General features: G+C 40.1%; 4 protein-coding genes across 4 annotated transcripts; 1 reads left to right on the top strand and 3 right to left on the bottom strand.

Annotated features, from left to right (window-relative positions):
* Nucleotides 1-1,936: 1,936 nt before the first annotated feature.
* Nucleotides 1,937-4,262, bottom strand: LOC310945912 (transmembrane protein 17A; the record flags this gene model as incomplete). The annotated part of the gene is made up of 4 exons (XM_083912173.1): nucleotides 1,937-2,257; nucleotides 2,595-2,708; nucleotides 3,150-3,256; nucleotides 4,136-4,262. 4 exons carry the CDS (start codon nucleotides 4,260-4,262, stop codon nucleotides 1,937-1,939), a joined length of 669 nt encoding a protein of 222 aa, XP_083768299.1.
* Nucleotides 4,263-4,981: 719 nt separating this feature from the next.
* selenoe (selenoprotein e) lies at nucleotides 4,982-6,445 on the bottom strand (the record flags this gene model as incomplete). The annotated part of the gene is made up of 4 exons (XM_083912724.1): nucleotides 4,982-5,125; nucleotides 5,624-5,702; nucleotides 5,972-6,048; nucleotides 6,338-6,445. The coding sequence occupies 4 exons, from the start codon at nucleotides 6,443-6,445 to the stop codon at nucleotides 4,982-4,984; spliced, it is 408 nt and encodes a 135-aa protein (XP_083768850.1).
* Nucleotides 6,446-15,881: 9,436 nt separating this feature from the next.
* On the bottom strand, nucleotides 15,882-37,324 carry scarf2 (scavenger receptor class F, member 2). The gene is made up of 11 exons (XM_083912696.1): nucleotides 36,715-37,324; nucleotides 34,523-34,581; nucleotides 34,315-34,416; nucleotides 33,211-33,730; nucleotides 32,462-32,680; nucleotides 31,456-31,584; nucleotides 31,061-31,164; nucleotides 29,507-29,621; nucleotides 29,086-29,183; nucleotides 21,007-21,162; nucleotides 15,882-19,634 (listed from the first exon to the last, which is right to left on the bottom strand). Exons 1-11 carry the CDS (start codon nucleotides 36,822-36,824, stop codon nucleotides 18,397-18,399), a joined length of 2,850 nt encoding a protein of 949 aa, XP_083768822.1. The 5' UTR covers nucleotides 36,825-37,324; the 3' UTR covers nucleotides 15,882-18,396.
* Nucleotides 37,325-39,680: 2,356 nt separating this feature from the next.
* Nucleotides 39,681-53,279, top strand: prodhb (proline dehydrogenase (oxidase) 1b). Its single transcript, XM_083911670.1, has 14 exons — nucleotides 39,681-40,175; nucleotides 41,280-41,488; nucleotides 44,931-44,965; nucleotides 45,051-45,200; nucleotides 45,473-45,537; nucleotides 45,625-45,741; nucleotides 45,869-45,942; nucleotides 46,952-47,033; nucleotides 48,548-48,640; nucleotides 48,979-49,125; nucleotides 49,534-49,709; nucleotides 50,617-50,715; nucleotides 50,864-50,952; nucleotides 52,038-53,279. Exons 1-14 carry the CDS (start codon nucleotides 39,816-39,818, stop codon nucleotides 52,226-52,228), a joined length of 1,887 nt encoding a protein of 628 aa, XP_083767796.1. The 5' UTR covers nucleotides 39,681-39,815; the 3' UTR covers nucleotides 52,229-53,279.
* The last annotated feature ends 18,810 nt before the right edge of the window (nucleotides 53,280-72,089 follow it).

Here is a 72,089-nt window from a genome sequence, read left to right on the forward strand (position 1 = left end):
ATGAGTACAATTGGGCTCATTAAATCCACAAGAGTCTCAGCTCAATTTATGCAATTTCAAGATTATATGGGCAGAATGCAGAAAGGTAGAAATATTCAAATACTTCAAATATACACATTTGTACTGCATGGTACAGGAAAAACTGCATGGGGTTAAGTGGACATGTCTGTAAAGGGGAGACTCTTGGGTACCCATAGAACCAATTTTCATTCAGATATCTTGAGGTGTGAGGTTAAAGGATCCCTTTGAAAATGCCAGTTTTTACCTCTGCAATATTTCAGCTAACTTTGGATCGGTATTTTACCCACTACCTGATTAGATAGCATGTCACGGTTGGTACCAATGGATTCCTTGGATTGTCAAGTTTCTAAGCCTCTGTCCTACCCTTAAGATGTTATGGGTAACATGATCATTTAAGAACTTATTAACAAATATATATACCGTATATATATGTAGCTACTAGATGGTTCGATTAGTCTTTCGCCCCTATACCCAGGTCGGACGACCGATTTGCAATTCAGATGGCACAGTAATATGTGACCTCACGTTTAGGTTATCTTTTGAGCACCCACTTCTAAATAAAGTGGTAAGCACACATACTATCTTCCACTCTTGACTGTTTTTTCCCTTTTTCTGATCCCTGTGAGCAGCGCAGCAGCCACTGCAGCTTGTTGTTTCTTGAATGTAAAGTAGAACAGAATAAGCATGTTGTATCACAGAAACTGTAACTCTCACATAACCAGCTTATTGACTTCTTAGTGCACCACACTTGAAATAATGTCTCTCCTGAAAAGACATAATAGAACACCAGATTATAGCTGCAAGCTTGTTGCAAAAAACAAGTGTGACATATGTACATTTTTTGAGAAAAATGGTTTTTTTTTATATGTTGACATGACCGAGAGTAATAGATTATCAAATAATACATCATCATATTCAAGTGTGGACAAGCATAACCTTTATTCTACAGCCAGTGGGTCTCCTGATCAGGACATGTGTAGCATGATAATCTGTTCTCATTGGACTTTGCAGCACTGTCAAATGCTTCCCATCTTTCTTTGGTCGCTGACTGCCACTGTGTGGTCATAAATATTTAATACATTTCTGTTGCAGTCAATTTTAAAGTCCTTCACTTTACAAGTCTGAAGAAATGTGATTCCTGCATCCCACTCATCAAACAGTACTGGTAATATTCTAAATATTCTATTTTAAAAATAAGATTCAAAGTCTGGCATTGTTCCTTCCAGAAACAAAAGAACAGGTTGCTCAAAATCTGGCGAAAATGTATCTTGTCTCATGAGCAAAAAATAATTGAAGCTACCTTGGTAAAAACAATTCTGTTCTACCAACAGTGCAGCCTCCATCATCCATCATCATAAGGAAGAGGGGGGGAAAAAGAAACATTTTTGATAAATGCAGCTACTGGCAATGTGGTGCCTTATATTTCCGAGACAATTTTGTTGTTTGATGAGGTATTTTGCTGTTTCCATGACACTTCGGCAGACATGGTGTCAGGTTTTGACATTTAGAGAGGGAACTAAAATGCTGTTAAAAATGAATCAGGGTTGTTTTGAAATCCAATAGTACAGGTTTCTTTCTGTCATTTCAAACCAGTCATCATGAGTCATGAAGACAGATATGGCACACGTACATATTTGCACTAACAGTGTCCTCAAAAGACCAGAATGTATTGCAGTCAAGATTGACACAACCCAGTTTTTACAAAATAACTGCATTTTGAAGCTCAAAATACAAAGTAACAAACACATTCATTCTCCGGCAGTTGCAGAGGCATTCTGGGAAACAAAAAAGTACATAAATCAGTTTTAGGAACAGTAAGAAAACAAACAATACTGTAACTTAAGTTAGAAAGCTTTAGACATCCCAAAACGTAAATATATATAAGTGTACGGTTGATTGAAAATCAATTTTTACTTTAATTGTACATAAAATTGGTGGGTGACATGGGCAGCACACTGCGGTGGTAGGTCAGCCCGTGGACAGGGCTCATCCCTGCGTGGTGGAAGCTCTCCACCTTGCCAAACTGGCGAAGATGGAAGAGCAGGGTGAGCTTTCGAGTCATGGTCCGGAGCGCAAGGAAGGCGGCCAGGATCTGGGTGAGCAGGAAGAGGAGGTAGAGGGAGTGGACGGCTCTCTCTAGGGGCAAGATGATAATTCCTTCATCGGTCAGGAAGAACAGCAGGACTGGCAGCTGGAACATGAAAGACAGGAGCCAGAAGGCTGCCAGCTCTGGCACCTGATGACAGAGATGGAGAGAGGGAGGGAGATATTTGGGGTTTGTGGATGGAGGCGATAAAAAGATAGAGCAGTCAGGCATCAAGTGCTTTGTATCCACATGACAACACACACACACACACACAAACACATGCACACGCACACGCACACGCACACGCACACGCACACGCACACACACACACACACACAAACTCGATGGACAGCTGTAGTAGGGAACTGATTGTTTACACACACAGGTAGAATACTTAAGTAGCCACTTCCTCCACTGTGTTATTCAGGAGACGAGTCCATAAAAGAGCTCTTCTTTGTTGTTCCAACAGGATGTCGGTTTGAATTACCTTTTCTTTAAGGTTGCCAATGTAGCCCAGATAAAGTCGGACCGCTTCGATGACTGTGAGGAGGATCATCCCGGTTATGAGCAGAGCCTGGTAGTACCCGGGCAGATAATAAAACTGGAAATAAAGCAGAGTTGGAATGTCAGAAAGGTATGAAAACATCCTTTTTACTTGCAGTTCACGGGACGTCAAACTGTGCATTTAGACATACAACACTTCATTCTCCTGTTTGATCTGAGAGTCTTTTTTGCTGCTACGACTGGACCGTGCCAAAGTGGATTTAATTCATTGATTATATTTAACACAGCAACGACTCTAATGCTGCAACATGACAGGTCATCAAAATTGTAAAATGAACGATCTATCAATCAATTGTTGCAACAAGAACTAAAAGGAAACATGATAACCATGCTGTGGACCAAGACAGCCAAATTAAGAACAACTAAAAACATGATAATCTGTGAAAATGTATGCATTTTGCCAGTGAGCTGATTGAATGGCTCTCCATTTATTTGTGTAAGGTTTGTCTTATGCACGGTTCCCTACCACCCAACTAACCTTTACTTCCAACATCAAAACAGCAGAAAACCACCAACAGGGAAAATAAAACATGTTGAAGTACAGCAGCATCTGCAGAGGAAGGTGAGAAACCAGCTCGTTGACCACTGCAAGACAATAACAACAGGAAATAAACACTCTTATTCATTACATCCGCAATTGGCTATAATGAGCACACTCTCATTCGAAATGTTTTTTTTTCTTTTTCACAATAATCATCATAGCAGACAGTTCCATGGAATACAATGTTCAACAATTTAGATTTCAGGGGTATTGCAGATCTAGATGAGGTCAGGAAATCTGAACTTTGTCATGTGACTTTTTAAAGTGGCATAAGTCTTGCAAGGTTATGGTTAGGCATTAACCTTAAATGATTAGGGTTAGATGGTTACATGTAGGGTTCGGCATTGGCCTTGAATGGTTAAGATTAGATGGGTAGGGTTAGGAATTGAAATCAAACGGTTAATTTAGGATAGTATACTGTAAGTGGTCAGGTAGCAAGTCTCGGAAGAGTTTTTGCGACTTTTCATAGATCTCAGGTTACCGGGTAGACAAGGGAATTGGCTACCTGTCCAATGGCAATTAAGCCTCTGGGGGGCAACGGCTAATATTTCAGGCTTTCCGATGTAGCCAGTGGATATCCAGGCCAGGACTGTTTTCCTGCATGCAGCCAAAGCATGCTCAAACATGCTTGGTAAATACAACTCAGACTACAAACAGAAACCAGACCGCTTCTGTCACGTTGCCTTCAGATTGTACACTCCTTAAAGAGAATCTGTTTATAGAGATTAACATTAGCCTACTAGGAATACCAACTGTTTACAATAGTGATCTTTTTCAGAGTTAGTGTGTTCACATAAAATGCTCTACCTCTCACAGTTAGTTATATGATATCTGAATGTGTTTCCGTTACACATACTTGCATATTTTTCATGTATATTATCAGTATACAATTCAACTTTACTACACTATAGTTGTTAACCAACCAGACGCATCCTCCTGCTCCCTGGTGAAATCGCTGTCTGCTGTCCTGTTGTTGGTGAACACAGAGCCTCCCATGTAGGTCAGACCCATCTGCAGGTTCTCGGGAACAGGTGAGTAAAACACAGGCATTGTGGGTAAAGCTGGTGACCATGACCGAGCTAAGGACGCGCGTAACGTTCCAAAACTGTTCTGTGTCCCAGTCTCAGCTGCCAGTTCCTGTTGTCTTAAGTCACACAAGTACACAAATGCATGAAGCCACGGATGCAAATGGACACACGGACGCGTGTTGGCAGACTCCACTGCTAATCAGATTATAGCGAGAGAGGCGGGCTGAGGATTAGTCTGAGACAGCAGCATGGCAGTTTGTTAAGTAAGTGGCCATTTATGATGCCTAGTAAATTTGTTTATCTAATTAGAGAATTTAACAGTTATTTAAGCTTAACAGAATCACAATAGGAACCAGAACAATGCTTGTTCATTATATGGAACCCTTTCCTAATTTTACACAGAAAAAGAATATTTCTCCCATGCAGATAAAAGTCATGCAAATCTCAGTTTTCAGTGTGTGCACATTCTGTGTGCTGTGTTTAAATATATATTAGGTGACTAGTACATTAAATAGAGACATGCAGACACATTAAATAAATCGACCCATTTACTGTGGTGTTTTACAGCCTATTTTATTTGAAGCACATAAACAGAGTGACACAGCAATGACTAACATTCTGCACTCTGCACCCGGCCAGCGAGTCCTCAGAATGGTGCCTGGCTTATCGTTTTGGCCTTGGGGCCCCACTCATCATTAATGTGACCAGGGTGCAGCAGCAGAGTTCGGCCACGAGGTGTCGTCACAGCTCGTCCCTTGGGGTGCGCAGGGGGAAATGCTGGAACTCCTCTGGCACCTCTTCCCCTTTCTCGGACCTCTTATAGAAACCTAGTGAGTCCAACAGGCTGCCGATCTCGTCTGCCTTCATTTTTTTCACGGGAACAGTCTGGGAAAGTAGTAAAGCATGTGAAAAGTTTACTTTTAAATCAAAGCTGTGACCCTATGTGCATGTAGAAGAGGCTAACACTAAACAAATTCATTCAAAATTTGGTTTTAGTGGAGAGTTTTATTGTGTCATGCTTGCCAAAATGCAGATTAATGTTCTTTTTTTTCACACTGAGGAAAAGTAATTTCAGGGCAAATTGATATTAGCATTCATGCCAACTATTCTGTTTCAGTCCAAAAATATATTGCTCAGCTGTCAGGAACTCTAATTTATATAGTTTCTTACTCTCCCTCTTTCTTGCCATCTGTTTTTTTGTAACTCTGTCTCGCGCTTTCAAACACACTCAGTCTATGTGACTTGATATCTGACAGAGGATCTGATATCAGATGCATCTGTCTTTAAATTTCCCTACATGAATTTGTCTTGACTTCCTGGAGCTCACTAGATAAGCTCCATCACAAGGCGGATGTGTAAAAGATCCCCAAACTAACATCTCACCTGTACAACCTCATCCTTTTTATTATAGAATATCAGACGGGGATTCTTTTCCTCCGACGAATCGTACTCCAAGTTGTGGCTGCACAGGAAAGAACGGATCAAGGGAAACAACAGGTAGGCAGTGTTGTGATGAAGAAAGCTTATCCAATTGTTTTTTCTATTTTTAGGCTCAGTCAATATGATTTCAACTTGGAAGAGCGGAGTTTTGGAAAGCTCACAGAGCTGGCACTGGACCTGGCAACTTGCTAGAAACATTATTTTGTTCTTGAAAGAGGTCATGAGAAAACCTGTGGTGTTTGTTTGGATAGGTCAGTTCTTAATAAACCAGCCAGAAGAAAACAAGGATACTATAAAGCCCAGCGCTCCAGAAGAAAATGATGGAGCTCTGGCATTTTCTTTATGCCTCATCCGACAACGCTGGGAGCCTGAGGATGAAAACAGACTGCTGTTAAAAGTTGTTATTTGTGATCTAACATGCCACAAACAGGTTTTCATATCTCAGCATACTGACATGGCTGCACATGGCTTATGCCTTATCTTACCCATGTTCTAATTAGCTCATTTTCTGTGTTCCCTGTCGTCTTGCTATGTGTATATTTAATGTCTTGTCTTCTTGTCTCTGCACTGACGTCACACATTCCTTAACATTTTAAAGACATGACAAGATATTCAAATGAAAGATAATGTGCATAAAGGATTTTTATATGTACTCACCAGCAGTTTACCTCTGGCTATATCAAGCTTTTCTTCAACTGCTGTGTCGTTTTCAGTGTCTGATGCCCTAACAACAAGGGCAAGAGTGAGCACCAAGAAGGCCCACATTTTTATGAGAAATGAGTCCCCTTGAGTGCTTTTGCCTAAATTATTACCAACAATATCTAACCCTTTAAATCCACTTGGCCAGTTTCTCAGGATGGACAAGACCATGACACATTCCTGTGGGGGAGCAGTGCCCTCCTGTGTTAGATATTTCTTACTGTTTCTTGTTGTTTTTCTATAGCAAATTATTTATAATCTGAGAAGTAGGTCAGTAGTTAGCTATGTTGTTATTTTGCCGTAGTCTTGGTTTTTATGCTGTTTTGGATTCGTCAAAGGCCATTCAGAGGCCCCTGTCTTTTTTATAGATTGTAGTTTCTTCCAAATCAGATGTCATTGGGGGTCCACAGAAACCACAGAACATCTGCACTCTTATCACCTTTTCCCATACAGTTAACTTGCAGGTGGTTAAGAGCCAGCCACTAAGAGCCAGCCACACTTTCATAACTAATTTGAGCTTCACTGGCAGGTGTCTCTAAAGGTGGAGTCTGCGATCCTGGAGAAAGATTGTTGATGTATGAACTCAACATTTAAACAAATGCACCCCTGCCATCAGTGCTCCTTCTCAGATGTTAGGGTTTATGGTCCCTCTTGCTTCCACTGCCTATATCTTTATACACCCTTAGCCTATCCCATGTCCTAAAAACAAACACAAATGGAATAGAGTTTGTTTGTTTCCCATTTATCGAGCCAGGGCTGCATTTTAAAGCGCAAACAGAGAATGGACAGCGAGGGGACCGTGAGGGGGTATATACTGTAAACAAAACGTTCTCTAAAAAGTAGCAAAGTACCAAAACCTACCACATTTAAATATATTTTAATATGTTGAAAAAACACCAATTTGTTAAGAAGATCAATGCTACTCTATATAAAATATATATTCTTGACTGCATTACATTTCAAAAATATGCTGACCAACACTCACAAATTAACATGTGCTATCTTGTTTGTTTCAAATTCATACACAGACAGCAATGAAAAAAAACAACATTTTTTTTAATATGTTGTAACTATTTCTTTCCATACAGCCAGGCACAGTGACTGAGATGCTGCACAGAAATGCCGCAGGAAAGCAAATAAAATTCTCAGAATATCAAACTCCTTACCCTTTACTCTAAATTATATGCAGAACTTAATTTAATGACTTCCTGCTGTTCTGCATTGTTTAAGTTTTTGTCCAAAAAGTTTATCTTAAGACACATTTTTTAGGTTTTTAACATCAGAAACAGATCCAAATCAAACAACATGGCAAACATCCATTGTTCTTTCTCACTGTGCAGTTGCATGAGAAGTCATGTTTGATTCCATTGTGTACTTGTGTATGAAATCAGACCTCATGACAGCACAGCACATTTGCACTGTGTTAACACCCTGGTAGAGGAAAACATCTCTCCCCTCCAAGTTTACTCAATTCATCTGTGTTGTGAAAAAGACATCAGGTCACCACAGGAGGGCGGCAACCCCCACATGAACATTTTATGGCAGTTTGGCGGGTAAAATGTACTTCCAAATCCTAGCCACAGACAATTATGTTTCCAACAAAAAACAAACCATTCCTGCCTGGAATGCTGAAACAAAACCATTTCTCTTGTCTGTGTCTTTTCCAGACACACAGCACTGCAGCTCAGGGTCCTGCGTTCTGAATGTACTGTTTGAGATTATGTGTCAAATGGCAGTAAAACTTTTTTTTTTCTTTTAACAGGGTTTCCTCCCCTTGGCAGCCATCATAAATCCACAGGCCGGTACCCTTCTCTTGCTGTAGTTTTACATTTGCATCTTAGTGTTTTGAAGTTTCACTTGTTTCTCAATATATGTACATGTTCAGTATGAAAGAACGCATATAGTGGATTTAGAGAAAAAGAGAGTTGATGAGAGAGGGTCGAAAATGCAATGAGCAGTGGGGGTGGGGTGATCTCGCTGTGGCTGACTCCTCAGTCTATATGTGTGGATGCATACCATATGTGATCACATTCAGCATGTTTCAGCTTACATCATGTGGTGCATGCGAAAAAGGGGAATGTTGTTATTATTAATTTGCTGACAGAGGGGAAAACTCAGTCCTTTATGACTAGTTACGGAACGGAGAAGTAGACGATGAAGACATTTGCAAAATCTGTACTGAGCAACTTCTTCCAGTAGGAATTTTGCAAATTGCAACACTTGCAGCTGGTAAAAGATCAAACGCTAAAACACCTAACCGTAATCCTGCCTCCCTCGGAGAGCCTGTTATAAAGACACACACACTTCCTGTTTCACCAAAGCACCGGATGCTGCCTACCAGCCAGCGGGATAGTAGTCTGCTCTCTTATGATGTGCACGGTCATTTGTGAGACATATTTTGCTCTGGTGTCTATTTCTTTGTGCTTTGTGGAAACATTCATGTATATTTTTAAGGATGACCAAGGGAGATGAATACAAATCTAACTTTGAGCATAAACAGTTATCTGTGTGTGCTTATCTGTCTGAAGCCTTAGGGCAACTCGAGGGGGGGGTATTAACTCTGCTGCTGCACTCCAGTCTGCTTATAAAGAAGAGAGGCAGTGTTGAGAGAAGTGAGGGCCGTGTGGAGGGCTTCATTCAATAACAATACAATGCACTGGACATAACCCCGTGGACGTTCAAGATTACAGCACAAAACATTATTTCCTCTACTAGGAAACTTCACAATACATAAAATAACATTGCATCTGGTTAAGAAAACTAAAAAGCTCCTGTGTATTATTTGCACTTTTCTCTTATGGAGAGCAAAAACATGGCAATATTCACTTTCTTCATTAAATAAATTGTAAATCTGCAGCATCTGTCTTGATGATGCTTTCTTGGCTGTGACTGTGATAAGTTATACAATAAATTTAAATGAATCACTTAGCAATAAAAAAAAACGGACAATAGAGTGAAATGTCTATGCATGACACTAACTGTGAGCAAATTAACAGCTCATGGAGTAAACGAGAACGTCATTGAGTTTGATTTAGCTTGCGGTTGGCTTGAACCTACGACCTAAAATAAGTGGCTCCAATTTTCCCCACACAGGGAGGCCACAGAAGGCTGCAAGACGCTGCTGGCCTTGGCAGAAGATCTGCACAGATGACAAGGATAGTTTGCTGCCAGTGACCTTCTTTGCAGGGTCTTTATTTTGTTGAGGCTGATGGTGAAGGTGAAAAGGGTGATGTTTTTTTTTTTTTATTGGGATAATGGCTTATAACTAGATTATAGTTAGCATTAGCTCCACCTCAGCAGCTACAACAATATTGAATACTTACGTAAGATACTTTCAATATATATGTGCCCATAATAATTAACTTCTAAAGTAGAAATCTTTACACTGTGATATTACATTTTGAAAAATACACTATTAGCTTTCTGGCCCACGGTTAGATGAGAAGATTTATGTATGCTAAGCTAACTGGTTGCTAGCTCCAGCGCAATACCTAACAGTTATGAGTGTGGAATCAGTCTGCTTATCTAACCATCAGCAAGAAAGCTAATAAGCATATTTCCCAAAATGTTGAACTATTCCCATTTTTAAACGGAAGAATAAACTGAATACTTGTTGTACTCCGTAATGGATTTCAAACCCCTGTCCACCAGTTGGCACCAATTCAGTATCCCAATAATCATACCTAAAAAAAAGATGATTGTGATAAACTTTCAGGATACTTTTAATGATGATATTATTTTGAGCAATTGGAATCCATGGTGATTTAGAAGCAAAGCTTTTAAATTGTTGTTTTAAACACCATCTTGCTTGTTAAAAGGTTAATGAAGAACTGGCTGCATTGACAAGGATAATGACTACTTCTGAAAAAAATCTCTTCAGAGGTCAAACTTTATTGACAGACCTCAAATTACTAGTACACAGTGTCTGATTGACAAATAATCTGTCAAATTAAGGATTCCATGTATAAACTCTTCTGATGTTCGGCATGTGATGTTCAAAGAAGTATATTTTCAGGTAAGGATTAGGAAGATTTCGATTTTCGCTGAAAAATGTGAAGAAATTGCTTGTGCTGTCTTAGGTAGCCTGTTGACTCCCTTAAATCTAACACTCTGGCTTCAGGCTCTTTGCTAACATGTAGTCACCCTGCTGAAATGTCCTGCCCATCATTGAATCATCACACTACCCGTGATGCTGTTAGCTAACCCTGACCCCCATACAGGGGGGCAAATCAAGAGTATTTTCCTGGTGAAGGTCAAATAAATATCACATTGACGAAGCAACAACAAACACAATCCTTCTTGTAGTATACGTCTTCTGTGGTCACATGCCAGAGCCATAACAGTGTTTACAATTTAGCAACGAATACATACAAGAATACAGCAGTGACAGCTTGGTGCTTTTGGCACAATATGTAGGTCAGGTATGAATCGCAATAGGCAATAGTTAGCCTGATAATGACATCATGGCGGATGTGAAGGTCTGGCGTAGAGGTGGGAAAGGGGCGAGGGGTGAGGGCCGCGTGTGATTTGCACTGATGGATGTCCAGTTGCTGGCCACATCAGAGGAGCCGGGGGGCAAGCAGACAGCAACCGCTGCTCCCCTCCCTCTAATCTGTGTCTGGCTAATCAGAAACACATGGCTCCCCATAATGGCTCCAGTGTTGTCCTGTGAAGTAGAACAGGGCTGTAAGGGTCAGGTACACACCAGCCCACAGCCACGGTGTCGGTAAATATACAGCTAAGACTTCCAGTCACATGCTAGTGCACTGCAACCACATACAGCAAAAATATCCAGACATCCTTATACAAGTACAGGCAACTGCTCTGCCTTTTTTTGGCTTATCGAAGTGTAACCAAATAGGCTGTGGATAAGAAGATTGTGAATAATCCTGACCTGCTCTGGCCTCTGAGTCACACAGACGTGATAAAGCAAATCTGATGCTGTCTAAAAAACGGGAAAATGTTCCTGCAGCCAAAGGCGAGTAACTCTGCATTGACATGTGTTTCTGTGACTGGTTTTGGCAAAAAAATGGGAGTGAAAGTTTGTGTCTCAAACAACAAAGCTGTTGTAAGCTGCAGTTCGTCGGTCGTAGACAGGACCGATTTTCGGGACAGTTGGGGTTCAGTGCATAAAAACATAAGCCATCTGCTTATTTTCCTTCAGTTTGGGCAGACACATTTGGTCTTGTGATCATTTTCCATCCCAATATCTGGAATAAGGCAGCAGCTTTCTCTCTCTCTCTCCCTCTGTTGTTCCAGGTTGGAGTGAGTGAGAAGCAGAGAGGGGGGAAAAAAAACTTTGGATCAGTCCATGGAATTATGTGAAAACTGAAACTTCAAGCAACATTATGAAGTCTGAAGTCCCACTTTACTGCACAGATAGCGGATGGATGGGTGTGTGAGGGAATAAAGGACGGGGGAGGGGGAGGGGAGTGAATGAGGGAGAAGGAAAATGGGCTACAGAGGAAAAAATGAGAGAAAGAGAGGGGGTTTAAAGGAAAGAAAGAAAAAAGAGAAAGAAGGGTAAAGAAAGAAAGAGCATCTGACTGATCTGCTTTCTATTAGCCATCCAAATCTTCTCCACTAATACACTCATTCCATAGAATTATGCTGACAAAGGGGGAAAAATCCAGGGCAATTTGAAGGCCCGGACAACGTTTTGCACACTCCTCCATGTGCAAGAAAAGGGAGAATAAAGAAAAAGATAAATATGGCTTTATAAAATGTCTGGCTATTCATCTTCATTTGTATTTCCACATTTATAGAACTTGTTAAGATAAAAACTGTTCCAGAAGCACTAACACTGCTAGAATAATTATGAATGGGTCCAGCTCAAAGTAGTCTGAAGTGTCACAGATGATGACATTTGGGTTTTACTAAAGTAAAAAGCATTTTTTAGTGTCATACATTGTTAAAGCACAACACCGACAAGTTCATCCATTCCTAACTGAGACTAAGTTCTCTCACTTCAGCTTTTCTGACCTAGTTTCAGAACTTCACCAGCTTGTCTGATCATCTATTTGGGAGGTCCGCTTGTTATGCGGTTGTTCTTAATTTGTGCATTAAGAGCTGCCTTTTTTTATTCAGTGGCACTGCAAGGGGAGTTTTGGGTCTATTATAATGACGGTCTTAAATCGCAGAGTGATTAGATGTCACTGGAAATCTATAAACACACATTTGATGCTGGTGCTGTTTCCTCCCCATGCTGGTTGTGCGCTGACCTCAGTTCTCAGTGGTTTTGGCTTAAGAAAAGCACCAGCTCCGTTTCCAGTAAATGTCGATTCATAGTTACTGCATTTCCACAGGGCTGAGAAACAACATTTAACGTGTGAGGAGGACTGCAATTAGACAGTGTTTCTCGCAGACGGCGTGTCGACAGGGATAAGAGACAAAAACAGCTTTTTCAAATCTCCTCTGGCCGAGTCTGATGCAATGAATCAGCCAGGGATATGACTGCATTTTAGGAAATCTGCTTCAACAGCCACACATCTATGTCAGACAGTGGTGGTTTGAACACTAGAACAAAAAGCTACTTTTTAATAAATTCCAAAACCTCAGACTCTCTGTTACATTGAAGTTTTTCAAAAAATAACCTGAAAGTTCATTAATAATGCAATCATTTCAGCAATAGGTTTTCAAAGCAAATAAGGGGATCGGAACAGTAAAATGGCTTTCTATGACCACATGACATCTTGCCTGTGTTTCTTTAGCCTGTCTATCCATGCATGCTAATAGAAGTTTCTTTCATTGAATGCCTCTTACAAGATTTCAACTGAAATGGAGAAAAACGTAATCCATTATCTTGAATTTACATGGGCACTGAAAAACTGAGCTTGACTGAATCCACGTTAGAATTAATATTTTCAACCCCTTTCAAGTGTAACTCGACTACACTTTCTTTCTGCTTTGCATTGCAGAAAATATTTGTCTTTTTCCCCCTGACTCATAAATTTCTTTCTTCCTCTCCTTGCAGGGACTGAAATGGCTACCAGATGTGGTTCGAATCTGTTCCCATTGCCATGGAAACACAGGGACTGGAATAGGTTTTCTGAGTCGAGGGCTTTTGGCTGACTCATAGGACCTGAGTTTTAAAGCCTCACTGTTTCTATAGACTTGGCAAACTGAGGACGCCCCTGCTCCAAGTCATGTTTAGACTGGAAGCCGTCATGTCATTGAACCCCCTTCCCACACTCCTAGCCCTGACTTTTTGACCAAGCCTTGCGTTGTTTTGTATAGTTGCTCCTTTGTGTTGCAGCGCCAAAGTGAATTTATGTTTCACACGTCAACCTTCAATACCAAGTCAATAAAACGAGCAAAACATTACTCTTAGCTTACTGCAGAGGGGATATGAAAAGGCCAAGTTCTATAATCATACACAGACCTCTCCCATTTAAATCCATTCAAAACAAGCAGGCACAGAAATCCATCACTAGTCGTACTCATGCTCAATCAACACAGTTTATCCTTCAATGTTGTGACTTCTCCACAAAATGTTGAGGATGGAAAGCCAGAGACCATGCGTTGGTATGCTCAGCTGAGAATCTTCTCCATCTGTGAGTTGAGGATGGGCAGATGGAGGCAGTCAACATTCCTCTCCATCCTGGCAATGAATCAGAATTCAAGCCATTGTCACATGAAAAATGGGATGACTCTGGGGGGAAGTGCGTATAGATTCAAATATGGTGTTCGGCTGACAGTCCATACAGGAAGTTAAAAGGAAGATTGATTTGGGGACGTTGAGGTTGTGGTCCAAAACAGGGCCAAAAAAGGCAATACCTAAACTGTTTTATGAGGCTGTACACAGTGGTTGTTTGAGCTAACTGCTAACATCCGCATGCTACCATGCTTGCAATGACAATGTTACTGTCCAAAGTACTGGACAAATTAAAGTCCTGACCTGATGAATGTCTAAACCAACTTTCAATCCATTCAATAGAAGTTGAGACATTTCACTCATAACCAAGAGGAAAACTCAGGGACCCATACAAGTTGTAAAGATTCATTGTCTGAGGACCATGAATGTCTCTACAAAATGTTGTACCATCACACAGCGCACATAACCCACAACAGACATACAAGCATTCTGACTCAAACTTATACCTACCGGCAATTTAGAGTCATCAATTAACCTATCATGTGCATGTCTTTGGACAGTGGGAGGAAGCCGGAGACCTCGAAGAGAACCCACGCAGACATGGGGAGAACATGCAAACTCCACACAGAAGGGCCCCAGCCCAGATTCGAACCAGCAACCCTTTTGCTGCGAGGCGACAGTGCTTACCACAACACCACCAGGCCGCAAAATGTTGTACCAATTAATGTAATATTTGTTCAGACATTATGATAAAAAAAGTCTAACTAATGGTGATGCTGGAGGAAAAGTCAAGGGATCACTACATTTATCAGGGCTCATCATCTAGGTACCACAAATGTCTCTACAACATTTCTTGACTATCCATCTCATAGTTCTTGAAATATTTCAGTCTAGACTAAAGTGGTGGACCAACCGTCATTACCATCCCAAGAGATATGACATTAGCGTGGCTCAACAGGCAACACATAGTACTAAATCGGGATGATTCTGTGGTTGATGTGCTCTAGAGCAAACAACTAAAGACAGTCCATGTTGAGCAAGCTTTTCAATAGTTTTTATGTTTTTAGAATGCTCTATAAAGGTCAGATCCACATCCATTTGTCATCAACATCAAGACAAGGCTTAATCAAAATAGTCCAGTCTCTGACAAGTCCAAAAGTGGATCATAAATCAGACTCAAGGTCTGCAGCTCTGAACGATCTTAATACAACTCAACATTTTTGTATGAATTACACATAGTAAGTTGAACACCACGTGAAAAGAGTAGAACGTAAAACAAAGCTGCTTTGCTTTCTGGTTCCAATTACCCATCACATGACCTATCCAATCCATCCATCCTTAAATCCATCCATTCATGCTCCTTCATTGCCTTGCGGCCCAGTCCTGCTATATCCCTCTTCTCCCCGCCAAAAGAGGACACATATGCAGCGCGTGATTAACTCCTTAGCACAGAGTTTCCACTGTTTTTCCCCTCATGAAAGGAGCTGTTGTCCCCCCCATCCTGAAGGAGCCAAATGAACAGTTCCCCGGTTCCCTCAGGCTCTTTGAAGAACCACTGTGACCGAATAATTCTGGCGGACTTCTGCCTCATCCCTGGAACTCAGCAGTCCAGTAGCCCGGAGTCACAGAAAAGGGTCAAATATCAATCAGCATTCAAATGAATCTGTTTGAAGAATACAATAAGATACTTATATAGTACATTGCCCAATACATCCCCATTCCCCATATTATTGATCTAGTTGGTTATACATTGAAATAGTACATTTGAAGAAGATGCCAAGGAGAGGTCGTGTCCCCATGAGAACGAATAGGGTCTAAGTGAATTAGTGTATGATAAGAGCGTAAAGTGATTAAATGAGGATGGATTTTTAAGTTCTGGTTTGACTAGAGCTACATGTATTGCTCTTTTATTCCAAAGTAGTAAATAAGGAAACACCAATTTAATGACCATACACAAATGGAAATCAAAGTTGCTAAAAACAAACCAAAAAGACAAAATATACCTTACAGTTGGTAACGTTTTTGCAGCTTTTCAGGCCCTTTTTTACAAAAATGCACTGTACGCCTAAAAAGAACAGGCACGGGCCTGTCAGATAAAACTTGCCACTTCATAATTACACAATGTTATGATTTTAAGTATATGTAATTGTTGTGGTATCATAGTAGTATTGTACAATCCTTTCTGTATGAGTTAATCTGTTTTATGGTAGGCAATAATAACAACTGGAGGGAACAAGAAGGTTACAGATTTCCGGTGCAGCTATTAATGCCATATAATTACACTCTGCGTCATGCAGTTAAGTGTTACACAACAATAACATCAACAGAGAACAATTACAAAGCCAATGTAAACTTTACAAGATGGAAAGTACTCATACTGTAGGTTTGTTTCAGAGCTCAAAATAAGCAACATTAAAAAAAAAATAGCAAATACAACATGAAAGCCAGTTCATTGACATCAAGGAAAACAGAAGAACTAAAAAGGTCATATAAGCACAGCTTACAAAGATAATAAAAAGTACACAATGTATACAAGTAGAAAATGTTGAAAAAAATAACCAAAGAAATGTGTTGTACCTTGATAAAAACATATAAAACCAAGAAAATCTTTAAAATTAGCTGTGAATGTAAAATATTCAGCCCAACACATACGAATATCACGTTAACATACATACCTATCATCCATTGTTCATAGCTCATGTTTTCAATGCTACTTTTGAAATAATAACTGAAGTAAAAAGCTTTTTTCCTCTGACAAAATTAGTCCAGTTTAAGTATCCCACCGCACCACCTTTTTTCAGTTTTACTTATGTTAGGACTTATGTCAATACTTTTTGGCAACAACATTTGGGCAAACATGGCTTCTTTTGCCTAAACTGATCCACAGTTGAGGCACATTTTAACGCTTGAGGCATGGTACCATTAAGCCTTACAGTCTTACCATAAAATGAATGAAATTGAAGCACCCTACATGAGTCTATTAGCTTAAGATTATATGATCCTTAAGGGATAAAACATCCTTGTCAAGATTTCTTTCCACACAATATCCCGATGGCATAAACATATTCGTATGAAATGGGAGTAGCTCAACTAGCGATATTGACCTAGTTTCTCGACTAAACTGAAAGAGCAGAAATAGACACATGGAAGTCTCCTGCTGTAGTTAGATCAGTAGAGAATACTACCAACAGTCATGACTTTAGCAAAATCTATTGCATCTGTTTTAAAGGGGGTATATTGCCCTGCAGTATATTTTCTTAAATACTGAAACTGCAGATGTTGCTGTATGACAGACAAAAGTATGGGTTTAAAGTGATTCATAAGAATGACATAAAGTGAGGACATAGGATAGCTTGGGATTTCATTTTTGGTTTAGTGGTTTGGCTGACTGAATAAAACGTAGAGTAAGAGCACATTCTGGCAATTTGGTGTTAGACAAAGTATGAAAGAGGTTTAAAACAGCCCTTTTTGCAGAAAGATCAAAGAGATTGTTTGGGTTTCAACATACTATGTCTAACAGAGTTGGACAAAAAGAGAGCGAAGACATGAGACCAACGCTAAAGCCAAGTGAGGAATTAAAGGTGATTTAAAAGGACAGCGGACAATTTACTCTAAAATATAGCTTAACCTGTGTACTTTTGGGTGTCAAATTCAGTTGTTAAAAGAAAAACATCCCTTATAATGTGGTATATCAACCAGAAACTTGCTCTAGTAGCAACACAGATGAGGAAGTAAAAAGGTGCTTTCTTTTCTAAAAAAAAAAAAGAAAAGAAGTGTTGCTCTTAATTGACAATAATTAGGTAGGTCTGCAAAGAATAACCTGGACATAACAAATGAGGAGGGTGGCTTAAGGTATAGTACTTCCTTGCATATTGGTCCACAAACAAAACAAACAAAATAGCTTGAAATCCTCAGAGGATCTAATTTTCTTGTTATTTTTAGTACCCTTAGTACCTTTGGAGAGCGTATGTAAAATATAGCTATCTTTCCGACACCTGCATGGCAAATTACAGTTATGCAACCTCAAAAGCAATCCATATATAAATATAGTGGTGGACATACTGCAGATGAATAGAGATGAATGAACTATGGATTATGTCTGTGCACCACTGTTCTCACAGTTGTGTCCGGCTTAGCCACAGGTTGTGGTGTGAGATTTATACATTGTCATAACACAAAAAAAAAGATTCTTGAAATGAAATACAATTGTGTATAGAGTTCATTATAATGTAACTCACCAACACGACTCAACTGTGCCCTCAATTTAAAAGCATGTCTCACTCTTGACTGTTCCCGGAGTCGCACTTGCACAGAAAATGTTAAAATTCCTTGATTGAAAAAATATGTTGTTCACCTTTCAACAAATCCATTTTAGTCTCTTTGAACTCCATCACAAACTTTGTCCATTTGTCTTTAAAAACAGTTATTTCACTACCTGTGGTGGCATAATGGCTGTCTTTTGCTGGGGTGTTTTACTTTCCGATGTATCCAAAGTACCCTCCTTGCCTTTCTTCCTGGGTGGCTTTTTCATGGGAGTCTTCTTCGGTGTAGCTTCCGACATCAGGTCCCCTACTCTTGAACCGTTTAAGTCCTGCTTCTCCGGGTTCTTGGCTTCAGGGTTGCCGAGGTCGGTGGCAACGGGTGCCATCATCTTCTGGAGGCTGCTTGAGGTGGGTAGCAGGGGCTTGTTGGAACCCTGCTGGCTCAATCCACTGGAAGGGGTCCTCTTGGCTTTCTGTGGAGGTGTTGGCTTCTCCCGGTTTCCCTTTGGTGTGGAGAGACCATTGGTCTTCGTCAGACCTGTTCCCTCATTCCTGTTGATGCTCTGAGTTTTCTCCTTGAGCTGAGCTGCCAGGAGTGTGGCAGCCTCAGAGTTCATATGAGGGTGGATGACCTTGGGGCTCTTGGGTGGCTCCTTGGGGGTCTCCTTTGAATTGTCACCACTCTTCTTCTCAGATGAGGAGCTGTGGAAGTTACTTATCTTCTTGAGGGCATTCTGAACCACACCATTGATATGCTCCATGTGACTGGGACTGCTGTGCTCTTCCCCAGACTTCTTACCTCGCAGAGGTTTGTGTTTGCTGGGGGAGCCATTGACGCCTGCCTCCTTCCCCTCTTGTTTCTTATGTTGCTCACGGCTCTTCTCCCTCATTTTCTGCCGTTCCTCACTCTTGGCTGAGCCATCGCTGGAGCTCCTCTTTTTCTCCTTTGGCACTGCAAGTGCCTTCATTCCCCCATGCCCCTGTTGATCTGGCTGGGGAGACCCTGTAGTATTTCCATGAATCCACGATACTTTGGGCTTAGTGGATGGGTCTGGTGGGCGTGGCTTGGGCTTGCCAGGTGAAGGTGGTGGTTTTCCATTGCGCTTAGCCTCTGGTGTAGGAGTGCCATCTCCATCCTTGCCACTTCCATCATCCTCCTTGGGCTGCTTGGAGAGGCGGGCAATGCGAGCGTAGAGGGCCACAGTAGTGGACTCAGAGCCGCTGGTGGAGCCTTCACTGTCAGAGGACTTGAGCAGGGGCTGCTCACTGCCTTCTGTTTTTGTGATACTGGTGTCTTTCAGGGAGGTGTACTCCCCTGCATCGTCTTCATTAGGGACAGCCTCTGGCCGCTCTGTTGCTGGGCTGGGGCTGCGCTTCTCTTTGCTTTCATTCACAGATTCTGTAGATTAGTGAAAATCAACAGGTATTAGTCAAAGATCAGCTATCCAATATTCAAAAGTACATTTTATTTTTATTTTTTTAAAGTTTAATTTGTAAGCAATAAATTGAAACCATGGCACAAATCAATAATCTTTTGTTAATACAGCCTTTCTTGGTCTCGTTTGACTTCTAGCTTATGAAGACAAATGTTTGCTTGTTTTTTCTCATTTGAATCACAGGTCTAAGGATAGAGGGTGTCATGCTATAGAGACTGTAAAGTCCTTTGAGGTAAATTTGTTATTGTAAGATATATAGATAAAATTGAAAGTACATTCCGAGGCAATCAATCAAAAATGTTTGCAATAGGTGCTCTACTCAAATACTGAAAACAAGTTGGATGAGATTGCCTCCACACAGCTCTCAGCCCATTATGTGAAATGAAGAGCATGCAGATGCACTCTTATGCACATGAGGATCGTCTCTCACAACAAGGCAACAAAAAAAAATAAATTAAAAAGAGGAAGAGTGACATCATTCTCTGCTCAGGACGCTATTACTCGACTATATCTTTACCAAATACCTGTTTGCTGCCATATTAAGGGTCTGAATGTCCTGTACTGTGAGTAAAGTCCCTTTTAAATGTGCAACTTGTCATGTATCTATGAACTTCACAAAAACCATTGTGATTATCTATAAGGAGAATTTTTTTTCTTCCCACGAAAAAAACCCTAACATACATTTTTTTAAAATTGCTATATCTGTACCCCTTGATTTTCTCATCTGTATGCACAAACCTGAATGGTTCCAGTGCAACAGATCCTATCAGTACAACTCTAATTCAAAACCCTTTTGGGAAGTTTACAGCAATAATTTTGTGCCCAAGGCCTTTTATTCAAAATCAATTGTTTCAAAGCCCTTGAACCATTCATGAGAAGAATGAAAAATAAACCAAACAAATGAGAGCACTAAAAACCCATCAATCAATCAGCAAACACTAAAATCCCCCAAAACAAAACCTAACTTGCACTGTCAGGCTTTCAGAATAAAAAAAATGATGGAACGGGTGTTTTCCATCAAACTTCAAGGAGTTAGTCATTGTTTGGATTTGTGCCATGTGCTGACTTGACCATTTCCTGTTTATACTCTCTTCGTTTTCGAAGCAAAACCTGGCTTAGATGGCATATGATAAAGAAACTATCTTCCTTACTGAGATCTACAGAAGTGAATGATTCACCAAACGGTCACATTTGGGATCTTGACTTCTTCAGAAACCTTTGCCTATAAGCATGTGTGTGTATGTGTGAAGGCTCCTACATGCCCAAGACAAATTAGTGATTTATGTGCATCATTCCAGATAACAAAACTGCTTATTTATTCTTACGGTGACTCACCTTCATGGGGCACACAGTAAACTGGCCCCTCGTCTCCGCTCTCAAAGGAAGAGAAAGACTCCTGGGACGACCAGGAGGAGGGGGAGGGCTGCTCTGCCACTGAGGGGGGCTCAATGAAGCTGCAGTTGAAGGTGTTCTCTGGGTCGTGGTGGGCTACTGAGAACAGAAAACAAACCCAGAAGCCAAAAGGTCAGCCAGAGGGTATTATACCGTGTTACAAGAACAACAGTCTGTTCCCACTCACTCTCACATAACTGCTGCAGAGATGTAGAAAGTGTTGATTTAAGTGAGTATGCAGAAAGACAGTTGTTTTTTATTGGTTTTGAGTTAACAAACGCTCCCACATTATGCGTTTTTGAAAGCGAATGTAGATGTTTGAATGCATAAGCTTTTTACTGTTTTTCATATTTTGATGTTGAAAACTGAAGTGATTCAGGTTTTCCCCAGAGTTTTATTTTTGGCAGGGTAAAAGACAAACAAGAAACAGCATTCTGACCTTCATGGAGATAGAAATTCTCAATAAACCCAAGGCTACCAGCGTTGTTGTTGGTGGATCTGCAGCTCCTTGTAGACTCAAACAAATAAATGATTAATTAATTAATGAATTAATACATTTTTTAGGACTATGTAACCTGTTATATTGTTGAATTCTCAATCTATGAGATGCTAAAGTACACATTAATGTAACTCATAAAATTAAATTATAGTGAAAATGAAGCCAAATCCTTAGAAATAAACCAATTTCTTTCAAGAGCAGGTTCAGCATTTTGGAAAATATTGATTGATTGATTGATTGATTGATTGATTGATTGATTGATTGATTGATTAATTGATTGATTGATTCTTTTAATGACCACACAGCCATGCTGGTGGAATTTGATATCAGTACAAATTCAGTGTCTGTTTCTGAAAGTGGGATGAAAATATCAATACCAATCTCATCTCATTCATTACGAAGCTAATAAGTACATGTTCACCTAGCTTAGCATAAAGACTGGAAACAAGGCGAAAGAGCAGGTAGTCTGCATACCTAGCCTGTACACAATGGCCCTCATTTATCAAACGAACGTACGGCAGAAAAACGTGCGTACGACCATTTCCTGGCAAACGTCGGCATTTATCAATTTGGACGTGAGCGGGAGCTACGATCAAAACTCACGTCTGGTCTGAGATTGTGTATGCAAATTTGAGCCTGTGTATTTGCGGTGCAGCAAAATCTGGCTGAAAATAATTAACAAAGCTCAGCTGTCATTAAGCATAAGCAGTCACATATTAAGAACAGATCAAAACAGATTCTTAAAACGAATAATGAAATAAAAATTGTGGTTAGAGCAATTGATTGTACTCATGTGCGTCTGAAGGCACCATCCATGAATGATTACGCATTCATCAATCGCCAAAACTACCACTCGATAAATGTACAGGTGATTTGTGATGCCAAACTATCGCTTTTAAATGTGGTGGCCAGGTGGCCAGGGGGGGCACACGATTCTTTTAAATATCAAAACAGCTCGGCTCCAGCCCCCTGTGACCCCGACATTGAATTAATGAATGAATGTGTTGGCACGCAGCTGCAGCAAGACGCACTGCAGAGCCAAAGTGATCTCCTCGGTAAGTGGCTACCCTACATAAATTGAATTAAATGGTATCAGATGATAAACATTTTGGTATGGTTCTTCTAGGTGACAAAGGTATCCCCTAACAGAATACCTAATAACCCTGCTGGCAAACCCCGCTACAGAGCAAGAGCGCAGGTGTTGTGCCGTATTCAGCACCTCTGCCGTGAAATGCACCCCCTCGCATTATAAGTGATATTCTGGATCAGAAAGCTGTTGTTTCGACCTATAGGAGTAGTTTATATACAGCTAACCCACAACGGTCAGACCATTGGTTACTTACAGTCTTTAAACTATTTTAAGAGTTTAAAATCACAAACTTGGATAATAGCAAACACAAAACAACACTTTTTGTATGTTCTGTGGAAATATACTGCAGCCATAATTACAAAATGAATGAAATGGATCTTTTGAGCAAGTTGAATGTATTTGACTGAGCGTTTCCTAAATATAATCCCATTTTTTCTTGCAATTCATAGGTTCAAAAGTGTGTGCTTTGAATGTGGTTACCTGTATATAAACTACTCCTATAGGTGGAAACAACAGCCTTCTGATCCAGAATATCACCTATAATGCGAGGGGGTGCATTTCAAGGCAGGAGCGCAGGTTCATCAAGGCCCGCTCATTCGTACGCTGAGATTGGTCAGACACGAATGTTTCATAAATCACACGTGGGTCCTGTCATACAACCAATTCTGCGCTCAGATCTGCGCCCGTTTTCACGCAAGATTGATAAATGAGGCCCAGTGAGTGTATTTCCCAAAATGTAACATATTCCTGTATGGAATAGTAATAATTGAGAATCTATCATTACAGCAGCACTAAACAGTTATATCTGGTACAGCAATTGCCAACATTAAACTGTTGCGATGTTAATGTCATTAAGTGAGTCTCTTATTCTGCTCTTCATGTCATCTTCCGCAGAATCCTCTCCCTTAACAATATGTTGGTCAAATCATGTTTCTCTCTCTCTCTCTCTCTGTCTCTCTCTCTGTCTGTCTATCTCTCTCTCTCCCCTCTCTCTCTCTCTCTCTTTCTCTCTCTCTCTCTCTCTCTCTCTCTCTCTCTCTCTTTCTCTCTCTCTCTCTCTCTCTCTCTCTCTCTCTCTCTGTCTCCCCTTCTTCCTCTCCTTCAGACACTGCAGCATTCTGCTGACCCTTCAGTCTCAGCACAGCTGTTTCTGAGAGATACTTGTGGCTGATCTTCACATCTGGCGTGAGTTTGGGATTTAACTGAACTGGGCGTTAACTCAACATGACCGACCACATCAGATGCTCCTGTTTACATGCCTGATGACACATGGGTCCATCAAATTGTTTAGACCAGAGATAAGGTGGAAGAAATCCCCTAACTGTACTAGGACTTTGGCCAGGAACAAATCATAGCTCTTTAACGGTTGCTGTTTAACCTTTACTAAAAAGATGAGCTTTAAGTGATCTGTGGCCAGATTGTTGCAGACTTAGTGATTTCTAGAAACACTACCAGAGAAAAAAACTGCATTTACTATGTATTTCACAGCTTTTACTGTTTCATGTGCATACACTTTTAAAAGGCAACAAAACAAGAAAATCTTAATCTTAAAATCAGTCAAATACATGAAACTATAGCATGATCTGTAAAGAGGTTCCACTCACCATAATGTGTAAACTAAACATGTCTGGTTTATTTTCCATCATGAACCGGTCTGATGTTTATTCTCCTGCTTCCTGTGCCCATCCGTCTGCCTCACACCATGTGACTTTCTGTTGTGCCTTTCTTTCTTTCAACTTGTTTCAAAACTTCCTCAAACAACAACCAGATTTAGTCATGGTCAAATCAGAACAGAACTGGAAGGTTTATGTGTGTATGTGTGTGTGCCACATCTTTTTTTGTGATTTTACAAACATTTCACACGTTTGAACAAAACGATTTTAAAGGACTCTGATATGTTTTTATCCTTGAGGCTGCTGACTTTTATCTAGTTGAACAAATAATAGATTTTAACTGTAAGTTATTCCTCGGCTAGAAGATCTGTTTTAATGTATAAAAAATGAACACTCGTTAGTTGATTCTTAATTAGTACACTGATACAAAAACATTGTTCTGCAGCAAGATGTTCTTACATTTATCGAAAACAAGTCAAAAACCTCTGAAATACATGTTTGACTCTGGAAGTCTTATGTCTTTGTGTTACTGGTAGGGTGGATAATGTCAACACAGGTGCACCATGTTTACAATAAGCATGTACAGATGTGTAGGAAAGAGGGAAAAAGACCAAAGTAACAAACATTTCGATGTGCACTGTAGATTTAGGGGACTTCCATCCCAGGGCACCCATGTATGTGATTATTCAAGGATATCCTGCTTAACGGAATAAAGCTACCCTGCTCTCTCTACATGTGTAGTTAATGCTGAACTGTTAGGGCTACCAAAACAAGTCTAACATGGCAATGATTTTCCGATTTGATTAACTCTAAAAATACCAAATAAATCAGCTTTGTATGGGTGTAATAGATTAATAGTAATGTATACAGAATGCAGCAAAGATATTTACTCAGAGGTGAGGATGACAAAATAGTATTTTGCCCAAATTCAATGAGGAATAAAGGAATAAGGGGGAAAAAAAACTGAATGAAGCAGCCTGGTATGTGCTGTTTTCACTCCTGCTTGTTTGCAGGGTCTTTAGTGGACAGATAGGCTTAGACTCTGGGGGGACTGAGGAATGTAGAGCAGCTAACCTATGTAAAGACTTCAGTTAAGCTAGTCAACAAGCTAACACATGGGTTATTTTGCAACATTGCTTGTACGCAGTGATGAACAACTGCTGCCCTTGAAAGCTGCTCCCTCTAGACTGTGGGTCTAGTGGGGCAGATTGTTCTGCAGACTGGACGCCACTGTGATCCCTCCCTACATGGAGGCCAACGCACAACAGGGTATTATTGACACAGCCCAGCTGCAGAGCTCCGCCACCACAGTTGCTAAAGTGGGGGTGATGTGTTAACGGACCTGAGACAGAGGTAGTCTAAAGGCTAGAGAGCTGGGCTGGGATTAAAAAGGTTGCTAGTTCAAATGTCTGGTCCAGCTGTAGAAATCTGGGCATAGACCGGGGATATTACTTGCCAATAATAAGAAGAAACAATATGTGTCAGCCTGAAATAGCCTGTGTCAAGGTTACAGGAGTGCCTGCAGAGTCTAAAACAAATACAGTGACATCCGACATGGCCAACTCAGAGCCAATCAGTGGTCACATTTAAATTCAAGTTGCCCTTTTCTCCTTCGTTCCATGTTAATAAGGGTGTGAGGAAGTTTTCTTTAGGTATCTCACAACTGCAAGAATGTGAATGTGCATGTTGCTGCAAACACATTTGCAATCCCAGCCAACTTTTCCAAGCATTTGGACACAGAGGATGCAAGGAATCCTGGCCAGACGTGAATCTGTTGGGCGTGGAATGGCTACAAGCAAATGGCCTTAAAGGTGACAGTGTTTTCTTTTTGCTATTTCTCTGAGGCTAACTATGCTAACAGAGGAGTAAATGTTGTCTTCATTCTCTACTTCCCCCCGTTCCTTTTTGAATTTTGTCTTGCCACAGATCCTCGTGTGGATAAATCACAGTTCTGACACGGGATGGGGTAAATTTGACCACTTCCTGTTTCCAGCCCCATTGGGCCCCCTCTGGAATGTGTGTGTGTGCAGGACTGCGTAGCCCCAGTCAGAGTTTGAGTTTCTAAATGTTGGCAGACCACGCTTCTGTGTGTTGCCCAACAGAAAGCAGAGTGGCAAACATTTGGATAGGATAAACCAGGAGGTACTAGAGAGACACATACTAGTTGTAATATATTTGACTGGGTATTGAGGTGTGTTCTTAAGTTTAAGATTAGTACACGGTAGTCTTATGTTTTTGTCTGCAAATGTAGAATTCTTGGCTGTAAACCCCTAAAAATTAGGGGTTTACACAATTAGTATTTGTGTATCTTTCCTTACACCGTATGTGTACACTGATGTGATATGGATCATTTGTTTTAAACAACATTTGGCTTAAATTATGTTGTTCTTTTTATTGTCCTCCACAGAGCTGGGTCTGTCTGACGTTCCTGCCTGTAATAGGGAAGGTTTTGGTTGCTACCGTACTCTACGGAGGAATTGTTGGGTCTATGTAAATCATAAATAAGTCATAGAGTGTTGTCTATACCTAGTCTGTAAAGTGTCCTGAGATAACTTTTGTTATGATTTGGCACTATAAATAAAATTGAATTTAATTTAATTGTCTGGCACATTGCTTTACATGGTCATGCACTTTCCAAACAAGAGTATCAATGTCCCTCACTTTGAAGCCTAAGGCAACTCTGTCCTAGTGTTGTATTTTGACTGAGGCGTTATTGAGACAGATTCTACCTTAAAGAATCAGCTGGATAACTGAGGATGCACGTGGTGCTCAGACATGGAAAAGAAACCAGGTCATCATCTCCTTCCACAGCCCACTGACTTCAGAGTGTTTCATAAGGCTGCTTAAGCTAAAGCAAAGTTGGGAAACTGCTGTGCAACACTTATATATCATATATATTTCCAACCAATCAATCATTTGATCTATAAATGTCAGAAAATCAAATAAGATTCCCATCACTAGTTCCCATAGCCCACAGTGACTCCCACGGCTTGTTTTAACAGACCAACAGTCCAAAGACTCACAATGACAAACGGACCAGAGCAGCAAATAGGACAAGCTGGAGCCAGGGACTATTTGGCTTTTTTTCTTGATAAATTACTTTTAACAATAAATTGATTATGAAAATTGTTTTACATGAACTTCCTGAGTGGACTAATTCATTAGTTGATTAATTGCTTTGGAACTGCAAATGTCGCCTCCATATTCTGTCAATGTTGTTTGCTAAATATGACTAATCGCCTACTTCAATTAGTAAACAAAGACATTTACACAATTATAACCAGTGGGCTCATGTCTACAGTAAGAAGAATATTAGTTGCATTGTGTTTGTATTTGCTTTGACATTGACTTTGTTTGATGTGCATCAGGGTGTATTTGTTCTTCCGCTCTGATTATGTTATTGCTCTTGTTTGTATATGTTTGTTGTGTCTTGTAAGCCCATTCATTACTACTACTACTACTACTACTACTGCCATGTCAGTGAAAATTATCGGAAATTCTGAATAGAAGTTTGTGAAGAACAAAAAAATATTGCGTGTTCTGATATGAAGTACATGACAATGCATTTAACCATTTTCATTAATCTCGGAACCCATCTGCTATTAGTCTGACAACGATTTAGCATCTGGGGGGTCAGATGCTAAAAAGGCCAATATTTTGAGAGTTCTGTATTAGCCAGCGGATATCCAAATAACGGGTATTAGGACCAAGATTTCCTCTTCTTTGCGCCTGTTCTGATTAGCAACTTAAGCTGCGAGCATGAAGTTGGATAAGAGACAATGTCTATACAAACAGATATCTGCATATGGGTGTAGTTTAAAGCGAAGCTAATAAAAGGCTAAATTGTCGTCAATAGCAATAGCAATAGGTTCCGAGATTGCCTTTTTCTCTCCACACAGACTCTTTACCTGCATGCAACTAAAGTCTGCTCAAACACAGTAGTTGCTGTAACAGGGGGAAGATGACTATCTTCTAATACAAACGTTTCATTCTTTAGAGAAATTCAGAAAACTGTGTATTTTTAAACTGTTAAAATTATTTTTGAACCCTGAACAAAACCAGCCATTTTTAACTGTGTGAGGTGAGGTTTAAAAGATCAGCATATCTCCTCTGTCCACTGTAAAAAAAAAAGACTGGGGTCAGAGACAGATCTGTCACAGACCACAAGACCTCTGCATGGAGTAGCTGAGCGTCCACCCAAACAGTGCGGCCTTTGATAGCACGTCACTCACCACCAGCAGGGCCCCCGACAACCACTGGCCTTCTTTTAATAACACAGCCTCCTCCTCAGCCCAAGAAAAATTTTCGAGGGAAAGAAGACGATGGAAACAAGTAAAGAAAACGGGAAGAAAAAAAAGCTCCAGTTTAGGGTTGTAATAATATGAACACATGGTATTTGTGGGTGCCAAGAATAATAAGGGGCTCTAAAACCAGTGCATTCCTTTCAAATGAAACCCCATACTCGCCTGGCAGCCACCATTCACTTTTCAACCCTATTCATCATCTAAGCGGAAGACTAAGGTAGCACTCAGGGAAAATGCTCTCTCTGACTGCCATTTATTGCTGTCATTGTCCCTGCTGTGTTCAGCTGAAGACATATAAAAGCACATAGCACAGCATATAATAGCCAGTTTTCATATCATCTGACTCCTCCATGTCAAAATCTGATTTACTGTGCTAATTTTGCATTGGCTACTAATGAAGCTGCAAGTGATAAGACTTTAGCAGACAGTGTTGTACGAGCACCAGGATGATCACATAAAACACAGAAGCTTCTGGCAGCACTGTAGTGGGATATGAAAAAGAGTTTTGGGGCTTACCGACTACTTTGGGCAGTTTCTGTCGCCTCAGTGGAATACGGGGAAGTTTAGTGCTGATTCGACTGAATCGTCCACACAGGATCCGCTTGGCTTTTTTGCTGTTGGTAGAGTTGTCTTGGTTAGGATTGAAAAGGGATGACGCCATGGAAATCCAACTGAATCATTCAAAAAGGGCATATTAAACCTGGCCCTGTGCCTCTTTTGAGGGCTGCTCACATTGCTACTGACACTGTAATGTCAATATATAAAAGTACTTAAAATACGGTTTAAATGCATTTATTCATTTAACAACCTGGTACCTGTAAAAGTGAGTAGAAATAATATATTTTCCTCTATTTTCATAACCAGGGCAAGCCTCCTACTAGGAACGTGAGCCCCCATCATGGACCATAAGAGGGGATGACACCTATCTGTCACTCACTTGTGGTCGTCTTTGTGTCGACACAGGCAGCAGCAGCACAGAAGCGAGAGGAGGACAATCAGTAAAAAGGAGACCAGGGTTCCAGCCGCAATCACACCCATCCGCTGGTTGGGCTCTGAAAGACCAGATGCAGGATATTCTGGGTGTGCCACATTGATGCAGAAAAACTCTGAATGCCAGTTTCAACAATTATCTTTCTCTGTCATCACTCACTCTAGAGACTGACATTTATAAAATCATTAGGATTAACTTTACAGGTAAATGCAAATGATTCAAGGAAAGGATTAAGCAAAGTTTTAGCTTTGATAATAGAAATAGATCACTGTGTTGTGTTAATGATTGCTTTTCGATATCTGCTTGACATGAAGCATCTCTGAGGAATATTGCAACAGGCTGAAATTCACTACAAAAAATTATTCTTATTCTTATCTCCCTCAAGACAAGAGACCACTTATGCTTTCATTGCCGATTTCCTGCAAGCAACTTCCTCCCATTACCCTCTCTTTACTAAACGCCCCCTCATCATAACTCATCGATAATTTATTAGCACCCATCCCTCTTCAAGTGGGATACACCCCAAAGATAAAAAGTGCTCTATTGCAGAAGCATGGACGGCATTTGGAACTAACAAGGACAGATGACACCGGGAGAGAAACAAACCATCAGTTAAGGGGTAAGTAGCGACAGCCCTCAGGTCTTTACACTGTCACATAAGGCTGAGATGAATTGTTGGGCAGTCTGGGCGTGGCGTGTTGTTGTTGTTCTTTGCTCACATTTGGAAAATGAATGGAAAACCATGTGGCTGGGGGGTAAGGTAAAAGTGACATGGTCGTGTGATATCGCTGACAAATCTGCCGCCGCCTATCATGTCCACTTGCCAAATCCCTGCTATGTTTGTCTTATAAACAACAATATTCTCCCTGCCTGCCTGCTGTCCACTTCTTTCTCTACTCTCTGTCTCCCTCCCAAGTTCTCTTTTTCACTCATATTTTCTCCATCCCCCTCTTTATTTCTTTCTCCTTCCACTCTCTGTCTCTCTCTGTCTGTCTCTCTCTGTCTCTCTCTCTCTCCCTCTCTCTCTCTCTCTCTCTCTCTCTCTCTCTCTCTCTCTCTCTCTCTCTCTCTCTCTCTCTCTCCTCTCTCTCTCTCTCTCTCTTTCTCTCTCGCTGAACAGGAACAGAGCCAACAAACACAACCATAAAAAGGACACCGGTCTGAGTCTGGAAACGCTATCAAGGCCTTTCTACTTGGCTCTCCCACTGCACACTGACCTGAATAGATGTGTTTGTTGGTACTCATTGGTTACAGCCAATTATTAGATATTTTATACACAGGCAACACTAGTGGCATCTGGCTTTTTGGACAAACAGTTCAGAGGGTTATAATTATTTTTGTTATGTGTAGTATTATTAAGAAATAACTGTTGTTTATCTCTGAAAAGGTACATTATTTAGAAAAACACCAGTTTCTGATTAATGCTGTTCACAGAAAACCCTTTAAAAATACCATGAACAAAAAGTATTGTCACTGTTTAAAAAAATTAGATTGTCTTACGGAGATAGCAAGCACCAGACACAGGATCACAGTTCTTGTCATTGCAAGAGCAGGTTTGGTTGCAGTTCACTCCATACTGGCCAGGTTGACAGGTCATATTGCAGCTTGAGTAGAGCCAAAAACAACATCTGTTTAATATTCATTCCAAGCGACAGATGCATGAAATGGGACACAGAGTAAAGAGGAAATGCAGGCAAAATCTTTCCTCTGATGGAAGTTTGTCAAGAGTGTTCTTTATCAATAAAATACGCCTCAAAACACATGCTCGCTCATTCAATTCCCAAGATGTAAAAAATGTGTGACAAAAGTAATAAAATTGCCATCAACCGTTTTCATTGTGTGTTGTAAAGCATAAACATGAGGTTATTTTGGGTATGAGGTGTCTTATGACTTACTAGGTCCCATAAAATCCTGGGTCACACAGGCACTCTCCGGTGACAACATGACAGATGCCGTTAAAACAGTGACTGCAGTTGTTCTCACAGTTCTCGCCATATGTGCCGTTGGGGCAGCGCACCTCGCACCTATCACACACAAAAGGAACGCCATAATTACAGTAATTTTCAAGCTAAGCAGTCACATACATTATCAGATTTTGGAAAATGGTATTACAGTAGCTACTAGTTAAATGCACTGCCACTTAATTCTAATGTTTATATTTGAAATTGACCCCAAAGCAGTTGTATTAATGTACTTTTTATTTAACATGAACACACTGCAGCAGTTAACACAATAAGGTCCAACTCTACAGACTCTAGTGATTATTAAATTACATTTTAATTCAGACAACTTGAGGTCAGGGGTCAAGGGACCTCTTTGAAAACGGCTGTCAGTTTTTCTCTTGCAAAAATGTAGCCTGAATTTGAAGCATTATATAACCTTTCTGACAAGCATTACAAAGTTGATACCAATGGATTCCTTAGGCCTTCTAGTTTCACAAGATACTTAGAAAATATACTTGAATCTATATGAAATTATTCAAATGAAGTTGAATTGATTTTACACATTTCTAAATCCGACTGCCCCACTCCCCCACAACCCCAAAAAACAAAAACAATATTATTACTCTTATTTCGATGCATTATTACAATAATTATTAGCAGCCATACTAATTAAGACAAGAGCATAAATCAGGTCAACATAGCATGTAGTATAAAGAGCGATAAAGTCCATATACATACTTATCTTACTTAAGTTAGATAACAAACATATTTTAACCCAAACCATGATCTAAATCTAACCTAACTAAATAGTTCTGTTTCAATTCGCAACGTTAACCATATGTTTAAAACTGCGACTGTTTTGTGCTACTCTCCAACTGTCAGAGACTATATGTCGTTTTGGGGGACAAAATACCTATATCCTGTAATTTAGTTGAAGATGTGTTGTTCTTTTTCTTACCTGTCCCCAATCAAGCCAGGGTTACAGTGAGAGCACTTGCCCTGAATGGGGTCACAATGGTGACCGTCTTTACAGGTTGGACACACTTCCTGGCAGTTTTCTCCAAAGAAGCCTTTTGAGCATAGCTGGTCACACCGTGTTCCATTCCAGCCTCTGTCACAGGTGATGCAACGTCCTTCTGTCACCTTACAGGGCTGCTGGCCCTTGCAGTGTCCACACCTGTGGTCAACCAAAGAAGACAGAAAAAATTTTCCCATTTATCTTGCTTGCAAAAAATTTCTCCATCTCATCTAAATGTAGTAAAACTGTTTAAGGATCTGAAACTTGATCAAATAAAATTAATAGATTTAAATAGTAGATTTACTAGTTATTTAAAGAGGGAGATTAACAATGTGAGCTCTAACTGTGTTCTTTTTAGTTTATAGCAACTGTATCGTGTGAGAATGTCACAGTCCATGGTTGCTAAAGCACTTAACCTGTATTGCTTTAACATGTTGGCTGATGATTCTGGGATAATGTGAATACCAACTCCCAAATCTCACTTTATTATTGCTCCACTAAGTAACACTGCCAAATAGTTTAAGAGTCATCAACTGCAACATATATCACATCTTATTTCCTATCAAAACCACATAACTGAACCTTAATATGGATCAGACAAGGGAATTGAACATCAGGCATCTGTCAAACTGCATGTTTCCTTTGTTTTTGTATGGTACATTTGCTCTTGGCCAAGATTTTTTTCCCACCTGTTCCTGCAGTTTTGACCATAGAACCCAGCAGGACATGGTTCCCTGCAGAACTTCCCACGGTACCCTGGTGTGCAGGTACATGAGCCGTCCGCCTGGTTGCACTTGCCGTGGATGCACTGGCAATAACGTTCACACCGTGGGCCCCACAGCCTCTCCCGGCATTGGCAACGTCCCGTGAACTGGTCGCATGGTGAATTGTTACAGTTACACTGGATTGCACAATTCCTTCCCGTCCAACCAGGAGTGCACATACATCGCCCTGTCATTGCATCGCAGACAGAGTTGATGCTACAGTAGCAATTGTTGTTGCACTGGGGGCCCCAGACGCCAGGGTGACATGTGCATTTGCCTGTCTCTTGGTCACACTTGCCCTTTTGGCATAAGCAAGCATTCTCGCAGTTAGGTCCCCAACGGTTGTGGTTGCAGGTACACTTGCCGGTCAAGTCATCGCACTGGCCGTTGGGGTAACAATTACATTTCCCCTTGCAGTCTGGGCCCCAGAACTGTGCAGGGCACTCTGTTAAAAGACAGCGCAATAATCAGAAAATGGGAACAAATATTCTGACTAGTCAAAAATTCCTGCTAGTGGCTCAGTGTCCCAATAGCAATACCAACATGTTGATGTTTTGCAGGTACAATGTTTACCATGGTCACCATCTTTGTTTAATATGTCAGCTTAAAATGGTCGTGTCTAGATGGTAGCCCAAGATTTGCAAAACTCTTGCGAGATGGTTGAGGTTTGGCATTGACTTCGAATGGTCATGGTCAGAATAGTCGTCTGGCAGGGAGATAGTTATGGTAAGGCATTGATGGTTAAGAATAGGCATTGACGTCAAATGGTTGAGATTAGGATAGATTGCCGAGCATAAAGTGTAATGTTTCTCAAGAGTTTTCCCAATAATGCTTACCATCTAGACAAGACCACTTTGCACATGCTAATTTCATAGCAGTCTATCCAATACTTGTTGAGATACTTCAGGCTAGAACAAAGTGGTCGACCTACAGACACAGCAACAAGGGAAAATATGTTCTATTCATTTGATCATTGAACACCATAGTTGGGAGGCAAAAGGTAGAAAGGCTGATGAAAAAATCCCTTACTTGTGTCACAGCTAGCTCCAAAGTATCCATGACGACAGCGACATTCATTTGGCCTGACACACACCTCGTTTTCTTTGCAGGTGAAGTTGCCTTCACAGAGAGCTTGAGAGTATAAGAAAAGGCTGTTTTATTCAAATGGCTTGCACATCAAGGTAAATGAAAGATAAACTGATAAACGCCTGCAAAGAAATATCTGTAGGGTACATACGTGTCAGGCATTCATCCCCTATCTGCCCCCATCCACTGCAGCACACTAATCCTGATGATCTGGAAAATAAGTTATAAGATTGAGAATGAGCGGGGGATGATGGGACAACCTGGCCAAAATTAAGTGAAACAAACACATATCAAAGCGTCAGCATCCACACCCAACTTATGCACCTTTGATCTCACAGTTCTTATTGATGTGGATGATGCCAAATTCTGCAAACGTACGAAGGGCATGGTACATGACGCATATGCTTATAACATGGTTGTATAATTATCTGAATATGGGTCATTCCCTTACAGTACATGAACTCAAAAGCTCTTATCCCCTGAATTGCTGTAGTTCATCGGTTTCTTAAGGTTTCATCAGCCTTTGGGGAAATGCGATTATTCAGACACAATATTTTGCAGCCAAGTTTTAGGCTTGTCAGAAAAGGACGGATGCATCTCCTCTTCCTCCCACGCCTGTGACCTCTGCGGGGCCCTTGCAACACGTCAGCTTCCCCTTAAGTGTTTGAAGATGGCAGTTTGGTTTTAGTCAATGAGAAGGGAGCAATGCTGTTTTTTATGCTGCCAAAATAGGCGTGTGGTAAGGATCACTGGTCTGAGCTCTGAATGCTTTCACTTGTCATGGAAAAAAGATGATTTCTAAATGATCCTTTTACCATTGCATGTACATGATATGACACTGGATTCAACTATTTGCAACTTTGCTATTCTAAGCTTTGAGTCAGGTCAACATGTATGGAGATGACCCTTGTTGACCTTTAACTCAAAGTCAATCCCTGTCAGCACTAGAAAGAAAAATTGCATTCATTGTTGTGTAGAATGAATAAGGTGTTGAGAAGCAGCTGCAATCGTGTTTGCCTTTCAATATTGTATAAAGAATGTTTATACTAACTTTATCAAGAAATGCAATAGCCAGCCCTGCTTTATTCAAAAACCCCAAAAATATAAACATAGGATAAAATGGGGAAAAACATGTAAGTGGTGAGTGGAGAGTTCACTGGAATGAATGTTGAATACTGGTAAAAACTATATATACCACACTGACAGGCTATATATTTCTGGTAAATGACAATCTGTTGCCCAGTGAGCAAAAAACATATTTTTAAATGACAGCAAAATGTCAACTTTTGAAGAGCAGCTCTCAGTATGTTCAATTCTGCATGAAAAGATGCAGCATGTGGCTTTTTAGATAAACTATGTTCAGTTTTGCTCCGAAAACATTTACTGCTTTTGTTACACTAAACAAAGTGCACATGATTTCTTATAACCCATCTTTTATGACATATTGGAGAATGAGCCCTGGACTAAATTTGCTGTTTCTTTCCTACTATAATTTTGAAATTCATAGACATCCGTCCAACAAGTTTGGATGCTGCAGTAAGCACTTGTGGAACTGGGTTTGGTTTTTCTTTTACACCAGTCACTCCAGAGCCAGATACCACAGCTATAATCCTAGGGGTCATAAAAAAATGTTGTTTGGATACATTAAGCTTTGAGATAGAGCTTCCTGAATCTTTGTCATCTTTATTCTGAAATATCAACTGTCAACCAAAATATGTTCATTTGATCATTTTATAAACTTCATTAAACTCATCTTTTCTAAAAGTGCATTATCAGCTACAATGTGTTATAAAACGCTGCCACGAATACTGTGAAAGTCGGTAAGAGCGCCCCCAACAGAGCAAAGAAAACACAGATGTACACATCTGTGTAACTGCTTTCTTCAATGGACTCCTCCTACTGCTAGACGGCGGAGTGGGAACACGTTTTATGTAGAAAAGAAAGTGAAATAGGACATCCGAAATCAGTTTACATAAGGATCTTTGATATTAACATAAAAGGAAAAGTTTAAATTATGAAGTCAGTGTTTGATTTCACATACTAAAAGCGACTTTTTGGTTATGATGAGAACCGCTATTCGGCATAAGGCCAACACTGCAAATTGTATTGTGCTCTGGTTTAAAACCCAATTATTATTTAAGCTATTTAGAAAAAAAAAAACTTGAGGAATGAGATTATTCCCACACTTGTTTTAGTGCAATTTCAACTCTGGTCTATTTTAAAGAAAGTCACATCCTGAAACAAGGGAGAACGAGGCAAACAACGTCACAAGAAAAACTTACACTCTGCTTTACATCAACAACGAGTGGAATCAATCTTATTTCCTTCTGCACTGATGCTTACCCAGGCGCTTTGCATACATTCCTGCCTTTGGGGCTGAGTTCTTGGCTGAAACTGGAGCAAAAGAAGAGACAAACCACCGCAACAACAGCAAAAGAGTTCTTCACTTCCATTGTACAAGCAGCAGCATCCTTCTAGACGCAGTTTCCACTCCGTATTTCCCTTCTGCGAAAAGTGATGATGAGGGATTTTCACTGGGTTATTTAACACTCAGATTTGTTTTACGCACATAATCCAGATGTATATGCTTGATGGATATTAGACCCCTGTCCAAAAAGGTGATTTTAAAAACTATCGCAACCACCTACGCCCTCGAGAAACTCAGCAGCAGCAGCAAAAAAAAAAAAGTGACCAGCGACAGCAATCCGAAACGAACAGCTGAAAAAAGTCATTAAACCTCTAGTTGCACATCACAGTATCCTCGACCAACGCCGTTCTCCTGCAGTGCGCCGTTAATTCCATCAAAGTTTCTAAAAGAGGCCATCATGCCGCGCTCGTGGGTCCAGACTAATTATGATACAAAAACAACTTTTCCCCCATCATAATGCCCTCAAGGCGCGTGGAAACGTGGAGATATGATGCTAGCCTTGACAAGAAGGGTTATTAGCTGCCTTTCGCTTGTTCCTCTCTGAGGGGAAGCGCTTAATCCGTAACTTTTGTCCTCTCTTGCGCTCTCAGGAGTGGCAGGAGGGAAATTCCTGATTTGTTACTCTATCTTTGGCTCTGTGCGCCCTGCCTGCGCCACCAAATTTACATAGGCCTATGTTTGCAACAGGGTCTGATTTAATGGCCTTGGTTAAAAAAATGTCTTCTGGCCCAAATTGTCATTTCAACAAACACAAAGTTAATGTTTGCTATTAGGACGAAAATGCATATTGATCTTTTGTGCAATGGAAATTAGCACTATTGACATTAATATCATTAATATTTGCATCTTTTGAGCTTCAGTCAGTAGTCCCATTTAAAATGGCAGATTTGTAGATGATGTTTTGTATAACAGCAACATACCTCATAGCAACACTAATTAGGTAGCTTTTAATTGATGCATGGGGAGAGTGTGTGCCCCGTGTTTGGAGGGTCAGCAGTGTAATTACTACTTAGACAATAGCTCCCCCATCTGTTAACATAAATGAAGTGATTTTGACATATTGCACCTCACTGGATTAATGCAAGGGAGGTCTCTCAACCACGTTGCACTGAAAGCTAAGCAAGAAAGATAACATGCATTTTATTTATTGCATCAGATGCAAAACATCCAGGCCTTTTCTCCAGGAATGGTTGCAAAATGCATGGTGGGGTTTCTTGTTTTATAACAAGAGCATATCTTTTTGTGGAGGGGTCTTTGATGTGGTTCAGGACCTAAGAAAAGTTATTCATTGCACATCAACAAAATGTCACTACCTGTTGTTATTTACTTCTGCTGGCATAATCATTTCGTTGTGTCAACAAAACCCACTGGCAAAATTCAAAACAGAAAACTGACCCCAAATTGTTTGACAGGTATTTTATAAATTGTTTAATGTTACAAAAACACTATGTTATTATGCATGATGCTTTCTTTTGACTTTAATTCATGTTTCCAAAAAAGGTCTTTAAATTATGTTCCAGAGTTAAATTGTCTGTCCTACAATTAGGTATATTTGGATAGAATGGAGTATTTGTCTTGAAATCTAAGATGACAGATAATGTAATTAGGTGCTTATGTGGCCACCATAAAGGCACAATATGTGGCCGATTAACATGAATTTTTTCAACCAATCCCCAAATTAGTCTTTTTCATGTAAGAACAGTTACATGAAAACATGTCAGACATGTCAAAACAATTGTGTAAGGCGTATTTGGATCAGCTAATCTCGTTACAAATAAAAGAACAAAGTTTTACAAAGTTAAACGGGGTTACATAACCTATGTAGCCTACGTAAGGGTGCTCATAATATCCCCTTCCTGAAATTTATAGCCTATCATGTTATTACTATAGACCTGTTAGAAATGCAGCCTACAGTCAGTGTGTTATTAATATTGTAGCCTATGTGTATATTCAATCCAGTCTCTATTCCCAGGTATGTCATTATATAGCCTCATCTATCTATCGGGAAAAGTGGTTGAAGGTGGATGGATTGATCTATCTATCGATTGGCCTAGCTGGGCCTACTGACTAGCAAACAAACAAGCAAAAAAATGTTTATTGTCTATAACGAGGAATACTCAGAGGTACGGCTTGTCAGCAGGCAAGGCAGGCAACTGCTTGGGGGCAATATAATGAAATTAAAAAAGTATATGAAGGAAAAAGTAGTGACTAACTACAGCAGTGATACTGTGGAGAGTTAATGACATTGGAGACCAGCTCTTTTCTTCTGTTTTTACTTATTTTATGTTTAAAGCTATGGTCCAACATTTGGAATATTGGTCATTATTATTAACATTGTTTTTACGGCAATTATGGTCCTGTAGTCTGATCTACTTAATATGAATAGCAAAAAAACACAAAAAACATCCATTCAGTCAATCAGCCATAGGCCTGCATATAAATTGACCAATGGGAGCCGTCTGCCGGCTGGCTTCTTGCTCTGCTAGAGGGGGCGTGTCGTTAGGAGGTGAGGAAGGGCGATACCAGCTCGGAGGGAGGAATTGTGAAACACTGAGGGGAGGGGTTTGGTTGGTGGTGGTGGTGGGGGGGGGGGGGGGTTCAAATCGGTCTCAGATGCTCAACTGAATTTCAGAATGCAGACCATAGCTTTAATGTTGAGATTTATATTTGAAAATAACCAACTTCGAAAATAACTCAAATGTGCACTTCGAAGGGCCCCCTTGTAAATTTCTACCGAGGGCCCCAACAGACTCTAGGATCGCCTCTGGGAATACAAACATTAACCCTTTAAAGTGGGCGTGCCCGGCCTGTCAGGGCGTGTGTTGTGGAAAAAAGTTTTGGAGTGATAAACAATTCTTGCGTCACAGGCTATAATCACCGACCAAGTGATGGTAATGTGACTGCTGCTTGGCTTCCAACTGTATCTGTTTACTCTCTGTCGTGCGCAGCCTGCTCGGGACGGGCAGATGGTCTGTTTTTCTTCGCCGCTCCGCTGACAACCACCTCCTCCAAGCTGATGTTTCATGTCAAAACCTTTCCAGCCCTGGCACGGGCCGGGGCGGATATTCCCTTTAAGCGGTTACTCTCCAGCCGAAGACTCCGCTACTCGACCTCGGCGACCCAGACGGAGCAGCGGGATAATGTCAGCAGCAGCCGGGGCCAAGGCGGAGCTCAACATGACTCGGAACGGTCAGAGTTTCCCGGACAACCGGGGAGAGGTGGAGGAGGACCCACCACCACTACTGCTAATGAGATCTCCATAGACTTTGAGCAGACACAGGGGGCTTATAAGAGTAAAGACTCATTAGAGCTGCTCAGAAGTTTGATGGTGTTCAAACTGTGCTCCTATGACTTCCTGGTTGAGAAGAATAAAGAGGTAGGCCCTATAATGAGGCGCTCTCTTTTACCTTGCGACCCAATGATAACCACGAAAATGTGTTTGCTAATGTTAGTTGTTCAGCTGGCTTTATGATGACATTATTAGTCAAGCTTAGCATCATTGTTTACTCCTATGTGACATTTTCGCATCTATAGCAAAGGCGGGAAAAAGAGTCTTCGTCAAAAACAATAACAACACCTGTGGAGAACAAAAGGCACGAGATGCCAGGAAAATGTCTCCAGACTGTTAGGCTAACAGTTATTATCACTAAGTCAGTTATTGTTACTAAGCACTAACATGTAATGCCTGGCGGTGGGCACATTTCAATTGATAATCATGTCTTAATACATGCATAAGCCTATTTTGTTGATTACAAGCTACTTACACTGTAACTTTAAAGGGTAAGAAAAACAAAACCAATAAGCCTGTGACAAATATGAACCCATGGACCAACTGTCTGCACCTGAAGCTTGTGACACCCACTTCTCAAGTTACAACCGGTTTTTCCATGCATGCAAACTCTCTGCCCTCCATGTTGTCTAAGTAACCTTATGCTTGATTTCGTTTTTCTAATGTATAAATGTGCATATGGTAATGTTAATATAGAGCCTTTAATACAAGGATGGGTTCATGGCACCCTTTCCCTTCAAACAAGGTCGTTTCTTTCATCTTATGTTGTGATGCATGGCAGTACAGTGCTTTAATAGACTTGCAGCACTGCAGGTTCATTCCTTCCACACATATCATTTAATCACTGTAATCAATGGAAATCTTGGCTCTGGTTTTGAAGTAGTAGTATACAGTATTCTGGTATTACTCTGATTTTCAGTGTAGCTACAATGTTTCATGCTGTGTTCCCTAGTTTATAGCTTAGGGGTAAGAACATGATTTGAAATCTTTGTTTACAAAAGACCAACATGGTACTTTTTTGAGTTAATCAGGTTAACCTGTTCCCTTCAAAACCTGGCTAGAAGGTATCATTCAAACAAGATATGCCTAATGATCTTTAGAATAGGATTAGTAATCGTAAATTATTAGGCATATTATATACCCATTGAAAATCATGGACTAGTTATGATGTGCTTTACCTTCTCTGCTCAGATAATGGATCTAAGTAAGAAGATCATGGGCCAGAAAGCCTTCAACCAGTTCATGAAGATGACATTTTATGGCCAATTTGTTGCCGGTGAGGACCACATGGCCATCAGGCCGCTAATCCAGAAGAATCAGGCCTTCGGTGTCGGATCTGTCCTGGACTACAGCGTGGAGGAAGATATCAGCCAGGAGGAGGCAGAGCAGAAAGAGATGGAGTACGAAAGTTGCGGTATTACCATACATTTCAGTGCAATAGATTTTACATACAAATAATATGTTTTTAAGGATGTATTTGGGTCTACATTTTCAGTCTGTTTTTTGTATAGATGTCAGCAGTTGGTTTTAAAGTTCCCATATTGTCTTAATTAAGGTTCATACTTGTGTTTTGGGGTTTTACTAAGAGGCTTTCATGTTCAAAGAAGACATTTTTTTTAAACTAATTTTGCTGTCTGTCTTAAACGCTTCATTTTAGGGCCTGTCTCAAAGGCCCCCTCCTTCCCAGTCTTCTCTGATTGGTCAGCATTTCTGGGCCACATCTGAACTCTCCATGTCTCTGCCCCTTCATTGCTTCTGGGGAATGACTGGAACAGCCATGTAGCTACGCCTTTTACATATATATTGTATAGTCTTGACTTTTTAAAGGAAATTTCTGAATATGGCTGTGTGCATTTCTCTGTCTTGTTTCTTGGGCAATTTGATTCTTTCACAGTATTCATTTGGCACCTCAACCTAATTTATAATATAAAAAAAAGACATGGAAATGTCACTTTTTACAATATGGGACCTTTTAAGTTAGTAGGGATCATTGGTGTACTAGCATACAGTCAGTTCAGTTATATGAAGATCAAATTGCCCTACAACTGCACAGATCTTGTCTTGTTTTAATTCTGTACAGTAAACTGACCTCTGCGCAGAGTACACTACCTTGCAGAGTATTTTCCACTCGTTTGATGTCAAAAATAGGTTCCTGTTAGTATGCCTCACAAGCAGGAAGTAAATGCACTTTAGAATGATTTGCTGGCTCAGTCATGGCCCCTCGTTCCGGACTGGCTTGTTGGAGAGAATTTCTCACTTGTTAGGAATCTTGTCACATGTAGGATAGCAGAAGGCGGCGGCCATTTTATCAGTGAGCTTAAATAACCTTAGATGACAGTAGAGATGTTATGCAAGCAGTCTCTCTAGGCAGAGGCAGCAGCAATACTACTTAAGCTGTTCCTCTGGGAATCCATGCATTATGAGTAATTAGGACATATCACAGTTCAAAATAAGATACAGACTTTTTGGCCCATTTAGGAATTTCTTTAATGTAAAATCAGTGAAAAACATAAGTAAAGTGAAATGATTTGAAGCCTGTTTCATTAATAAAAAAGACAAATGTACTTGTCAGATTTACTTAGCATGAGTATAATACTCAGCCCAAAAGCACTGACATTTTTTAAGATGACCTTTTTCTTTAATCTATGCAACATCTGTAGGTTTATAAAGGTCAGATGTAGTGAATAAACAATGCTCTTTGGCAGTATGTTTAAATATCCAGTGATTAAGTCTGTAAACTAAGATTGGCAGCTGACTTCAATGTCAGCTTGTGCCAGACAGAATGTCCTCTGTTATTGTTTTCTTGTATTATCACATTCAGTAAGATGATAAATCTCCAGGCCAGCCATTTGCTATGATTTTTTCCACCCTTCAACAAACTTCAAATGTTTGTTTTTTATACCATATCGCTAGTAACAAGATATCACTGCACAGCTTTGATATTCTTTGTCTTGAGGATGTCTGCTCGGAAAAATCAAAAGAAGTATCAAACCTCAGCCCGGAAAGCTTTTGTGTGGTGAGCATACACCTTCAAACTGTATAGCAGGAGGGCAAGGTACTTTAAGCCAGCTTGATCTCAGACAGCATGGTTTGACAGACACTGCAATGATCTGTCAAGATAGCGAAACAACAATACTACAAGTTTCTTGAAACAAAAATAAAGATAAGGAACAGAGGCCTTGCTTGATGTTGAGATGATACAATGCCATGCTTTAGTTGTGTAGGCCGTTTAAACTTAAATGACATGCCATGACATTGTGCCTGTAATCATATTCTGAAATGTACCGTTTCATGCCAAAAGATTACCAAATAATCGGTGCTTCTAGCACAATTGGAAATTTGGCAGTGTTACAGAGAAAGCATTTGAAACAGAATTTAAATCTCAACTGGAACCATTACTGACAAAATGGTTACTTACCCCGGCTATTCATTGCTATTTAAAAACTTGGCTTCTATCATTTGGGACTGAATTGCATGGTTATTTTCATTTTGATTAATCTTTCACTATTAGTTTTTTGATTGATCATTTAGTCTATAATATGTTAGAAACCAGTAAAATAAATGGCCATCACAAGTTCCCAGAGCCCAAGTTGACATCTTAGGGCATACTCACACTGTCCATCCGTACCATGCCCCGGGCTTTAGGGTACTTGTCCCCCCTCCCTCTCCCCCCGCGGGCCAGGACCGTTTGTACTCACACTACCTGGGCCTCGCGCGAATGCTTCTTGCTGCCTATACGTCATCACGCCGTAACACGTCACACGCATCGATTGACGTCATCGCGATGTGTCGCTTTGTTTAAAAATCTTTCCATAGAAAGTACGGTACGGTTGCCCTCACACTGGTCAAACGAACTAGACTTTAGTTTGGGCACGGTACAGATGGACAGTGTGAGTGCGCCCTTAAAGATACATGTTTTGTCCGGCCAATAGTCCAGAACCCCCAAACATTTGATTTTTTCGATTATAGAAAACAGAAAAAAACAGTCATCTTGATAAGTGGAAACAGTCATCTTGATAAGTGGAAGCCATTTTTAAGTTCATATTTGTATTTTGGGTTTTTACTAGAACATGCTTTGATGTTCAATTTTTTTTGTCTGTCTGAAAACACATGTATTCACCCTCTGTGTGATGCTCTGTTTTAGCGTCTGTCTCTTTAAGCCAAGTCTGCTTTGATTGCTCAGCATTTTATCATCTCATCTCTCTCATCTGTCTTTACACCATCATTGCAGCTGTTAAATAATGTCCTGACGGCTCATTTAAAGGCACAGTTTCTGATTATTGACATTTCTCTGTGGATTAAGCATTTTGATTTGAAAATGGACATGGAAATCTAACTTTCTACAGTATGGGATAGGAAACAGTGCTGAACATGTGGCCAAGTGAAAATGTGTGCAATTTCAGAATCAGTGACAAAGTCAGTGTCAAATTGATTTCACTGTGGTTAAATCCAGATTTCTACAATAAAAGTGCCTGCCAAGATAACTCCCTTCACATTCCTGGCTTTGAGTCCCATTGACGTCCTTGATGTCAAGCAGCAAGCTTAGTGTTCAGTCATCCATTTGGTTACATGAGCTACCCAGTTCCCTATGAAGTCAAGTGTGGTGTGACGCTACATCTGGCCTCTGTGGAGACTTACACCAGGACAGTTCAAATATATAGGGTCAGTTGTCTGCCTCTGATAGGCCATTGCCAACAGACCAACATGTTCAAATAAAGAGGGAAGTATTAACAAAAAAATGTCAGGCATTTGCTGTATTTCTGATGAAACTAATATCTCTAATGTTGCCAAAAAACAGGGCAAATTAACTTATTTTATCCTTTTGTTTTTCTTCTAATTTAGCTCATGCATGTCCACCGCAGAGAAAGAGATCATTGGTAAGATACATTGTTTTGTTTCATTTGTCGACACATAATGTAGTTAAAATAATAGGCATTCAAATTTGTTTTTTTTTACCCTCAGGTGAGGACCACAGAGAGAAAAAATATAAAGCACACAAACAGTTTGGGGACCGTCGCGGGGGTGTGACTGGAGCCCGCACATATTTCTACGCAGATGAGGCCAAATGTGACCAGCATATGGAGACCTTCATCAAATGTATCAAAGCATCTGGTAAGTAAACAGAAATTAAACTACATTAGTTACACAACTTCTAAATATGTTTTGGCACATTGTGTTAAAGTTGTAACTGTTTTCTGGCTTATATCTTAATGATATATTTTCTAGCAAATATTGCCATCGACCATTGGACATATGGTCCAGTTCTGTCATCAACTCCATTTGATACATGCATCACAATCTTTAGGCATGCATTTACCATCATGTTTATTTGTTTGTCTTTACATCATTGGATTTATTTAAATAGTAGTATGTTCAACCACTAGGTGGGAGTTCAATGGATGGGTTTTCTGCCATCAAAATGACTGCTCTAGGAAGACCTCAGTTTCTGGTAGGCAGTAAGGGGTGATTAAAAGGTCAATGCACTTATTGAGCTGATCCTGTTGCAATATCGGACTAACATCTCGTTTCTTTTAAGCTTCAGTTCTCAGAGGTCCTGGTGAAATGGAGGCAATTTTTCAACTTCCTGGCATCACAGCAGGGGAAGGACGGCATGGAGGCCTTAGAGCAGAGGTTGGAGCTGAAACAACTGCAGGTGTTAAGCTATTTCTACCAAACGTTACATCCAATGTTATAGATCATCTTCGCACTCCTATTCCATACACAATGTAAGGATATTGCCACACTAAGTTCTTGCTGTATTTCTCTTTATATCCATCTAGGAATCCCTCACCAAACTGGGTGCAAAAGGGGACTTATATGGCTGGTTTACTGGAAATAAAACGGAATCTTCAGGGTAAGCATGAACACAGATTACAGTTATAGAAAGGAAATATCTTTGTAAAACAATTTCAGTGTTGCGCACAGGGGCAATATTTTAACGATACACACACACACACACACACACACACACACACACACACACACACACACTAACGTATTGCTCTCATTACCACTATTAGCTGCTTTTTTTTCTTTTTAAACAATGATAGGCTAATAAAAACATGCATGTAGGCCGAAAACCATTGTGGTTTTCTCTCGCGATTAAGCTATGAGCAGAAGTCTGCTAGCCCCTAGGATAATTTACACTAAAAACTGAAACACTGTAGCGCTAACCCATCCATCTCCTTCTCCATCGGAGAACTGTCTGGCTGAGTGGAGTTATACCCGAGCAGTCCGGTGTGTGTAGAGGTAAACAAACGCCACTACACTCCTTCCAGACACACTGGGAGTCAAATTTCACTCCTTAGGGCAAATTCATACCGAAGTACTCTCTATACAGTTTACTCAAACCACCCCTATCTTCAAAACATGCATTTGTAATAAAAACAAACAAAACAAAGTATGATACTGTATAATTAACACTTGACATGAAATCACAAAACAATCCCCATTATTTTCCCAACATGCAAACAAAATACACATTTGAGAAATGTTTTTAATAAAGTAATTCTTTTACAAGTTCATCTCTAGTTTCATCTCATCTCATCTCTCATCTCATCTTCATCCGCTTATCCGGGGTCGGGTCGCGGTGGCAGCAGCTCTAGCAGGGGACCCCAAACTTCCCTTTCCCGGGCCACATTAACCAGCTATAACTGGGGGATCCCGAGGCGTTCCCAGGCCAGTGTGGAGATATGATCTCTCCACCTAGTCCTGGGTCTTCCCCGAGGCCTCCCCCCAGCTGTTGTATCTCTAGTATCTCTAGTTTTAGTGACTGATATTCAATTAAAAATTCCCAAGATGCCGGTAACTTTCTAATACACTGTTGCCATACCATTTAACCTTTCCATCCTATGTCCTGACAGATCCATTGACATGATCGACTGGAACAGCCTAGTAGATGACAGAAAGAAGATATCGGACCTTCTGGTTGTCCCAAATGTAGAGGTCAGTTGTAAAAAATACTGAGAGAAATTTACTGCAGACCCAAACTTGCGAGACATAATAAATTAGTTGCTATTTGCTTTTCCAAATCTGATGTGTATACACTCCACGGCAGGGAGGAGATTTGAACTGATTTTAAAATACAATTCAGTGAAATTCACAGCTGCTCTCTACATCAGACATGTATTGGTGTTGCATGTATTAATGTGTTGGTGTCTTTGTTACCTCTTATGTGTAAAAGCTTGTGACACATTCATGACAAAGACATTTAAAAAATATCTGGCAGTAACTCAAATAAAAGTTGATGTAATTCAAACATTTTACATAAATGTCTAACAGGATAAAATGATTAAGACATGACATTTTCTATCCCAAAGGTCAACTTCTCATCAATAATGATCTGCAAAAAAGCTGCCTGTCATTCAAAACTATAACAAAGGAACAAATGGGGAGACTAATCTTAAAACTGTAGTGATTAGATCTTGTGTGCTGCGGGGTTCAAGGTATGTGTGAGGTATCCACGTTTTGTGAAAAAATACACTTAAATAATATAAAAAATATATTTTATAATTTCTCTACAAATAGGATAGAATTCCTTTAACAAAATTTAATATCAACTACTGGTGCATGCACACATATATTCACACATGTCAAGCAGGAAGGATAAAATAAGAATATAAACAACAATATAATATAAATATACTGTATGTTATAGCTAAGAATGTATTCATTTTTTTCTGACAAAACAGTAGATAGGTGAAGATGCTACACTGAGACTATCGCTGGATTGTAATAGCTCTATACACAGGTAATACTGTTGAGAACAAATATTAAGAACAAAAGCCCAGAACAACTATGTGCAGGAAATATAAAATATATTTATATATAAAAGGTGCTGTTGGGATGTTGACATATGTGTAGTGTTAAATATATACATAGATAAATACAAAGGTGCATTGATATGTAACTAGTCACTTGTGAACAGCCAGTGTCAGTGTTTAACTATGTTCAGTTGCCTTATGGCTCTGGAGTAAAAACTGTTTGTTTTTTTATCTGTAATTTGATGGAACTGAAGCGTCTACCAGAGGGCAGTGGGTCAAACAGATACACCATCTGTTTGACCGGGGTGGGACAGCAGTGTCTGCTGCTCTATGGAGGCAGCGAACACTGAATATATGATGTAAGTCTTGACAGTTTAAATGTAATCTGCAAGTTGACTGGTTGGCAGAGGCAGACAACCACAAGGCGGTAATTCTAGATTTTAGGGTTTAATCAAATTTGGAGTAAATTTAAAGTAAACCGTCATTTTAAAACTGGGATAACTGAGATCATAACTGTGAATCACTTAGCCCTGTCTACAACATCTGTGCAAGTTACCCTTGACATACTTGTTAACCTTGGATTAAAGACAGCTGAAGGATGGGTAAAGTAAGACAAACTAATGGGTGTCATGCTGTGTGATATTTAGTTCATTAGCATCTCATGGTGTGTTCACTCTCCTCGGGGTGTTTGCCCAGCTAGGTGAGCTGGAGCCTCTGCTGGAGAAGTTCACTACAGAGGAGGAGAAACAAATGAAGAGGATGTTACAGCGCATGGACATCTTAGTCAAGGTAAACTCACTTAAATTAGATAGACTGATGACTTACCAATATACACACACTTGCATTACGTACTTGCATTTGTTGTTGACATGCAAGGAGCAAGCACTTTTAGTTTAACCAAATGTGGCAGGTTTATGAACATGGAGGCCTGTTCATTTTCCAGTCTGTACAATTGTGTTGCAAGCCATTGTGAAAAAGCTGTATTGGACAAAATGACCAAGGCCACTGCAGTGGTATTGTACTCAAATTCACAATTTATGTTTGGACAGAAACAGTACTATAAAACAGCTCCATAATACACACTGTTAGGGGATATTATGCTGAATAAATAACATATTTTTTTTCAGCATGCCATTGAGAATGGTGTTCGCTTGATGGTGGATGCAGAGCAAACCTACTTCCAGCCAGCTATCAGCAGACTGACATTAGAGATGCAGAGGATCTACAACAAAGATAAGCCTGTCATCTTCAACACCTACCAATGTTATCTCAAGGTCAGAATCCATAACTGGGAAAAACAGACCAGAGATTGAAATGTGTAAATGATGTACCCGCACAGTTATAATTCTTATGATAGAATATCACATGCTGTGACAAATCCTGTAACTCAGAATGTCAACCGTATTATTATTCTATCAAACATACATCGGCTTACCATATTGTCACCTAAAACATAAGGCATTCTTGAGTAAGTTTTCAGAAATGTGTTGTTTCTTCCCATGACTTATTTTATGACAGCCATAAATATATGTAAGCACAACCCTATTTGACTGATTGTTGAAGTGCTATAGAGATGTACAGTACCAATGTTTTAGGAAATGTGTAGTTAGTTAGTTCTAAACTTGAAGGACTTGATTTTGACTTTGCGACAGAGTGAATCATCCTCTTCTTTTCCTCTGCAGGAAGCCTATGACAATGTTACTATGGATGTAGAACTGTCTCGACGTGAGGGTTGGCATTTTGCTGCCAAGCTGGTTCGTGGAGCCTACATGTATCAGGAGCGAGAGAGGGCTGCAGATATTGGATATGAGGACCCCATTAACCCTGATTATGAGTCTACCAACATAATGTACCACAGGTCAGAGCTGAGGGTTGTTTCTTTGTTTATTAACTGTTGACAGCTGCCTAAATCAGCATCTGCAAAGATTAATATGTCTTAGTCAAGCCAAGCTCTGACGTCTTCATATTCATACTGAGAAGCTGCTATTATAGCATTCTGCTATAGCACACAGTATGGAGTTGAGGTGTCTTGTACAAACTAACACCAACTTCTGCCAAGCTGATTTTCCCATGTGGTTCACAGACTTAAATTACCTTCTAGGCACAAATCTGCTGCAATGGACAGCACAGAGATTTATTTTAAAAGGAAAGTGGTCCTTCAATTGGAGTTTCTGGGTTTAACATCTTGTGTCAGCAAGCTTTCACCCTGTGGAGTTATCCTGGTGCGAGTTAAGGAATACCATCCAGCTCCAAGGGTGAAGTGTTGTAACAATTTTCTGACATTCCTAGATTAAGGCAAGCTCAGAGAAATCACCCTGTGGAGATCAATATGTTTTGCACAAAAAGAGCAAAGGCTACCCTCAAGCATTCAATTAGATTTCGAGGTAAACATCAACATATGAGAGACAAAGTTTAGCTGATGGGCTACAGCACACCAGGAGGTGAGAGTCAAAATATGCATTAACAAAGCTAAACTAGCAGGGAAGCAGAATGCTTCCTGAATGGATTGGTTAAGGTATTTGGTGAATATGTTCAGTGTTTAGGGATCATTTTACTATTTATTTGTGAAAAGAGGCTTGCACCACACAATAAATATTGCATGTTAATGAGAACAATTTGTTTGGATGAGCTATGAAACAATAGAAGCCATAATATGCAAATAAACTACATAATACATATTTTGTAGTGAGTATTTAGTTGAGAACGATTATGGTAATTCACACTTCACAGATAAAAGTTCAAATGTGTCTGTGTATTTGTGTAAGGTGCCTGGACTACGTGCTGGATGAGATTGCGCTCCAAAGAAATGCAAATGTTATGGTGGCTTCCCATAATGAGGACACAGTGAAACACACCTTGAGGAGGTACGGTCTTAATGATATCCAAACACACTGTTGAAAATTACTCTTAGAGTTGATGTTCTTTACACAGCTTTGCGTCTGTACAACCCAATTCATTTTTTTAATTCTCTCTCTCTCTCTCTCTCTCTCTCTCTCTCTCTCTCTCATTCAGAATGAATGAGCTGGGTCTCTTACCCACAGAGAACAAGGTGTACTTCGGTCAACTACTGGGCATGTGTGATCAGATCAGCTTCCCACTGGGTGAGAAACACACACACCCACACACACACACACACACACACACACACACACACACACACACACACTCACACAACAAACAATGACCTAGAAATTCTTTCCCGCCCTACATAAGGGTGGTTTGATAGTTCAAGTTCAGCATTTGCAGGATCTATATCCGTTGTCCTCCCCTAAAACTCTGAGCTGTGTCTCTTAAGACGTTTCAATTACTCGCATGTACCCCACAGACCAGTTGGACTGCACATAGTGCGCATGTAGAAGTCAGTCTGCAGCCCATAACGTGACACATAAAGTGAGACACCTCAGTATTGACAAGCTGTCTTAACAAAGCACCACTTTGTTTGTCAGTCAAAGACAGACAGCGGCGGCAGGCAGTTGTCTATCAATGTGAGGCTCAAGTTGAAACAGGCTTGACCGTTATTGATGTAAACAGACACACATGTTTTCTTTGCTGTTTTCTCGAGGGATATTGCAGCCAGTATTGTGTCTTTGGATCTTGAAACAATAAAAAAGTTGTTTCATGAAATAAAATAAATCAGCTTTATTACTTGTCTGTCATCCATATTAAGTTCCCATGCTATTTTTTTTTTGGATATGCTGGGGCTCAAAATGTCCTTTTCGTAACTTTGTTTCATCGTATCATGTTTTGCTTGTAAATGTGGAGTAGTTAAAAGGACATTTATTTCAATGAGTGAACCTTAGTGTGCTTGACTAGCAGACAACAGGAGCTCTTCTAATTCAATTGCAGCAAACTGAGGGTTCCTGTGCAAATGCAGCTAACCTGTCTGATTAGAAGGATTGTCGAAATCCTGCACTGGAGGGACACCAATTGAGCTGACGTCCAGTTGTGATGTGTTCTCTGGAGCTTGTCAAAAATAACCCTTAAACATTTTGTTTTCCTGATATTTTAACAACTGCAATTTGAACTACTCAATTCAAAACTCACATTGTAACAATCTCTCTGACGATTTTAGCACTTGAATAGAGGTTCTAATCCTAAATCTATACATTTATCATCTTCATTCATATCATGCTACAAAGCCCCTTTTTTCTTTTGTTTTCTCCCATCCCATCTACTTCAACCCCAGGCCAGGCAGGCTTCCCTGTCTATAAGTACGTCCCCTATGGACCTGTGAATGAGGTGATGCCCTACCTGTCTCGGAGAGCCCAGGAGAACCGAGGCTTCATGAAGGGTGCCCAAAAAGAGAGGGAGCTGCTGTGGAAGGAGCTGAAACGCAGACTCGCCTCTGGGGAGCTTCTCTACAGACCCGTGTTCTGAAAACACAAGAAGAGACAAAGAATGTGTCAACATGTCAAGTTTTTGTTTTTTTAATCTCCTCTGGTTGACGGCTGCTGCTGTGGCTGTCTGTTCTGTCTCTCCCTCTGTACAGCTTTCCTTGGATGTACATCTCCTGTTCTACCCTGTCCTGGCATTTTCATGCTGATGGACTGTTTCAGCATGTCACTCTCTTATTCTGTCTTTGCACCATTTCTATTCTATTCCTCACTGATGATAGCCACCGTCACCCCAATCCTTTACTCTTGTGTACTGCCCAGGTTCTCTCTATTTCTTTTCCTTATCTGCCTCTGCATCCATAAGCATTCCTCATTTTGCCTTCCCGTTGTCTATTGAACTCTGGTATCCATCAAGTGGGCATCTTTACTGCTCCAAAAGGACTCCCTAAAATGTCAACCAGACCGGGGGTGGGTGTCTCTTTTTATCACCCGATTCATCTTGGAAAGGGACAACAATAATAAAAATAACAGGCTTGATTTAAATGGTAGTAAAGGAAACATCAATATTCTCATTCTACAAACTGTAAATTAAGATTTTTTGACTCTTGAACAGCCACGCAGTCTCCTGAGGAGGCTTCTTTACACTTATAGGTACCCTGTGTTTGAGGTTTTATTATTTGAAAATAATTCTTGTTTATGAATCAATGAGAACGTATAAACGGCTCCTCACAGCAAACCCCTCTATTTCTAAGGGCACAATGCTTATGTTATTGCATTTACTTGAGGAAGTTATATTCTTGGTCACTGAGGTGTGTCGAAAAAAAAAGAAAACATACAGTGTTCTGTATTCAGTGAGTGCATCTCCTTTTAATACAGATGTATGCAAGTCTGGTGGGGTTTTTTTTCCTGACACAAGATAATATGCAAGGGAATATTTTGTTTGGGGTTTGCCTTTTGGTCTAATTACATTTTGATGGATTTTATCTTTGACAATGTAAATATGTTTGAAGCAGGTAGTTCCATTTGTTGGGTTTACACGTCTCTCTTCAGGGACCTGTGAAATTGCTCAATGAATAAATGTGCACTGGATAGAAAGCAAAAGTCTACTTCAAAATTGTGTTAAAAGGAGGACTGGATGTTTTTGGCTGCAGTATTGTAGCTGTGAGCTATTTGCACAGCTTGTGTTGTTTTGGGTTTTGATTCTGTCACATCTTCCACTAGGTTATTGATACACAATTAGTATTTGAGTCAGAGGGAACCAAGCTTCATGATAATTATGGCCCTGTCATTTTATGAGAGCAGTCAGTGCTCTGTAGACCATCATTTAATTACCCATGATGCTACGCTCAATACAGATCACATAAATTGGATGCATTAATCATTACTCCAAAAACTTTAGTGGCTGTTAAGTTTTACTGAGGCAAAGCGCTACAGAGCTGTCACTGCTGCTGTATTCTATCGGTTTAATTAAGAATCAAGTCAACTTGTGATGTAAGATGTGCCTTTGGGTATACATTTGCCAACAAATCCTGTCCTACAGGGCACTGGAGTTTTCCTGGTTAGCTACAGTTGCAAAAATGATTTAGAGGACACATTATACTGCGAAAAATTCTACATAGTTCCAAGTCAATCAAAACAAACCTGGGCACAGCAAAGTCTTTGGGACTTATCAACATCTCCTTTCTTTTAAGCACACATGCATATAATAGACTTAGCCGGGGCTAATTTACTTTACGTAATGAATGTTGACATTGTATTATGCAGATGTAAAGGATGTACACCACATTACCGTTTTTTTTGGGCTCCTCAGCCATTGGTTTGAGTGTTTTTAAAGCACATATGCCATGACAGGTGTTGATTTGAAATCATCCTGAGCATTGTTTATCAGTGCTTTTCAGTAGCACAGTGGATGTACTGGCACGCTGCCGCATTCCCGCAAGCACTTGAAGGACCAGTGTCGAGATTGGCTTGCTTTTTGGAGCCCCCCTCAAGTGGACATTCAAGGAACTGCCTTTGTTGGCACTTTCGCATATGCATCATTTTTCGGGCTACAGACTCTGCATACAAACTGAATACCCCTTCCCTCACCCCTTTCTCACCTAGCAACTAGTAGAATGTGCAGTGGCCTTGAGGTAACAAAAACATGAAAGGCCCTCTCTAGAGCCAGTGTTTGGTTTGTCTGTTCTGGGCTATTGTAGAACCATGGTGGTACAACATGTCAGGCTTTGTGGAGGAGGACCTGCTTCCTATGTAGATAAGTATAGAGCTCATTCTTCGATTAAGCAAACACAACTATTTTTTTTAATTCACAGGGGAGTTTCATTGATCACATTTATACCTGGAAGCTGCCCAGTACAACTACAGTCTGGTCTGCTTACCACTTTTCAGTTTTAAGTGACTAGACACTAATGAAAGCACTATTATGAATATTATATTCCATTTCTTCCAATAGATGCCCCTTAATCCTACACACTGTTCCTTTCATCTCTAATCAGCATCTGTTAGCCAAACTGACAGAAAGGAGTGCTATGCCTTTGAGCCGCCCAGGAGTATTGTGTATTTTTATCACTTGACAGCAAACTGAGAGATTACTGCCTCACAGTGCACAAAACAGAAATCTGGGTCTGCACTTATCCAACAGCTGTAATCACACCCTCAGTAATTAGCTGATGTTAAAACTTTATTTAACTCAAGGAGGGCTGAGAAAGGTTAGAGAAATAGTTTTTGTAATAAACAGTCGAAGACTGGTTCATAAAAAAACATCTTGCGATATGCTTACCCTGTAACCCCAGCTAAATATTTACATCAGCGACTTTATCTTCTCACTTCATTAACATTTTAGGTGGAGCGGCAGATGAATAATCTGCAAGAGTCTATCAGTGTAATCCTACATATGACTGTCGCAATGGTAGTAATGTTCACTCAAGATATCATTAGTAACAGAGTATTCTGCACTATAACAGGTTGGGTGAGATGTTTGAATGACTTGGTTTTTCTGTACTGGTATGACTTCAAGCAGTGGAGATGGAGGGGCCATTCAGAAAGACCTTCAACAACAGCAGACTGTACTTCTCTACATTGCAACATACAGTAATCACAACATCATTTCTACATGGCCAGTCAGAATGACAAGCATAGTATACGTCAGTATTGGCATCAGTGAAAATGCTGCAAGACAAATGCTGTGAAAATGCCACCAATATATACAACTTCTGGCTGACATGGCTCAAATGTCTAATAGGGAGAAAGGGGGTTGTTAACACTGACATTTCCCCAGAAAGATAGACCTAATTGGCAGCACTTTACAGTAAGATTCACAGAAAATCCTAAGTAATCACCAAAGAACAATCGAGGAACAAATCAGAAATGAGGTGCTAAATAATGAATATACTCCAAATAGTTCTTGAATAATGTGAAACACTAGTATAGGAATAGTTTTACATTTACACTAACATTTTGGGAAATAGGCTTATTTGTTTTTCTTGGTGAGAGTTGGATGGAGGATTGATTTTACTTTCATGTCTGTACATTAAATATGCGGCTGCAGTGAGCAGCCGGTTAACTTAATAAGACTCCAGGAAATCAGGGTTAAAAATAATATTAATACTTAAAAACTAAGACTATAACATTACTCTAAATTAAAAACCTGATTAGGCATCTTTGTGCTAGACCTGAGGGAGAGAGTGTGCATTAGCTTCCGCTACAATGACGTACAGCCACTGTGGGTCAGGGCAGTGTTATAAGTTAACATAATGTTTTCATGTGGACTAGTTTGACTTTGCTTTCATATTTTTCTTTTTGTAGAAGGGCTGTTAGCTGCTGTTGGCTGCATCTGTGCAGGCTCCTCTGAATAATGTGACCCCTGAACATGGATTAGCACTTTACCATTGATATTTCAGGCAATAAAACTTTTTAAAGCATTTTATGGGTAGAAATGATCTCATATAACAAAATGAGTGAATATCATAAGCTTCCTGTAATCCATAATAAGAAAGGAGTAGGAAATAAGAAATAGATGCAGGGATGGATGGACCAATCAGGAGCCCGTGGAAAATTGCTTCAGTGAAGAGCCAATTTCCTGTCTGGCCTGCATTAAAGCATCATGGACATGGTGGACAACTTTGGGTTTCGGCAGAGTTTTATTTGACTGTGAATGACTCCAGCTGTGTCTGTACTGCTCATTTACATAATGTGAAAGTATAGCAGACTTTCTTCCCATCACCACCTGTCCTGTCTACGTAATTGTTGCAGCTATTTCCCTGTAGACAGCAACTACAAGCAAACTGTTTGACTTGTCAAACCACGTCTGGTAACTTTGCACTTGTTAGTCCTGGTTAAAAATGTAGCAGATCCTCAAGTAGTGATATGGTTGTTTTTAGTTCTCCTTATGGCATATTCACATTACTTTTCCTTTCATCCTTTCATTATGGTCAGAAATGAAGGGAATCTGGGTTTGTCATTACAGCTACTTAGTGAGAAAATGTGATGAATCATTGAGCCATGTTGACCTCAGAATCTGGACCCAGTCTTTCACTGAAGTTATTCCCCTGGCCGCAGAAGGCTCTGATGTGAACCAGCGAGTAAACAAATGAGTCGTAAAGACAACAGATGGGACAGGCGATGACTAATCTCATCGGTCCGAATAGAGTGGCTGAACGAAGCGCAAATGATCAAAAGCCGAGGAAGAGAAAAGAGAGAAGGGAAAGAAGGGAGGGATGGAAAGTTTGTGTATTCTGGCCTGCACCTTGTCAAGTGTGCATGAAGGAAAACACTTTTATTTCACACACCAAAGCGCCTCATTGTGCCACCTCCATCGGTGTCATCGCTGTGCTATCAAACACAAATCACTGAAATCATCTGCCAAATCTCCCGAGTAGATGTGTGTGGCAGAGCGTTGTCACTTATCACTGGTTTTATGACAGGGAGGGCAAAAAAAAAAACGACAAATAACATATCACACGCCTCACACATCCCTGAAATTAATTTTTATTTTTTTCTCCTCCAGTCTGCCTGTCATCACTGACTGGTTTGTTTTTTTAGCAATCTCATTTGGAGGCGAATAAAGCTGTCCAGGAAACATTAAAAACACAACAGTCATGACAGCAGCCTCCCCCATGCTCTCCCTCAAAGTCACCAGTAAAGGTGGATGACACAAATGCATCTTGTCTCAATTTCTTACAGTCTGCCATTTCTCAACACCTAAACCTTTTGTTCCCTGCCAATGAACAACCCCCATGTATAATAGATCATTAAACCGCTTTCATCTCTTCTTTTTGAGATGCACGCTGTTTTCCCTTTGAAAGCGTTAAGCATGGTGTAGCAGTTATGAGCCACGACTGGAAAAAAAAAACGAGAGGTTTATCTGTGTGTGTGTGTGTGTGTGGGTGTGTTCATGGGGAAAGTTCTTGGAGAATGCCACCAGTGTGGAAAAGGAGCAGAGCAAGCGATCCATCACAGCCGCTCGCCAAACAACCTTGTGCCAAAACCTGAATATAACCCTGAAGGCCTACATTTCCCATTTTTGCCCCCATACAAACATGAAGATGCCCATGCATAAGCAGATGCGCACACATACATTCAGAAAACATGTAGACTCATGCATTGACTCACACGAAGGCTCACTCGAACACACCTGCCCCCCCCCCCCCCCCCCCCACACACACACACACACACACTCACCGACACACACAAACACAAACACACAAACACACATACATACACTCCCTCCCATCAGTTTCCATATCCATCAGTCTGGGGTGAGAGATGGTTTGGAGAAGCTCAATGTTTTGATCATTAGTTTGGACTCATGGAGTGCAGCAGCGGTGAAAAATGAGACTGCTATCTCATGGCCACCTGTTCTTTTAATAAGAAAAAGAACAATTACCCATCACAGGATGGATTGGATACCTGATGCCTTGGGAAGAAACCCATGTTGGTGTGTATGCTCTTGGTTGAGTGTTTATTTACAACTGCACGCGTACACTGAATTCAATTATGCCTATATATGGCTATGAGTATATTAAATATACAGAACTGTGCAGAGATAGACCATACAGTAGATATGTGTGAATACATCAGGTAGTAGAGTGTGTAAGCCTTTGTTTCTTTGGGACATATCTTCCAGGTTTGAGTTACAGAGTTACAGCTGAAAAGACACATTTGCCCTTTGGTGAGAAATTATTGATAATTAGGTTCATAACACAATGTTCCAACTTGATTATAATTTAGTAGCCCTTTAGTCTGCCAGTAAGCCAGTTTAGCATTATTGCTTAGTAAAGATTCAAGAGTTAACTCAGGAACAAAAGTAAGTGCGGCAGAATATATGTTGGTTAATGAATCACTGCTTTGGGTTTATTTAAATATACATTACAACATCATTTTATAGGAAACTCCTGATCAGGTCAGTTTATAAAAAGAGTATCCCTAAAATAACAGCCCAGTATCCTTACAGAATTACATTAACATTGGATGAAGCAGCACTTTAAGATTTACTGCCAGTGCCAATGTAGACAGTAGCGTGTGTGTTTTTGCTGAATAACTCTAACCATACCTTAACCATAGTTTATTTGCCATAACCACGACACTTCCCTGACATAACCGCACAGCTGCCACGCACAGATATCCTAGCATATGCAAATTTAAAAATTAAATTCACAATGTAATCCAGGATTTTGAAAAATGTATGTTTTTATGATAGGTTTGAAGAATAACTATGATGGTAAAGGAAGCACAAATATTACAGTTTTAATTGTAGGCATGTTTGTTTTTTGACCTAACCAGTTGCAGGAGTCACCAGCTTTGATTGTTATCACCAGAAAAGAAGCTAAGGCAGAAGTAGTGTGATATTGTTAATTACCTAATTAACTACCCAAAAGTTGAGTTAATAACCTAAGATTAAATCAAACCTATGGCAGGTCAGAAAAAGCTCATATGAACTCATATTAACTTTACTTCTTTAAATTACATTAGAAAATGTAATTTCCCAATACTATTTATACACACAGAATCACCCACACGCTGTTACATGTGCAAACATTTTTGACTGTCCATTTCTTTGCATGTCTGTTATCGGATATGTGCGTGTATGCCTACAGAAAGCAGCATGCTACCAGGCAAACGCAGCGTGGTGCTCCTTAGTTTAGGGATCCAATTGTCATGCCAGAACAGTTGGAGGAACATTTACCACACCAGTGATACTGAGATGAAAGCAGAGAGTAGAGCAGTCAGGCTGGTTTTCTTGCTGCTCTGCAGTGAGCAGACAAACAGTAATCGACCAGATTGGTGTTTGGGGATTTGTTGGAGGTATAACCAAGGAAAGCTGCAGTACTAAACTGAAGTAAACCATGTTAAACTGAACCCGATCCATTTCCAAAATGAAACTATTCTTTTCTTTCTGCTTCATGGCTGTTTTAGACTCCTATTTTCACTGTCTTCACATGGTTGTTCACCAAATCACCCAAAAATATATTTTCTCTTCCACCTCGGTAGGTATCTGACCTACTCTCTCTCTACAATGCCTTTAAATTTAGCTTTCCTTTTGGTGATCAATTCTGAGAATTTTTTTTTGTTAAATATTTGTCTCTAGCTTCCAAACCTATTGATTACAGATTTATTTTCTTTTTAATTAAAGTTTGCTTGCAATCATTAATTTTGTGTAACACATCTGAACTGAAATGGAAGGAATCTTCCTGTCTGTATGTTTGTCCTTAGATTTGATCAAAAATCATTCATCTGATCGACTTCACAATTGGTGGGTGTATTGCTGAGGACCCAAGGAAGTGCAGTATTGATTGCAAGCTCTTGAGATCTTCTGGACATAATTATTAGTAGTGTGTTATGTACACACTGTGTGTATTGAGAGGGGGCCTCTATTAACTGTTACACTGCTCAATGGCATGCTGGGTACAGGTCTATCAGAAAGAGAGATGTAACATTGTAGCAAAGAATGGATGCTTTTGTTATGGGGAATTGGGGATGTCATGGCAGGCTGGGTCGGGTGTACTGCTCAGGAGTAGCACAGTGTTGAGTGTAAAGTGGTTTGGATGAGGAGTTCTCGAGAAAGCATTGAGCAGCAACACCAGGCCAAACAATTGTTCAGTTTTTAACAGGGACTGCGTTAGTTGTTTGATAATGATATAATAGTGATAACACAATATGACCATAACATCTACTGCATGATACAATTGCACTGAGAGATGATGAGCAAAAATGTATTTCTGCTCATTTTCTAGTATTTTCCCCTTCACTTGTGAAATATGAACGCTGAACAGACTTTTTCAACAGAATATCTTAAAAGGGAATAGCTTTAATAAAAATCCAATTGAGCTGTTCTTTTCAGAGCACAAAATGAGTAAATGAAGTAATTACTGTATATGGGCATATTGAATGAATGGAGCTGATTTGACACTTTAATCACAGGTCTGGTTTTTCCCATTGTGATGAGATTTTAGAATAAAGAGACATGCTATATACAGTAGATGCATTAAATAGAGTTTAGAAAGAGCAATTGGAGGTGAGCTGGGAGCCACGTCAGCAGTATTAACTTATTTGATTCTTCTCCAAACAGGATATGAATAATTGCTTGTTTTATTTCAGGATGATGAGTCAGAGAGCACCTCCCCATTCTTACACAACCTCAGGCTGAACGTGATGCCGCAGCCTTTAAGAGCACTGATTTCCTGGATAAGAGAGCCAAGTGTGGCACATCCTCATTGATTCTCTCTCTCCCTCTCCCATGTTTTTGTGTAGGCTCCGATTCTGGGAGATGCAGAAAGAAGGCGTGTGAAGGGGAAACAAATGGACATCTCATCCGTTCTTGTTTAGAGTCTTGGACACCCACATCTTTACTGAAGAAGTGATCACGATGCCCATATGAGGAAGCTGAACCCCCGCGTTTGTGCCTTTCCAAATGCTCAGTATAGGTGAATCTCTGGATGCAAGCCCAAGTGAGAAAAAACATGTTATCCCAGTGGCAAACACCAGGGGGCAGTAGTAGTCTTTATGGCCTTTCATGAACCTCGACCCAGCTGTGTGTATGCGTGTGAGAAAGAGATCCTCAGCAATATCTTCTTCTCAACCATCCTCAGACCTAAAAAGCCCTTTTTAAAAGGCTCTATGAAAATTCATCATGCTTTCAAACTGACCTATTTTGGGAGATTGGTTGCTTGGCTTCTCTGAATTTTTCCCCCTTCTCTATATTCTGTTATCATGATTAGGATTTTGAGAAGACAGAAGAAATATTGGCAAGTTGCTTGGGCAGATTTAAACACACGGAAGCACCCGCAATATTGTGAGACCGTCGGTGCTAAAAATAGAGCCATAATACCCAATGTGTCTCTTATTTTCCATGAATTTCCTAAAGAACATATGGCAGCTATGCACCCACACACAGCCAGCACAGAGGAACACTTTCTTCCTCTTTCTTCTTTCCCTCTCTTTCTCTGCCATTTCAAGCTTCAAGCTTCTTGGAAGTCCAAATATGCCACCATCACTGGGTGAGAGCACTCCATTTTCACAGACATGCATCGTAGTAAACACAGTAATCCCCCCCTCCATGTTTTAAGGATTAATATGATCTTTATTCATAAGCATAGCGGGAAGACTGCTGTCCCGCTTGTGAAGAGACACACACACACAGACACACACACAGACACACTGACTGGCATGTGCAAAGAACCAGTAAGTGTCATGCAGGCCGGCTCAAACACACGTGTCCTTGTCTTCTTTCCGTGACCTGTGGTTGGCAGATTGATTTGGTCCAGCGAGAGAAACAATCAGATCAAAGAGGAGGGTGAGAGAGAGAATAAGCAAAAGGCTTGGTGTGTGTGTATGGGGGGTGGGGGTGGGGGGGCTCTTCCACTTTCACTTGATGGATTTAACTCTCATTCAAAGGGACAGACTTATGACACATGGGAGAGAGATTCACTTTTCCTTCCTTTTATCTGCGGGAGTACCACAGTGTCTCTTTTACACACAAACACACACACACACACAGGGTGGCAAAAACAACCCTGCACTCTGTCCTTTCTCTCTCCGCTCTACACACACAAACACACAACCCTCCAGCTCTCATCTTTCCTCCCTCTCTCCCAGACTCTTCTTCTATCTCCCCTTCTTTTCTTTCAAATTTGGCTCTAGCTAACAAGGCCGGGCTCGAGGGTTGCATTATCGAGGTCCTCGGTCCACGGTCCCCATCACTGAGCTGGAGGAAAGGTTTCAGAGCACCGCTATCTGTCTGATTGCCGGTGTGATAAAAGAATGAAGCTGTTAGGAGAGGAAGAGGAGGAGGAGTATCAGCATAACAGCCTTTGGGGGGGCCACAAGTTTGGCTCCTGGGGGCATGATTGTGCGACTCTGATTTCCCTGCACGCACTATGGCTAGACTGATAAGACGCAGGCAAAGTGCGAAGGGCTGGATGTGTGTTTGTAAGGTATCTTGGTGGCATTTTGTGCACCAACGTCGTGTGTGCGGGTTTGTTAGTTTGTGTGTTTGTGCGTGGTCCCAGGCGAGGATTACCTTACCACTCATTATCACTCATGGTGAAGATCATCATTATAGCCTTGCCTGCCCCACATGGCTCCCCTACCTCCCTCCAGTAACTCACTGCTAATACCCACACTGCTCTGAGACACACTGTAGGTTGCAGTGAGCAGCAAAGGGCACATGCAGAACATAAAGGAGGCTTGCTAGCAGGGATGCTTTGCTTCCAAGAGGAAAAATGCAAGATAACATAAAGTTATAGTCCTTCATCCATAGAGAGCACACATCTCGAAAGCAGGCTGAGATTTGCAGCTGTTAGTATTGTTTAGTTTGAGTGAAAGCTGCTTACAAGCTGCTCCAGTGGTTTACAAATCTGTCTCTGGAAAACAATTGCACCCTCACAGACCTCCCTTACGGCCATTGTTCTCAGTCTTCTGTGTCCCGTGTGGGCAATACAGCAAACTCACTCCTTGATTTCACTTTCTGCATTGAATGCATTGTTTCCCCAATGGAAGCTGCATAGCAGATTTATCGCTTTGTGATGTAAATGTTGCATGTGTTAGATGCACGTATATATTAATAATAGTAATGTGAATTCAGCAATATTATTGTTATTTAATCTAATTTTCTGGCAAGGTGAAGATGAAAACATTGCAACAGTGATTCAAAAGTTTAAAGGCAACATGTCAGATGAAGATATTAGTGTGTAGACTTCTAGTTTGCAGTAGTGCAAATGCATTAAAGCATGAATTAATTGGTCATGAGGCTACAGTGCACATATCACTCAGTTTTTACTATGACTAATGTGATTATTGTGATTTGCTTCCTGATTTTATTTGGACTACTCTAGGAATACAGTTTTTACTAAGAAATAAATACCCCTACTATTTATTTTTAGATTGGCAACTTACACATCAGAAACATGGAAAAGGGAAAAATACTATGAAATCATCAAATATGTGCCACAGAGTAGCAAACTCAGGCTTTTGTCCCAGCAACAAAGTGAACCTTTTCCCCCCTTTTCACTATTTGTCAAAAAGTAATCTTGAAATGCTGAAGGCTGTCATCTAGATCTTATTGCAGGTTGAAATATAGCCCTTAAAAGTACAACCATATTATTATTCATGAGTGACATCAAATCGCATTTCACCTACATTTTGTTATTAACTGAGGAAAAGTGGTCGGTTGTGAATAATGTCATCCCAAACTGTTGAAGTTCTGATTATCTTGCCGCACGGCGAGAGAATAATAAGACACACCAACCCACATAAGCAAGACAGGGAAATACCACTAATGCTTTTCATGGGCTTTCAGCATAGTTTAATGAGAACTTTAACTGTTAAACATATTGTTTTTTACAGACTGGCTCATAGCCAATGAAACTTTTGGAGCTCCTTATGCTGTACTGAATCTGATGGATGAACTTCAATCACTCATTCAATAACAACAGCATAGAAACACATGCTTAAGGGGATACTTTCTTGGAGCTGATCCTGCTCTCCTTTTAAATGCAGAAAAACAAAAAAGAGCTTTTTGGCTCTTTAAATGCTGTTTTATGTGGCACGTAAGAATAGAAAAGAACCCAAAGGGCAGAAAGGAAGAAAGCAACAATGGTTATATTATCTCAGCTCATTTGACAATGACACATAGAAACAATTGTAGAATGGATGTTCTACAATTGTAGAATGGATGTGTTTGTTGTTCCCCTTGACAAAGAACCTGTGCTGGAAATTTCTCTTGACGCTTGTGCTGCAGTGGGAAGGAGCGATGAGGTGTGGCTGAGTTTAACAAGACTATTTCTAAATGTAAACAGAGGCAGTCATGACCACTGAGTTGCATCTGTCTTCGTGTGCAGCTCTGTCCCTGTGTCTTTTTACACACATAGCACCAAAAATATTCACCGCCACGCATGCTCACACAAATTCATCTCCTTCTCTAGCCCATCATCCCAATTCACGCTCCCTTTCAGTTGTTTAATCACTGCAGAGGATTGTGGCGCCGATAGAACAAATAAAACAGATATTGAGAGACCAGATATCGGCTGAGCAGTAATCGACTCAGGTTCTCAGCAGTCACAACCTCAGCCGACCTTGAGGCGGTGTTAAAGGGAGATAGTCTGGCTAAGGAAGGGTCTCACTCTCTCACTTTCTATCTTTCTCACACACACACACACACACACACACACACACACACACACACACACACACACACACACACACACACACACACACACACACACACACACACACACACACACACCCTCTCACCTACAGTACTGTAATACAGTTTTTCAATTTCCCTCCCTTTACTTTTACTTGACTTCACATAAAAGTATAATATTTTCTCTAATCCGTCCACCTCCTATGCCGTCTCTCTGTCTCACACACACACACACACACACACACACACACACACACAACACTAATCTCATCAATTGTAACACCTAGCGGAAATGAGTCCCTCCCTGCATTCATTACCAGCTGCCACATGTACAGGAATCTATTACACTTATACGTTTCTTCATTATGAATGAGCATTACTTTTGCTTCTCTCTATATTGTCAGTTGATTAACATATGAGTGATTCAACCAAGCAGCCAGTTCAGGAAAGCTTTTATATTTTTTGCTCTGTATACCAGGGCCTTCTTTCAAGAAGCAGGTCTACTCAGTTATGTGGTTAACTTTGCCCAGTAAAACCAGGATCCCTGTCAAATCTGTCACAAAAGCTAATGCTTTCCAGGTCTAAGCCTGGACATTTATTCAGAAACCTTAATAAAACTGCTTCCCCAAAACAGGCATTGGCATCTGACAGGTCTGGATGTATCATGAGAACAAGGTAGTGGACTCCAAGATGGATCTCATTCATTTCAATGAAAGCTGGCACACCTGGTAACCTGACTCATCATGTTTTGTTACATAGAACCACCTGAGAAGGCATCATTAGAAACTAACAGGTGATTAGATGAACTATCTGTCTGTCAAACTCTTGCTAAAGTCAACCAGGATTAGAAAGAATACATCTTATCCATTGAGAAAAAGCGTTCAGTGCTGTTCTCTTCTTTCAATGAAAAAAAAACTTCAGTTTTGATAAAACGGATGCTATTATAGCATCTAAGCTAACCTCTCAAGGAGCGGGCATTGTTGATTTGAACGAGTGGTCACCTTTAATGTTGTTATTACCTCCCTTCGCCTCAACTGCCAGTAGCTCCTCACAGGACACTGATTAGCCGGATGACTTCTAGTTGCAACATAACCGCAATTACTTTGAGCCTGAAAAGATGGATTTTCTTGTGGCATGTGAACGTGATTCTGCATGTGATGTGCTGTGCAAAGTAAAGCCCCAGGTTCATATGCCAAAAAAGTGCTATTGTGTTCTCTTTTGTTGTGCGGACCATCCACCATGTGTCTGTCTCTGTTTCCCTCTGGCCAGGCCCACATTTTAATTATGTCACACTCAATGGCATAGCTTTTAGGGAAATATTTGAATAATGATGATAATTTTACTCATTTACTCTTTTTAAGTTGCAATCTATATGGGGTAAATGTTTTTTGTCTGCAGGGGATTTTGTGTTGCAGTGCTTTGTTTGGCCACTGTGACAATCTGGTCATGTGGCTGATTTGCTGCACTCTTATCTATTTCTCTTAATGATTCTTGGGATGAGTTTACCAGGCCTCTGTAACCCACTTCTAATATTTGCATGGGGCTAGCCACTCAAGGCTAAATTGCCGCTACTATCATAAGACATTTGAATCTGTGATATATCTGGAGTACTCTTTAATCCATTCATGATTGTTTGCTAGAAAATTATCCCACTTTATTGCCTATTTTACTCCATCATTTTAAAAAATGAGCACCATTCTGGATTGAGAAAACTTGTAAATAGCAATGTCATTGGAAAACTGTTTACTGAGGTAATAAATCAGTTGAGAAGTAGGTTTATTTTTTCATAGACTTCTGGAGTCAACGCTTTAATGAAGGTTTAAGGCACTGCTGTATGACCACTTCCTGAAGAAATGTAAACTTTGTGTGTAGAAATTAAAGTTGTGGGACAGCTGTTTTGTTTAGTTTTGCGATGTGACATTTGTCTTCTCAGTGTAGCGGACCCATCATCAATACCACAAGCTAGGTACGTAGCTATTGGTTGTATGACACATCACGACAGAGTGTTCATGGAAAATGTAGGATTAGTTCTACAAGCAATGTAGCCAGATAAAGATTAGGTTTCCAAGACAAAAAGAAACAAAACCGCCCTAATGTTTTGGCGGAAAACAGACCAATTTGGCAACAGTGATCTTGCATCATTTCTGCATCCCACAGACTCAAACAGACGCAGTGTAATTTTCTTCATTCATCAACAGCCAAATTGGCTAGTAACTTTACAATGTTACCAGTAAAGCATTTTAGGGGGTTGGTGGGTGTCAATGTAAAACCCTGGGTGTCACGATATTCAAAGGGTGTAACAGGGACTTTAGCATTTGCATGTTGGAACCTGGGAGTATAGAGGTTTTTTTTTTAAAAACAGTTTGAGTTTTGTTTCTTTTCCAAATATGTAATTTAATGTTTATGAGTAGCACTTTTAGGACAACACACAGTAGGCTATGCTTCCCCACATGTGCATGTCAGCCTTAAATGGCACATTAAATAAAAGGATTCTTGAATTATGTTTGCCCCAACTTCACACTACACTTAATAGCTTATGTTTTATTTTGCTTCGTCCTCAATTTACTATACTTTGTCTTATTCTCGTAAGTAGTGCACACTCAAGATCTTTGTCAAACATAAATATTAAAGCTTAGATTGTCTGGTTGGGGAACAACGTTTTGCATTTGAGTATGAAATAATTGAGTTATTCAACGTTCACTCTTTTTCAGCCGTCCACCTTGTTTTCAGGCACTAGGGACTTTTGATCCAGAATATTGAAAGGTTTGTCTTCGGTTAGCATGATAAGTGTATGTTAATGCACAAAAATATTTATAAAAGCAGTGACCTCTATGGGAAGAAGAAGAAGCTGCGAGACACCTGATTTCTCCATTTTAGATACTACTTAGTTTTCTGGGATTTTAACAACAACAACAATCAAAACAGAAATGTAAACAATCAAATGATGTAGCACAATAATTTGAAACCTGAGACCCACATTGTTTTGTTGAAATACAAAAAAATATATATATTTCGCAGAATTGGTGAAATGTTTACAATGGATTTAAAATGGATAAGTAAGCTGTGGCATGTTGAAGCCAACTGACAAAACGTAACGGACTAAAAGGTCATCGATTGCCTGAACTTCAGTAGAGTAATTAATCTGAAGAACAGTGGGACGCAGAGAAAGAAAGGGATACCCCCCTCCTCTAGAAAAGCAGGATACTCTATGGGTTTGAGTATGTGTACATGTTTGTGTGTTTATGGCTTATGGCACATCTTTATTCTGCTCACTTCCTCTGTGCATGGGATGCAGCCAGTAGGTGGAAGGTGGTCTGGCATTTAAGCGTTTGACACTATCAGTGTTGTGTGAGTAAGTGTCAGGAGTGTGCGGGCGTGCAAGCGTGGGCGAGAGGAGGATGAGGAGGAGGAGGGGGTTGGGTGGAGGAAGGGGGATGGAGGAAGGGAGTGTGCTTGTAGGGATTTCCACTGAGCCACAAAGCAGGTGGTGCAGATGTGAGTGGGTGTTCTCAGTCTCAGCAAGGCCAGGTTTATCCAGCAGCCATGTGGAAGTCCAGGGATTTATCTCTGTCTCACTCTCCATCGAGGATTCTACTGCTTACTAGCTCATTACTAGCCTCAAGATAAACTGTGAACATTTGTACACATACAGCACAATTGGCCACATATTGTGTCAAAGTTTAGCTTGGTAAAAGTAAAGGCTTCTGTGAGGTGTCAAAGCGATGCATCATCATCATCTTGCATTGCTCATCACAGTGGAGGAGCGGGGTTAGGTGTAGGATGAGAAAAGAAGATTTGTGAGATTTTATCTATTTCTAAAAGAGGTGTTGAGTGTCGGGACATGATGCTGTGGACAGCTCTGCTGCATGTGTGACTGTGCTTTATGGAATAATATTAAAGCAAAAGGTTTATATACTATCTCCTGCATGTCTGAGTGAACAAACAATTTCCTCCAACCATGTTTGGTTAACATCTTTGACTCAATGGTGTTGAAAAAAAAACCCATATCATTAATAAATGTATGAAACAATTACTCAACAAATCAATTATTCAATTTCCCCATGAATTAACCATCCAAGCAATCAACCACGTATCAGTCAATCACTGTTAATCCAACATAGGCCTCCAACTGCCCTTCTCCCCTCTCAATAGATAATGGAAATGGAAGAACTACTGTAGCTGCAGCGTCTGCTGTTCTCGCCTACAGGGTAGCCTGAGGCCAATTTTCATCATTACTTCCATGATCTTTAAAGTATTCTTCTGTGGACTGTTCTTGACACATTGGTGGCATTTTCAGTATGCCGTGTATGCATCTGTAATTAGCTCGAACTTAATGTGCCATTAAGAAATCCTGTCTTTGCACAGGAGTCAGCCCTGGCTAGCCTGGCTTGAGCTAAGATTGAAGTGAATGATGGGATTCTTTTGTTAAATTATATCAGGTGGCATTTAGTATTGTGATACATTAAACCTTTATGGACCAGCAGAACCTTCAAAATAATCTACATTGTGCCATACACTGCAATACACTTCTGCAGTGATTAATTATGAAAAATAAAATGATTTGTGGAAAAACTACCCCAGCTGGAAACAGAGTGTATGAGTGACGCCCACATGCCTTTGTCTGATTCTGTAGTGTTCTTGACCACTAGTAGGGCTGTAGGGCAATATATTTATGAATGGGCGCAAGGACACACTGGTACTGTTGTGGATGGACACCTGGAAGATTGTTCTGCCTTTGCAAAGAAAGAAAAAAGAAGGAGACTCTAGCTGATCCAAATATGCAATTTGCAAATGTTCTATGACAGAAGAATTAGATTTAATTTGTTAGAGCTTTAAAATACACACAATGTGTTTGGGTTAAAAACACTGAACATAATCATTCACTGTTTCCATAAACTGGGTAACGTTAAATCCACAATTATAGGAAAAAATATGTATGAAATTACTTTTTAAAATTTCACCATGTCATTTAATAAAATCATTATTAGTTTCTGATTTAAAGACTAAGTAATTGTATTATTAATCAAAAAAGTAATTATCTTTTAATTATATTTTGAGTGTTTGATGCATTCTTGAAATTAAATGAAAATGTATTAATAAATCCACATTGAATAATTATTCTGGTGTCACACTTCCGGGTTCATAGTTTTTATCTGCACAGCACTAAGTGCACAGAAAAGTGCGTTACACAATCCTGTAATGTAATGGACATGCTCAGAAAAATCGTGTTTTGAGTTTTTGTTCTGAGAAATAAAATCATGTTTTAACTAGAGATCAGTCAGCTTCCTAATTAGGACACATATCCAACAAAAGCATGTCAAAAGGAGGTAATTGTTTAGCTTTTTTTTGTATTTTCTGGCTAGAGAGAAAGACAGTGGAGCTGAATTAGCGAGGTGGAGCTTTCAAACCACAGTAGAGCCTGCAAAGTGAGAGCTATCAATGTAAAATTGCAATGTAATGTTAATTTCATAAAATAACTGAGTCATCGGTGCCGTTCACCAATTCTAATGCACGGCTGCAGAACAATTATTAATTTATTTTGCTATGGGGCAGGCACAATCTTAATGTCTCTTTAATTGACCCAGTAAAATGTGATCAAAATGTATCTATATTACAGCCACATTACAGCATAATAACCAAACTGATTAACCCACTAAATTGCACTTTAGTACCATGTGCTATGCATCAGATTATGATATGAGAGTGTCAGATTATGTGTGGCCGCTGCTGCAATATTCTCCTGCTTCTACAAAACTTCACCCTGTGGTCATTTCTATCTCTCCTTCCTTTCATCATCTTGGTCTCATTATAATTATCATCCTCCTTCCTCCATTTATTTTTCTGTATTTTTCATTTCTCATTTCTCTATAGCTACCCTTCATCCTCCTGTAACCCTTTACATATAACTTCACTCTTCTCCATCCTCCACCCCCTCCCCTCCTTTCTTAAACTGAAACAATCCCTTCTCTGTGTCTAATAAGACTTGCTTCGACCAGTCAGAAGGCCTCCTGTGGTCCAGGGGACAGTGACCCAAGCCTGAGAGCAGAAGCACATTAGTTTCAGATTGATTAATACACAATGCCCCACCTCCCAGCAGTCACCAGTTGCCAGCTAATGAAGTATCTGATAGGCAAATGAAATGGTGATCGAAAAAGAAGCAAAAAACTGCACACACACAAGAGGAACTAATGGATGTCGATCCGACCGCTGACAGGCCAGAGGCACTGATGTTCCGCAGACGTGTGTAACATTTCAAACTGTTTCTGCAAAGATGTTATTTGACCTTTTTCCTCATTTGTACACACATTACACATTTGTCCATCTTTATGGCATCAAAATTCCTAAAAAAAGATGTCTAAAAAAACCTTATATCGTACAAATTTTCTATTCTACTGCTTTGCCAAATATATTATAGATAAAATGTAATAGCTGACTGTATTACATTCACTGGCACTGTGTTCTACACTCCAGGAGATGGCTAGTTAAAAAATACTGAAAAATAACAATGCATACAGTTATACTTATAAAGTGTTGACCTTCCAAATATTTAGCCCAAAAAAAAATTCATAACCTTAAAGGGGAACATCACACAAATGAAGAATTCAAATATGATATTTCAATCAGTGGAGATAAGTGAATGACGAAAAGACAATTGTTTGTTATAACAGATTATATATGTGTATTTGGTGCTTAGACTCAACAGTGAGATTCGTTATGAAGGGGCATCTGCTTTGAGCAGTAGAAAGATGAATTTAAGAATGATTTTGCCATTCAAGTTTACTCGTATTTTTCAACTGTTCTAGACCATAGAAATAACACCTAGGAATTAAAAAAAAAATACAACTATTAAAAACTGCACACATATTTGTATATATATAAAAACAATATCTGTAGATTTTATTTGCATTAGTGTAATCAGGTTACAATTTGTCAAAGAAATCAACATGGTGATGTCATCTACCTCTATGTGACCAGTTTGATTATAATGCAATTTCTTGTGCCTCTTTTCTCTCCCAGCTCTTTTGCTTTCTTATCCATTTTCTGTATCTTAGTCTTTATCTTGGTCTCACTTCTCAACAAAGGGAAAAGAGCATGTTCAGGAAATACAGAATGAGTGCCTGTTCATCCATGAGACTTTGAAGATAGGATCAAGAGCGTATGTCCTAGTCAATCAAAGTGGAAACAATAAATCATGCACTTATTTTTATTTCTTACAGAGTTAAATGCGGAAGAGGTCCTTATTCCTTTCATGGACCTAAGTCGT

Source organism: Echiichthys vipera (assembly GCF_963691815.1).
Source record: "Echiichthys vipera genome assembly, chromosome: 4".
Classification (NCBI taxonomy): Eukaryota; Metazoa; Chordata; class Actinopteri; order Perciformes; family Trachinidae; genus Echiichthys; species Echiichthys vipera.

Bases quoted from the DNA above. Each gene is read 5' to 3' on its own strand.
- prodhb (XM_083911670.1), top strand. From the start codon at position 39,816: ATGTTTCATGTCAAAACCTTTCCAGCCCTGGCACGGGCCGGGGCGGAT. The intron at 45,538-45,624 runs GTAGGCAGTAAG...GTTTCTTTTAAG, and splicing joins TAGGAAGACCTCAGTTTCTG to CTTCAGTTCTCAGAGGTCCT. The intron at 50,953-52,037 runs GTGAGAAACACA...CTTCAACCCCAG, and splicing joins TCAGATCAGCTTCCCACTGG to GCCAGGCAGGCTTCCCTGTC.
- scarf2 (XM_083912696.1), bottom strand. From the start codon at position 36,824: ATGGAAGTGAAGAACTCTTTTGCTGTTGTTGCGGTGGTTTGTCTCTTC. The intron at 33,731-34,314 runs GTAAGGGATTTT...GTCTTTTAACAG, and splicing joins TGGAGCTAGCTGTGACACAA to AGTGCCCTGCACAGTTCTGG. The intron at 21,163-29,085 runs GTAAGCCCCAAA...TTCTGTTCTCAG, and splicing joins GAAACTGCCCAAAGTAGTCG to TAGCCCACCACGACCCAGAG.